Source organism: Drosophila arizonae, chromosome 3, assembly GCF_054131065.1.
Source record: "Drosophila arizonae isolate 15081-1271.41 chromosome 3, UAZ_ARI_1.0, whole genome shotgun sequence".
Taxonomy (NCBI): domain Eukaryota; kingdom Metazoa; phylum Arthropoda; class Insecta; order Diptera; family Drosophilidae; genus Drosophila; species Drosophila arizonae.
Window position 1 is genome coordinate 33,296,093 of NC_142923.1, and position 58,935 is coordinate 33,355,027.

The window sequence follows — 58,935 nt, forward strand, 5'->3', positions numbered from 1 at the left end:
ACATATTTGACAGAGCAGAGAGCAGAGAGAGCAAGAACATAAATTGATCATAGAGGCATATTTTATTCAACATTTGACCATCTCATCCGAGGGCTTGAAGCGAAATGGTAGTGCTTCCGTATATGTATTTTCGTAGCCCGAACCTAAAAGTGAAGAGCCGAGCAAATACGAAATTCATAGGCCCTAGGAGACAGATTTTTCGGTGTTGAAAAACTTTGTACTACATGTCAAGTCTATGTGTTCGCTGATCAGTGTAAGTGCTTATACATTTTAGAAATTTGGCATATTTGTTCGTTCAAAATCTGGCACCCCTAACATAGTGGTGGTTGTATGCTTAGTGAAATTATCGATATTTACTATTTGAGTTAATGTCACGACTTACATATCTGAAAATTTAGTTAAATATAAAGTATTTTATGTATGGAATGTATAATATTTTTACATATGTATGTGAATGAGCAATTTGATTCATTTTTCTAAGTAAAGATTGTTTACATACATATGTATGTGGAAATGAAGGCTGGAAAATTAAAAAGGAATTTTTGGTTAACTGCCGAAATTGAATGCATGCTTAATTTAATAAAGGAAGTAAAAATAAGTCAAGGATCTTCACATATTACGACGACGCACAACACTTTTACTCAAATTGCGAGTAAGATGAAAAGGCGTGGATTTCCAAACAAATCACCAACTCAAGTTCGTCGGAAATGGTTTCAGATGAAGTCAGCATACCTTTGTTACAAAAAAGGAAATGTGGATAGACTTTTCTTAATACCTGAAAGATTCCGAAGTGTAATTGCTCAATTTGTGGAAAATGGAAGTAAAGTACGACGTCTTCCCTCAAATAGGCCACCAACAATTGAGTGCAAACTTCAGCCCAAAAGTAAATCAAGCTACATAAATATGTATTCAAACATAACATCTAATCACCTAACATGTTCGCCCTATTTTTTTCAGTCTTAAATCCAAAATTGCCAGTCGATGCATTTATAGTCCAATTAAAAAAGAGTAATAGTTTATTGAATGTCGAATTCAGCAGATTGGAATCAGCCCTTTTTAATTATGAGCAAAGGTGTCAATCCATGCGAGATTATAACATAATAAAATATTTGACTTCCTAAATAATAATTTGATGTGTTAATAATCATTGATTTACTTACATATACATACATATCTTTATAACGGATTTTGGCTTGTTTTCCACTCGCCCTTCGTATTTAAATCATCTATGACGGATTGGATCGGATTGAATCGTTGAGAAAATATATTCGCAATTTCCGAATATGATTCCTGTTGCTTAACGTGCTTATTTAGAATAAGTTTGCATTCTTCTATAGTTAAATATTTGCCCGGCATTTTAAAATTAAAATTGGCAACTTAGCGATTCAATTTAAAGAAAATTTGTTGCAAAATGTAGCGAAATTATACCCGAGTATGCAAATACATACATTGGAAAACAACCGTTATCATATTCGTTTTCTGTCTGTAGGTAAATTTCTAGCATAGTACGGTGTACGAAAACTTTAGTGGAGCCAAAAACGTGTATTTTTATGAAATTTTAATTATAACTAATCAACTAAACAACATATAGACACTAGCCATAGAACACATAGACCGGACAAGTAGTGTAAAGCGTTTCTTTCTTACGAGCGTTATCTATCCCAGACCACTTCGTATTTGCTCGGCTCCTCAATTTTAGATTCGGGCTACGAAAATATATGAAAGCATAATCATTTCGCTTCATGCGCTCGACCGAGATGGTCAAATGTTGGACAAAAGATGCCTTTATGCTCAATTTGTTTTCTCCCTCTCTCGATGCTCTCTACTCACTTAAATATGTATATGTATGTATGCATGTGAGCACAAGCAGCGGCTCACGAAAATTGAAATTTCTTCGCCTTAGACTCCCGTTTCTCCCCTTCTGCGTAAGAGTATATCGAACTCTTCAAACCGTTTGCCAAGCTCGTACAAAATGTTTGCGTCTTCGTTATTATTTGTGAGAAGGGTATGATAGCGTTGGTGCTCATAATGAAAATGTTTTCGTGTCGACACTGACCAAACAACACATAGCCTAGACATGTAGAGCAACGTTTTTCCACGCCGCAACATCTGTCTAGCAGGTCTCGGCCAACTTCGTATTCGCTCGGCTCACGAAGAAATCAGCGCGCTCTAAGCACGCAAACGAAATGGTCATGTATGCGCTTTGCGTTTTTGTCACTCTCCCTCTCTCTCTCTTTCTCTCTCTCTGTGGGCTCTCAAATCATGAAGCTCAGCAGCGCACAAAAATTGAAATTTCTTCGCGACGGTCCCAGTTCTTTCCTTTTGAGTGAAGAGTATACCGAAATCTTAAAATCGTTTGCGACATTCATGCAAACAAAATGCTAGCGTTTCGATATATATTTAGGGGAAGGGTATGAATGCGTTGAGGCGCATAAAGAATATGATCTCGCGACGGGCATGCACACACACACTTGTAGTCCCTTGCTACATGTATGAGCATTTGTGACCTGCGTGCGTTACTCTTGCTGCTTGTAGCAATTTTAAAGCCCAGCATTTGCATTTGGTCGGTCTTGTACATGTATCATTTGATTGTGTGTGTGTTTACATGGGATGCGATGCTCACAATTATTGAATAGCACTTGTAGAAGCATTTGTATGCCTGTGGGCTTTTACATGTACGCGTGTGTATGTGCATATGTGTATGCAGGGGACATGAACATTGGCGTGTGCCTATCTCAGCTTAGAATTGGTTGACCAATTTAGGGTTCGCATTGCAGAATCGCGTTTCTATTTAAGTACCTTTTAATTTGTATCAATGATCGTGTGCTTGCCTACCGAAGTCAATTCATAAAAACAATTGTTTTAAATAGGAATTTGTTTAATATTATTTCATAAATTTAATAAATATAAAACATAAAATTCAATATATGTACATATATGTATTAACAATAAATAACAATAAACAAATCAATAATAAAAACAAAGCTAATTCAATAACATTGGAATAATATAATTTGTAAATTTATATGTACATATATATGTTTTTCCGCTCAAGCCAGTCCATTTCCCTTCATTGCACTTCTTGAAGAGTACATATACCAGACTGTTGAAAGAGTTTACAAGATAAGGTAAGATTTTAAGATTATTGTTATTATTTGTATGAAGGATGTGTTTACTTACATGTATACATATCTAATTACATATGTACATATGTGAGAATCGCTATCACGATTGAGTGATAGTAGGTTATGCCACTAACCAGAGAACACATAGACTAGACAACTAGTGGAAAGCTTTTTGCACGCTTTTTTTGAGGCTTTAGCACCCCAGACAGCTTTGGACTCGCTCGGCTCCTTACTTTTAGGTTCGAGCTACGAAAAAATACGAACGCACAATCATTTCGCTTCATGCGCTCGACCGAGATGGTCAACTTTTGAACAAAAGATCCCTCTATGCTCAATGTTTCCCTTGCTCTCTCTCTCTCTCGATGCTCTCTGCTCTCTCGAATGTGTATATGTATGTATACATGTGAGGCTCACATTGTGAGCACAAGCAGCAGCTCACGAAAATTGAAATTTCTTCGCTGCGAGAACCCATGTCTTCCCTTCTGAGTGAAGAGTATACCGAATTTTCCAAACCGTTTGCCATGCGTTTTCGTTATTATTTGTGGGAAGAGTATGAAAGCTTTGGTGCGCATAAAGAAAATGTTTTCGCGACGAGCATGCACACACACACTTACAGTATGCTACATGTACTATGAGCATTTGTATGCCTGTGTGCAAAGCCCTTGCCTCTACTTAAATGTAAGCGCGCCTCTTCCGGTCAAACCCAAAATCGTTCACACAATTCAAAGTTGTCGTAGGCACACGTCAATGCTCATGTCGCATGCATACACTTATAAATATACACACACGCACATACATATAAAGGCACTGAACTGCTTCTACAATGATTACCCCATCATTTGTGAGCATCGCGGCCCCTGCGTACACACAATCAAACATATATATGTAAGTGTGAGCACTTCACAAGATCGACCAAATGCAAATGCTAGGATTTCAAATTGCTATAGACAGCAAGGGCTTTGCACACAGGCATACAAATGCTCATAGTACATGTAGCATACTGTAAGGGTGTGTGTGCATGCTCGTCGCGAAAACATTTTCATTATGCGCACCAACGCTTTCATACTCTTCCCACAAATAATAACGCAAACGCATGGCAAACGGTTTGAAAAGTTCGGTATACTCTTCACTCAGAAGGGAAGGCATGGGTTCTTGCTGCGAAGAAATTTCAATTTTCGTGAGCTGCTGCTTGTGCTCACAATGTGAGCCTCACATGTATACATACATATACACATTCGAGAGAGCAGAGGGCATCGAGAGAGAGAGAGAGCAAGGGAAACATTGAGCATAGAGGGATCTTTTGTTCAAAAGTTGACCATCTCGGTCGAGCGCATGAAGCGAAATGATTGTGCGTTCGTATTTTTTCGTAGCTCGAACCTAAAAGTAAGGAGCCGAGCGAGTCCAAAGCTGTTTGGGGTGCTAAAGCCTCAAAAAAAGCGTGCAAAAAGCTTTCCACTAGTTGTCTAGTCTATGTGTTCTCTGGTTAGTGGTTATGCAAAGCGAACAGCTGATTTGACAGCGTGACGTCATTATTTCAGAAAATGTTGGGCGCGCGTTTGAATTTGTATGAAAATCAAGCAACTTTGACACTGTTATTTGTCTTAAAACTAGTAGACTAAATAAAACAAGTTGGACGGCTAATCACATGTTCTATATAGATTCACGAATCGGAAAATATAAAGGTTTTTGCTAATTTTTATACTCTAAGCCGTTTTCTAAGCAGTTATTGATCATGCAATCTCTTGACCACTTTTACTTTTGCATATAATGGATTTAACCTTACTATCTAAGGCTTGAATTTGTAAAACTAAAGAGTTACTACTAAGTATCATGCATTTCCCATCAATCCGCATCATTATATGTACTAATTTCATTCTTTATCATTCTAAATCAGATGGCCATAGATGATATGCACCATTGTTAGCTTCTGCCTAGGTTTTTAGAGCTGATTCAGGCATATTAAATGTTTCCTTAGGTTTCAATACTCATAATCATACAAGTTTACGACTTGTCAATTAATACACAAATATTAGTTCATTCTACCGGATGTTTCTGACATGACAGCAGGTGTGAGCAGCACCTTTATTGATGCAGCTTCAAAGTGTACTATACATAAATGTGTAGGTAAATTGGCATAAATAAACAATACTGATGGCGAAAACCCAGTTAACTATGTCCATCAACCATTCCTGCTGAATTATTGGCCATTTTTGCTGCATTCGAGAGGCCTCCCTGTTCATTCCATTATACATATACTTAATTTCCTTATTGTATGGTAATAAAATTAATAATTGACCATTTTTATTATTATTGACATTTTAAGCTATTGACATTTCCTTATATATACTTAATTTTGGTTGTTTTCGACCACTTAGCCGATCTGTGCTGAAGCGCCTGCCAAGCTTCAGCCTGGACAACATAGGAAAATCTGATAATGTGACGTCACAAGAGTGCTGTTAGTTAACATTAAAAGTAACGGGACTGCTCTTTGCGAAACCTACTGTGTCTTTTAACAGTGATCGCTATGCTGCTTGAAGTGTGTATATGTATGTACATGCATACCAGTGCTGCCAGAATTTTAAAGGCAAGAATTGCTAGAATTTAAAAAAAAAGTTTGCTAAAATTGCTAAAAAATTTATTAAAATTTTGTTAAAATTTTATATGTTAAATTTATTACTTTTATTTATGATTAAGTTTTTAAATGATAGTTAAAATGTCGTCCAATCGTTCCAATATACTGTCTTCATCATTAATAGCATATTTGGAGCTATTAGGGACAAACATGTAACAATACAAACATATCCACAATACAATGTTGTCTAAATAGTCAAAGCAAACAAATAATACACTAAACATTTTTATGTTAAATTTGTAAAAGACAGTCAAGATTTGGGTTACTTCTTGTTAATATGAACATGTATATGTACATATGTATAAGCACCTGCTCATTATTTAGGCATTTATAAAGTTTTCGGTAGTTCAGTTGTCGGCTTGAACTTTTCGAAAACCAACTGTACGTTTCATGTACCAGAAACTCTAAGCTTTGAGGCAGAGCTTTTGTACATGCCTTATTTACGTCTAGCTGCACAGAATGACAGACGCATCTTATGAGCTAAAGCGAAGGAACTGACTTCTTCAGCTCAGTATAGACACTTTGTTTGGATCCAGTCATAACGGTTGCGTTATCAGTTCCAATACCAATCGAATTGCCTATACTCAAGCTTTTTCTTAACAGCAATTTCCTAACTGCATCTGCTATGCATATCGAGTCGCCCACTTCAATAAGCTCAAGGCTTAGAAATGTTGAGACAACTGTGCCTTTACTATTGCTGAAATAGTTAATAGCAACTCCTAAAGATTTAAGAAAATTTAAACATATATTAAATTAAGTATACTGCTACGCATATAAGCACAAATAAATATATAAATAATGCTTACCAAGTATCTTTGTGACACTTACATCTGTCGATTCGCTCGGCAAGAACATTTTTTATTATATGACTGCACTTTGTTCTGCCCAATTTTATGTTTGCTGCCGATTGGCAAGCTGCAAATTGGTGCGCACATAATTGCGACAAATGATCGCTTGACACTATTGCTGCGTGTTTTGCAATGTATAGGCACAGTGCAGCTCATGCTCATGCTCCTCCTCCTCATGCTCCTCCGTGTTGTCACATTTTACAACAAAAGGCAACTTGTTTTTTTTTTGTGTACACGCACCCATCGTTCTTATATATTTTTTTGTGGCAGCGTGGTGGCGCACATCATAAAACATCGCGCCAATAGTGCACTTGCAATAGGCGCAATAGGCCCTTGTTGAGTCTGTGTCATCCTTGCGAATCCACTCAACCACACATCGCGAAATTTTTGGGTATACGTTTTTGGCATCTTTTATCAAACTTTTAATGAATCTAATAAAAAAGAGTATACAATTTAAAGCTCAGCGCACAAATGACACTCGATCACTTTCGATGAATTTGTGAACTACTTATTGTTCACAACTATTGCACTATTGTTCACAAGTTTGTGCATTTATCGATATTGTTATAATTTTGAACAAGTTGAGTTCTTTTTAAGATGATGTTATTGTGAGATCACAAAAATCACAAAATTGCTAAAAATTGCATAATTTAAAAAAAAAAAAAGCTATATTTGTGGCTAATAGCAATTTAAAAAAAAAAATTGCAAACTCATATTCAAAAATGCTAGATCTAGCAACTTAATGGCTAAAATGGCAGCACTGAGTCTATGTGTTCTCTGGTTAGTGGTGGAGGTAACATTTTTACAAAACATCCAACAAAAATATCGATATCAGTTTATTTAAAACATCGATGTATCGATGTTGCGCCCAGCACTATTGCTCTAGTACGCATAATCATAGTTCGGGATAGTTTATTTACGTTGCAATATTTTTTTTTTTGGTTAATATGTCCTCGGAACTAATAGCAACAGTTTTTGTTGCGATATCATTAAGGTCTATCGTATCAATGAGCTCCTACTCAGGATTTAACAAGCCGCCGATGTTTGGTGATTATGAAGCTCAGCGACACTGGCAGGAAGTTACATTTAATTTAGAAGTAAAATTGTGGTATACTAATAGTACGCGCAATGACCTACTGTATTGGGGATTAGATTATCCACCCCTTACAGCATATCACAGTTATTTACTTGGCCATGTAGCAGAGAAACTTAATCACAGCTATGTTGAATTATACAAGAGCAGAGGTCTTGAATCAAAGGAGCACAAGAGCTATATGCGCTTTACAGTTTTAGCAGCGGACGCTTTCATTTTTATTCCTGCTATATTGGTTTTGTCTATTTTTATGGATCGCACTTTTAAAAAAAACTTGAGTCAACAAATGCAACTACTCTTCGCAATATATCCAGGCCAAATATTAATCGACAATGGACACTTTCAGTACAATAACATATCCCTTGGACTCGCATCTGTAGCTGTCGCTGCTTTGCTGTGTGATCAAAATTACTTTGCAGCTTTTACCTTTACGTTGGCTTTGAATTATAAACAAATGGAATTATACCATGCCTTGCCGTTCTTTGCTTACCTCCTGAGCACATCTCTATTTGAAAAAAGGTATATTATTAGAATTAAGAAATCATTTTATACCCTGCATCCATTGAAAATGTGGAATTAGGGTATTATTGACTAACCAGACGACATACAGTATGTCCATTAATTGTTTGCAAAACAAAAAAAGTCGTACAAATTCAACTTTAACATCATATTTAATTAGGAAAGGCACTTTTTCTCAGAATTTTTTTTACATTAGTTTAGTTTCTTAAGAAAATAAATAACAAAAATAATAAGAAAAGCAACAAAAACAAACAAAATAATTACAAACAAAAACAAGTAAGAACGTTGCAGTCGGGCGATACCGATTGCAGAAGCCTCATTCACAGCCCAAACGCTGTCAACCAGAGTATATAGTGCAATTTTCAAGTCTAGTGCGCAACAAAAAACAGGGCATGATCCCATTAAAATTGGAAAATCATCGATAGCTATTGCTATGAGAATTGCATTATTGCATTCAAATTACACACATATATAATTTATACTTTTTTGACCTTTAATAATATATATTTATATTAGCTGGCCCGCAAACGTTACATTGCCCTCTATATTATTTCTAGGTAAAAAATTGTTGAAAGCTATGTTGTTCAGGTTGGGATACACTCTGATTAATTTATTAATCGGATTTTCATTCAAGCACCTTGTGGTAAACGACATTCTTCGTTTTTTGGTCAAATTGACCATGAGAAAAACACGCATTTTCTAGATTGAGGCCACAAATAGTCAAAGATTGGCCCTGTGATTTGTTGATCGTAAAAATTGTATTTTAGAACCCCTAATAGGTTTACGACTTTTACAGCTACTCTCTACTAAATTAAGAGTGATAACTTTTTTTGTGTACCAAAAGCAAACAGAATGAAATGTATATAAAGTTAAAATAAAAACAATGATTGATTTTACCATTCAATGGATTAATCATTTTGATATAAAAGTGATACCCATCGTCTCCTTGCCAAAACATCAGCGGGTATTGTAAAGCGTCATATGAACGGTGCGTTTCAGATATTCTTTGTAATTGCCCAGTACTGCGTCGTGTAAGCACAATATCGCATGCTTCCAAGCTTTCACCAACAATCAGGATTGCCACTTCATCGATTGTTGGAGCATTAAATGTGCGTTCATGTGTTCCAGCTGGTCTTTTATCTGCTCTGATTACTGCTTATAGTCATCTCTTGGCATGCACTCTAAAGCAGTCTTGAACAGCTTGACCAATGCATGATGCTCGTGAAGCATTTGCTGCAAATCTTGGAGAATTGCTCTTTTCATAGCTGTGTTGATTTCTTGACGCCGGTCAAGTTGTTCTTCTATATTGTCCATGAAGTATATTTGCAAGAATTAGTGCTGTGCATCTTCAATAGGTTGCAATGATCCAGTGCGATGGCAAATCTGGCCTTGAATCTTTAAATTCAAAGCCATAGTTATAGTTAGATTTACAAACACTTTTTACAGAAATCTAACAAACTACATCATTCCAATTTTTTTTTTTTTTTTACAATCATAGAAAATAAAAATTTTAACGTAAATTACCTTAAATGTCGGATTATATTCGTCTCCAATAATTTCCACCCCAAATGTCATTTGGAAACAGGCATTGTATTTTTGAGTGTTCGCTAGAAAATGTCGTGATTCTAGTGTTTCGCCATAAAGCAGGGAACGCAACCGGGCGTTTCACCAGCAAACTTCAATGCGCAACAATGCTGGCAAACAACGTCCATTGGACCAATGCAAACTAAACGATTCAAGCTGTAATCAATGGTGCAATCATATCAAAACGCTGCTCGATTCAAATCAATCCTTGAACCATTTCTTATTGCCGTTTCACGGGCTGCCTCTCTTTGAGAGGCACGAATTAAGGCCCTTCTTTGCTGGTACTAACGCGGCGCTCTTCTCGGGCGATTTCTCGCTCTTTGTTAGATAATTGACTCGCGATATTCCGTTTCCCAATTGCATTATGGGTCCGCCGGGAAAGATTAGATCTTCTAGGACGCGGCATTTTTATTAATAGTAATACTGCCCAAAACCATATAAAACAATCGAGAAATATACATATAAATAATTTACACAAAATATTTGTTTGAGACAAACAAATATTATTGTATAATATGAGAGCAGGACCGAAAACTGTCACTGTTATCAAGCCTACTGAGTATCAATGGAAATTTGAATCTTTAGGGAAAAACCGCGTTTTTCAAGTATTCGTCAAATTTGTTCAGTATTTTAAAGATCTACTGACCTACTCGTAGCGGAGGCAAATCCATCAAATGAAAAACCATGAAAATTGGTCCAGCACATATCAAGTTATAAGTCTCTGTACACTTTTACACAACTCTCTTATATATATATATAGATTTACACAAATTTATGTTTGAGACAAACAAATACCTGAACTTTCGAGATATTTAGCTTTTGTAAAAGTCCAAAAATATAAAAAGCCAAAAATACACTTTTTAATAATTAACTTTTTTTTGAATTTCGAATTTTGAATGTTTTATTTATTTTTGATTAGTCAGGTTTTAATCTTTTGATTTTTGTTTTTTTTTTTTTAATTTTTGTTTTTTTTTTTTTTAATTTTTACAGATTTTTGATTTGAAATATTTATAAAGTTTAAAAGTCCAAAAATATAAAAAGCCAAAAATACACTTTTTAATAATTAACTTTTTTTTTTAATTACGAATTTTGAATTTTTTATTTATTTTTTGAACAGTCAGGTTTTAATCTTTTGATTTTTTTGAATTTTTGCAGATTTTTGATTATACTATATATTATATATTTATACCCTGAACCCATTTTCAATGGGAAATCAGGGTATAATGGTTTTGTTGAAATGTATGTAACAGGCAGAAGGAGGCGTGGCAGACCCCACAAAGTATATATATTCTTGATCAGGGCGACGAGCTGAGTTGATTTGGCCCTGTCCGTCTGTCTGTCCGTCTGTCCGTATGTATGAACGCGTCGATTTCAGAAGATATAAGAGCTAGAGACTTCAATTTTTTTTTTAAATGTCCGTAATTACAGCGCGTATATCAAGTTTATCATTAAAAATCGATAACTCATCCCGATCTTTTTTTATCGATAAAAAACCTTATCGAAAACCAGTTATAAAATTATATCTTCTACACCTTTATTGATAGTCTCCAAATTTTTAATCTATGCTTATATGCAATTTATACAATTTCGGTTTTTGTTAAAATTTACTCCCACCCCTATATTCACCCCCTCACCTACATATTTGTAAAAGGCGTATTTCAAATACTAGAGACTTCTGCTTTGGCAATGACATGCATATCCATACTTTAATCATAATCTGAAAGTTTCATGAAGATCGTATGTCCACAAAAAAAGTTATTAAGCAATTAAGTTCTCATAGTAAGCGCTCACTGCCGCCCATGCGTGTTTATGCTTGTGTGTGTATATGTATGTAATTGTTTGTGTATGTGTGTGTGTGTGTGTGTCTTTTTGGCGTGTTTCTTGTGTAAGCTGAAAGACGCGAAAAATTATTGAAATAGCTATTACTCCAAGGGTTCAGGGGATCTCGTAGTCGAGTAGTCTCGACTAGAAGCTTTCTTACTTGTTTTCTTTTTGATTTGGAAAAAAAAATTTTTTTTGTTGATTTTTTTTTTTAATACTTTTTTTTTTTTTTTTTCTTTGAATAGTCAGGTCTGCTCGAGGCTGTGCCGTAGACTGACTGACTACATTTGTTTATTTACTTCTATACAGGACCGAAACTGTCACTGTTGTCAAGGCTACTGAGTATAAATGGAAAAAACCGCGTTTTCCAAGTATTCGTCAAATTTTTTCAGTATTTTAAAGATCTACTGACCTACTCGTAGCGGAGACAAATCCAACAAATCAAAAACCATGAAAATTGGTCCAGCAGATCTCGAGTTATAAGTGCTTGGACACTTTTACACAACTCTCTTTTATATATATAGATATATATATATTTATATCCATATATTGGATACCGGCTTCAAGCTAACAGCAGATCTGCGCGATTTTCCTATACATGGGCACACGATCATCGTCTATTCTATGCGTACAGACAGAAGCGCGCCTTTTCTCACATTCTTAGAATTACTATTGATTTCTGGACCTTCTAGCCATTTTGTCTTTCTTAATAAGCTATTCTATTTTAGCAACTGGCTGGTCAAGCAAAGCAGTGGTGCGGGTGATCAAGGCGACGCAAGCAATGTTAGAGTAGAAGGTTCGAAGCTCTCCGAACCCATTGAAAATGGGAAATCAGGGTATAATGGTTTTGTGAAAAAGTATGTAACGGGCAGAAGGAGGCGTGGCAGACCCCACAAAGTATATATATATTATTGATCAGCATGACGAGCTGAGTCGATATAGCCCTGTCCGTCTGTCCGTCCGTATGAGTGCGTCGATCTCAGAAGTTATAAGAGCTAGAAATTTGGCATGGATACTCGTGTGTACCATACGCAGTACGAGCTTGCTTTATTTTTTCTATAAATCGTCCGATAACTTTTTTTATCGAGAATAATCGAAAAATTGATTTTGTTTTTTTAGCCTAATTTGAACATTTTATGACATTTTAGTCTTCAAATTTGCGTTGTGTATAAAGTTAACCGATACAAAGATTTTGTGATTTACAGATTTTGGAAACCACGCCCCTTCTCCCCCAATTTGTAAAAATCGCATTTCAAGTACTAGAGATTTGTGCTTTGGAATGTACACACATATTCACCATATAATTACACTCTGAAGTTTCATGAAGATCGTATGTCTACAAAAGAAATTATTTGACAAATAAATTCTCTTAATATTTCCCACACTGCAGCGCAGTCGCTGCTTACTGCGCAGTTAGCAGAGCGCAGGCTTATTTATTTATTTATTTCTTAATGCTATTGACAAAAACGAGAGTCAATTTTAATTTAAAAAAGCCTATACAAAGTACACGATATAATTTCAAATAGTAACACCAACCCGATGGGGGTATTTTATTTGCCAGTCCGGCCGGCTATGCCCACGTCTCACAGCCAAATATGGTCAGTGATACTATTGAAGCTATGAAAAGAAAGTGTTAGTAAGAAACTTAAAAAAATAAAATATTAAAATGTTGGTTATTAACAATATCTAGCATAATTAAAATAATTCTTAAAATAATAATAAAAATAAAAAAATAATAATAATAATATAAAAAAAATAAATAAATAAAAGTTAAAAAAAAAAAACAATAATAAAAAAAAAAGAAAAAAAAAGAAAATAAGAAGAGACAAAGTATAGAAAAAGAAAAAGGACGGTAATAAAAGAAGTTGCAAGAAAAGTTAATAAAAAGAATAAGAAATAATAAAAAGAAAAGAGAAGGGGAAGAGCCAAAAATAGAGTATAAGAATAGCATTGAGAAATCACTAACACATCATTAGCAGCAAAAACGTATGCCAATGCTTATGCCTGGGCATTGTGAGTGATTTACCTAAGATAAGCTGATAGTAAACTTTTTATTTTAGGAGGAGAGAGCTCAAAGAAAAAACGTGATAATATTTATTAAAATTAACACAAAGAACATGAAACGCACTGTGCAAAGAATAATCCCTAGTGCACACAGGTAAATGAAGCGGACGATAGTGTCTAGTTGCTCGGGACGGAACCGAAAAATTTAGACGACCCAACAAAGAGGACGAATCAATATCACCACTAATCAATTTATGCAGAAAAACAATTCCTAAAATTGTTCTGCGATTGGTTAGCGATGGAAGATCAATTAGCTGGAGCCTACTATGATAAGACGGTAATCGTAAATTACTGTCCCATCTAAGGTCTCTTAAGGCAAAGAGAAGAAACTGTTTTTGGACCGATTCGATACGATCCTGATACAGTTTATGTTGCGGAGACCATACGACAGAGCAATACTCTAGAATAGGACGCACAAGCGAAGTAAATAAGCGCTTGGTAATAAAAGGATCTTTAAATTCCTTAGACCAACGTTTAATAAAGCCAAGCACACTTTTGGCTTCATTAATGATGGTAGAAATATGAAGATTAAAGTTAAGTTTACAGTCAAAGAACACACCAAGATCTTTGACTGTAAAGATGCGTCGTAAGGAAATATTGCTAATTTTATAATCAACAATTAGAGGAACGGTACGACTGAAGGTCATTGTCATACACTTTGAGCAATTTAGGTCAAGCTGGTTTGCCACACACCAAAGTTGAAATGCATTTAGGTCATCTTGAAGGTGAAGATGTCCATTTGCCCTGGAGTATGGAAGGCAAAGTTTTACATCATCAGCATACATAAATATAGTGGAGTACGAGATACAACTAGGAAGGTCGTTTATAGAAAGGGAAAAGAGCAATGGGCCCAAATGGCTACCCTGAGGTACACCAGACGAAACAAAGATAAGTTTAGACATAGCTGTTCTCAGCAAGACTCTTTGGGTTCTACCCGTTAAATAGGATGAAATCCAAGAGACAAGACTGGGTGAAAATCCTAAGCGTTCAAGCTTAAGAATTAGTATGTGATGATGTACTGAGTCAAATGCTTTACTGAAGTCCGTATAAATAACATCGGTTTGCATTTTTTTGGAAAAGCGAAGTGAACTCAAGTAAATTAGAGGACGTAGATCGATTTTGAACAAAACCATGTTGAGATGGTTGAATAATCGATTTGCAAAAATGCTGCAAGGCCGATGTTATGATTTTCTCAAATAACTTCGGAATAGCAGATAATTTCGCGATGCCTCTATAATTGGAAATATCAGATCTTCCACCTTTTTTATATAAGGGAATGATAAAAGATTCTTTCCAAATTGAAGGGAACACAGAATTATCCAAGGACAAGTTAAACAATTTTAGTAATTGTGACTGAAGAGAAACACTGCACTCTTTAATCACACAACTAGGAATATTATCAGCACCAGGAGAGAAAGATGATTTCAATGTCCTAATGGCTGCAGCCAGAGAGGATGCAGTAACTTTGGGAGTGTTTATAGATCCATATTCAGGAAGAGAATAAGGATATGAGTTGCTGTAGAGATCAGCAGAAGAATAAGTGGATTGAAAAAAATCAGCAAATAGATCAGAGGAATCCTGATCATTGCATGTTTTTTCACCTCCAAGGACAAATGAGGACGGCAAACCAGAGGATTTACGCTTCGAGTTTACAAATGAGAAAAATTGTTTGGGATCTCGAGTAAACTGACGTTTGCAACGTGTAAGATAATTCTCATAACAGCATAGAATTTAAAAGATTGAAGTTTGACTTGGCAATGGAATATTTGGACCAGTCAATACTTGAACCAGACTTTTTGTAATTTTTAAAACATTTAGTTTTAATGTTTCTCAAGTTCGAAAGAGTTTTGGTGAACCAAGGTGGCTTATTTGAAACTGGCGAAATACGGCGGAGAGGGACACAAACATCCAGAATAGAGTTTAAGGTAGAATAAAAAAACGATGCTGCTAAATTAATATCAACCGATTCATATAAAATAGACCAGTCTGTTGAATTAATTAGTTCGTTAAGCAAAACGAAATTGCATTTACGATAACAACGACTAAGTTTAGAAGGCATTGGTGTAGTAGAGGGAGGATTATCGATAGTTAATAAAACCTCTAAAGTGGGGTGATATATATCCTCAGGTAAGGAGAAAGGAGTTGATATCGCGACATTAATGAGCGAATCATGATTAACAAACACAAGATCAAGAGTGCGATTAAGATGGTTTGAAATAGAGTTCATCTGAAACATAGACAGGTTAAACAATTCATCAAAAAGATAGTGATCAATTGTCGGAATAAAGTAATTTGCATTACAAGTTGAAGACCAAGAAGTGTTCGGAATATTAAAATCACCCAACACAAGAAGACAATCTCTATCATTTACATGTTCATTAACTTGTTTAATACAATTTATGTGGTGAGCATAAACTTGTACATCAGAAGAGGGAGGGATATAAGAACATGTGATGTATAATGAGCACGATGGGAAAGTTAATTTAACCGCTATAATCTCCACATCATGAAGGGACGAAAAGGTAAACAATTCAGAGTGGATAATGGACTTAACCGCAATTAACACCCCACCACCTCTGCGCGACGAACGGTCGAGTCTATAAATAGTGAAATTACTTGAAAGAATTTCACTATTATGAATTACTACTTAGCCATGTTTCAGTGAAAGCGATAATATCATATTGTACACTGAAACTATGCAAGAAAAGACTTTTAAGTTTTGAGTTTAAGCCACGTACATTTTGATAAATCAGGGACAGCTGAGAAGAGGTTTGTAAGTAATTTAGTTTTTTGGTACAACGTTTGATGAAGATTGCACCGAAGGTAAATTTACTGAAATGGGCATCGATCTGTTACGATTTTTGGGTTTAAATTCATGAACAACTACATGAGGTGGCCAGAAATTAGGATCACAAAGGGTTTTAAAGTATTCTACAGGCACATTGATTTTGAACGAAGCAATTTCACGCGGTGTCGCAAAACTAAACTTCGATATAAAAACATTAGCCGGAATCTTATTTGAGATAAAAGCCGATACTGCCTCAATGGTAGTGTCAGATGAAAGCCTAGATAAGAAAACTTGCTTTCTAGGAGAGACAACAGATAAGGTAATGCTCTGAGAGGCTGACTTATTGTCACTCTTTGTTTGAGCAACAATAGAAGTAACATCCAAATTTGGGACAGGGGCTTGAGTTTCAATAGAAGCCTCAATAGGAGAAACAGATATGGGACAAGGTGAAGGTGGTAGCAGAGCAGTGCGTGTGGATGCATATGTATGTATGTGTGCATAAAAGAAGTGCAGAATGATTAGAATATCAGCTTGGAGGGTTCAGGGTATCTCCTAGTCGAGCAGTCTCGACTGGAGCTTTCTTACTTTTTTTTTTTTTTTTTATACCCTGAACCCATTGAAAATGGGAAATCAGGGTATAACGGTTTTGTGAAAAGTATGTAACAGGCAGAAGGAATCATCGCAGACCCTATAAAGTATATATATTCTTGATCAGGATGACGAGCTGAGTCGATATAGCCCTGTCCGTCCGTCCTTCCGTCCTTCCGTCCGTCCGTCCGTATGAGCAAAAGGATCTAAGAAGATATAAGAGCTAGAGAGCTGAAATTTGGCATGCATACTCGTGTATACCATAGGAAGTACAAGTTTATCATATTTTTTCGATAACTCATCCGATAACTTTTTTATCGAAAATAATCGAAAAATCGACATTGTTTTTTCAGCCTAATTTGAACACTTTTAGACCTGGAGACTTCAAATTTGCGTTGTATATAAAGTTAATGGAAACAAAGATTTTGCAATTTACAGATTTTGGATACCACGCCCCCTTCGCCCGAATTTGTAAAAAACGCATTTCAAGTACTAGAGACTTGTGCTTTGGAATGTACACACATTTGAACATTATGATTACGTTCTAGTTTCATTAAGATCGTACGTCTACAAAAGAAATTATTCAACAAATAAATTCTCATAATATAGCCCACACTGCAGCGCTGCCCAAGCGTAGCCGCTGCTTACTGCGCAGTTAGTACAGCGCGTGCTTATAAGTGCACGTGTATTTATGTGTGCATAAAATACTTAACACTTAATACTCTTCTTTTCTTAGTCGAATAATTTTATAAGTTTAAATTTGTTTCTTCTAAAATAGCCCTCAAATACATACATATGTATACGCAATTACATACATATGTATATATGTAAGTCTGCACGCATAGCATCAAGCATTCCAGCCTTATACACGCGCTCATTTGTATGTGGGTATGTAAGTACACATAAATGCGTGCTCTAGCATATTCTAACAATCGTTGCGATTGATTTTCGAATTTCCAGCCGCTACACGGCTTTTCTTTCTTTTTGTGGCGTCATAACAATAATGTGATTTTGTTTTAACTGCTATTGATCGAAACGACGCGGTGGTGCTGTAGGCTGAAGCGCCGGCGATCTTTATTTTAGATATTTTGACATGAACATGCTATTCGGTTTGGGAGCGAGTTCAAATCCCGCGGAAAACACTTGTTTGTAAATTGCAATTTTTTTTTTTGTTATTTTAGCTTTTTTATATTTTATTATACCCTAAACCCATTTTCAATGGAAAATCAGGGTATAATGGTTTTGTTGAAATGTATGTAACAGGGAGAAGCAGGCGTGGCAGACCCCACAAAGTATATATATTCTTGATCAGGGTGACGAGCTGAGTTGATTTGGCACTGTCCGTCTGTCTGTCCGTCCGTCTGTCCGTATGTATGAACGCGTCGATTTCAGAAGATATAAGAGCTAGAGACTTCAAATTTTTTTTAAAATGTCCGTAATTACAGCGCGCATATCAAGTTTATCATTAAAAATCGATAACTCATCCCAATCTTTTTTTATCGATAAAAAAAACCTTATCGAAAACCAGTTATAAAATTATATCTTCTACACCTTTATTGCTAGAGTCTCCAAATTTTTAATGTATGCTTACATGCAATTTATACAATTTCGGTTTTTGTTAAAATTTACTCCCCCCCTCTAAATTCACCCCCTCACCCTCACTTTTGTAAAAAGCGTATTTCAAATACTAGAGACTTGTGCTTTGGCAATTACATGAAATCGTAAGCGTAATCGAAAGTTTCATGAATCGTACGTCCATAAAAAAAGTTATTAACAATTAAGTTCTCATAGTAAGCGCACACTGCAGCCCATGCGTGTTTATGCGTGGGTGCTTGTGTGTATATGTGTTTGTGTATGTGTGTGTGTATGTGTGTGTGTATGTGTGTGTGTGTATACGTTTGTGTGTGTATGCGTGTGTGTGTCTGTGTGCCTGCTTGGAGGGTTCAGGGTATCTCCTAGTCGAGCAGTCTCGACTGGAGCTTTCTTACTTTTTTTTTTTTTTTTATACCCTGAACCCATTGAAAATGGGAAATCAGGGTATAACGGTTTTGTGAAAAGTATGTAACAGGCAGAAGGAATCATCGCAGACCCTATAAAGTATATATATTCTTGATCAGGATGACGAGCTGAGTCGATATAGCCCTGTCCGTCCGTCCTTCCGTCCTTCCGTCCGTCCGTCCGTATGAGCAAAAGGATCTAAGAAGATATAAGAGCTAGAGAGCTGAAATTTGGCATGCATACTCGTGTATACCATAGGAAGTACAAGTTTATCATATTTTTTCGATAACTCATCCGATAACTTTTTTTTATCGAAAATAATCGAAAAATCGACATTGTTTTTTCAGCCTAATTTGAACACTTTTAGACCTGGAGACTTCAAATTTGCGTTGTATATAAAGTTAATGGAAACAAAGATTTTGCAATTTACAGATTTTGGATACCACGCCCCCTTCGCCCGAATTTGTAAAAAACGCATTTCAAGTACTAGAGACTTGTGCTTTGGAATGTACACACATTTGAACATTATGATTACGTTCTAGTTTCATTAAGATCGTACGTCTACAAAAGAAATTATTCAACAAATAAATTCTCATAATATAGCCCACACTGCAGCGCTGCCCAAGCGCAGCCGCTGCTTACTGCGCAGTTAGTACAGCGCGTGCTTATAAGTGCACGTGTATTTATGTGTGCATAAAATACTTAACACTTAATACTCTTCTTTTCTTAGTCGAATAATTTTATAAGTTTAAATTTGTTTCTTCTAAAATAGCCCTCAAATACATACATATGTATACGCAATTACATACATATGTATATATGTAAGTCTGCACGCATAGCATCAAGCATTCCAGCCTTATACACGCGCTCATTTGTATGTGGGTATGTAAGTACACATAAATGCGTGCTCTAGCATATTCTAACAATCGTTGCGATTGATTTTCGAATTTCCAGCCGCTACACGGCTTTTCTTTCTTTTTGTGGCGTCATAACAATAATGTGATTTTGTTTTAACTGCTATTGATCGAAACGACGCGGTGGTGCTGTAGGCTGAAGCGCCGGCGATCTTTATTTTAGATATTTTGACATGAACATGCTATTCGGTTTGGGAGCGAGTTCAAATCCCGCGGAAAACACTTGTTTGTAAATTGCAATTTTTTTTTTTGTTATTTTAGCTTTTTTATATTTTATTATACCCTAAACCCATTTTCAATGGGAAATCAGGGTATAATGGTTTTGTTGAAATGTATGTAACAGGGAGAAGCAGGCGTGGCAGACCCCACAAAGTATATATATTCTTGATCAGGGTGACGAGCTGAGTTGATTTGGCACTGTCCGTCTGTCTGTCCGTCCGTCTGTCCGTATGTATGAACGCGTCGATTTCAGAAGATATAAGAGCTAGAGACTTCAAATTTTTTTTAAAATGTCCGTAATTACAGCGCGCATATCAAGTTTATCATTAAAAATCGATAACTCATCCCGATCTTTTTTTATCGATAAAAAAACCTTATCGAAAACCAGTTATAAAATTATATCTTCTACACCTTTATTGCTAGAGTCTCCAAATTTTTAATGTATGCTTACATGCAATTTATACAATTTCGGTTTTTGTTAAAATTTACTCCCCCCCTCTAAATTCACCCCCTCACCCTCACTTTTGTAAAAAGCGTATTTCAAATACTAGAGACTTGTGCTTTGGCAATTACATGAAATCGTAAGCGTAATCGAAAGTTTCATGAATCGTACGTCCATAAAAAAAGTTATTAACAATTAAGTTCTCATAGTAAGCGCACACTGCAGCCCATGCGTGTTTATGCGTGGGTGCTTGTGTGTATATGTGTTTGTGTATGTGTGTGTGTATGTGTGTGTGTATGTGTGTGTGTGTATACGTTTGTGTGTGTATGCGTGTGTGTGTCTGTGTGCCTGTGTGTGCGTTTGTGTGTGAGTGTATGTGTGCCTGTGTGTGCGTTTGTGTGTGAGTGTATGTGTGTCGCAGTTCGCAGTTAATGTCGTGTTTCTTATGTAAGTTGAAAGACGCGAAAAATTATTGAAATATCTCGACCAGAGCTTTCTTACTTGTTTTTTGTTAATTTAGTTGTAAATTGCTCATAGAAGTGCATTTTATAAGGCTGTAAGTTTTTCCACGGAAATACCTGCATAATTCTTCGTTCGCGACGAATTATACCCTGAACCCATTTTCAATGGGAAATCAGGGTATAATGGTTTTGTTGAAATGTATGTACCAGGCAGAAGGAGGCGTGGCAGACCCCACAAAGTATATATATTCTAAATCAGGGCGACGAGCTGAGTCGATTTGGGCTGTCCGTCTGTCTTCCGTCCGTCCGTCCGTCCGTATGTATGAACGCGTCGATTTCAGAAGATATAAGAGCTAGAGACTTGAGACTGTTGTTTCCTAGGTCCGTGTATATCACGCGCATATCGAGTTTTTCTCTATATATCTATAACTTCTCCCGATATTTTATTATCGATCAAAAACCTTATCGAAAGCCAGTTATTTAACTAGATCTCCTACACCTTTTAAAATGTAGACTTATACCCCCACCTTTATATCCACCCTCACCTTTGTAAAATGCGTATTTCAAGTACTAGTGAGTTGTGCCCTGGAATGTACATACATTTTCACCATATGATTACGCCCTGAAAGTTCCATTATAGTTTGATTGTAAATCTAGAAATTAAAATATTCAACAAATAAATTCTTATAATGTTGCCCACACTGCAGCGCAGCCCAAGCTTAGTCGCTGCTTACTGCGCAGTTAGCAGAGCGCGTTCTAATACGTGCGTGTGTATGTATGTGTGGCGAAAAGAAGTGCAGAATGATTAGAAAATCAGATTAGAGGGTTCAGGGTATCTCCTAGTCGAGCAGTCTCGACTAGAGTCTTCTTACTTGTTGCTAGTAGTGATATTGATTCTTACTTTTTCGGATTGCAACCAAGCTTAGAGAGCTGCGCATATAAATGCTGAATCTTTGACTGCTTTGATTTCGATGACTTTTCCCATGTCATTGAAAATTTTTATACCCTGAACCCATTTTCAATGGGAAATCAGGGTATAATGGTTTTGTTGAAATGTATGTAACAGGCAGAAGGAGGCGTGGCAGACCCCACAAAGTATATATATTCTTGATCAGGGTGATGAGCTGAGTCGATATATCCCTGTCCGTCTGTCTGTCCGTCCGTCTGTCCGTATGTATGAACGCGTCGATTTCAGAAGATATAAGAGCTAGAGACTTCAATTTTTAAAATGTCCGTAATTACAGCTCGGATATCGAGTTTATCATTAAAAATCGATAACTCATCCCGATCTTTTTTATCAATAAACAACCTTATCGAAAACCAGTTATAAAATTATACTTCTACACCTTTATTGCTAGAGTCTTCAAATTTTTAATGTATGCTTATATGCAATTTATACCATTTCGGTTTTTGTTAAAAAAAAAATTATTGAAATAAATATTACTCTAAGGGTTCAGGGGATCTCGTAGTCGAGCAGTCTCGACTAGAGCTTTCTTACTTGTTTTAATTTTAGTTAAAGATATTTTTATTATTTTAATTTAATTTAATTTTTATTTATTTTTTTTTTTATTTGTATTCTTTACTATTAATAGTTATTACAGTTCGATTTTACATTCGCATTTTCTTAGATTTCGGTATCTATCAATATTATCATTAACATTACTCTTCTGTTATTCTCGATCCTACAATCTGTGTCCTGCCGGATACAACAATTCTTTCTATCATTCCTTATTCATACCAACCATTGGTCTTTACCTTTATATAATTTTCGCTGTTATTTCAAGCTCATCGACACACCTGACGGATAACACATCGTCTCTCTAAGACGGATAACTCATCGTCACACTTGACGGATAACTCATCGTTTCTCAAAGACTGATAACTCATCGTCGCACCTAACGGATAACTCATCGTCTCTCATAGACGGATAACTCATCGTCAAACCTGACGGATAACTCATCGTCTCTCATAGACGGATAACTCATTGTCTAACCGTTATTCCTCTTTGCATCTTGCATTGTCTATATAGCGACACAGTCTCGTTACTATGAAGTTTTACAACATCGCAAAGAAGCATCGCAACATTGTGTCAGATTGACTGACGCAACAGTGCACCAATACATTGCTATATCATCAACATTTCACTTTCATGTTAATTACATAATTCTCTAACACGGCCTTCCTGACGATTAAACGTCCTCGTGCAGTTAAAACTCATCTCATTTTTAATCAAAATAAGTTAACTCGATTACATACTTTCATCATCCAATATAACATATTCGCACCATTTAAACATTTACATTTGCTCTCATCAATATTATCAAAATAAATCTCTCTGTTCATTGCCCACATAATCATTACTTTATGTCATTACACATTTCCTAATGTCTTCAAATGTTGGTTACTGCAAATAAACTCAACCATTTGAATTTCACTTTTATCTCACGCCCATGTTACACCATCAAATAGCAGTGTTACGGGATATCTCATCTACATTCTCAAAGAACAACGTACTTTTCCGCAACCACTCACCCATTTGGCTCTCCATCGAACGTCAGTTTGGCAGGATATCGCTAAAATTCAGTAGCTCGTAGTCTTCTGCACAAACCCGATCATTTGGCTTTCCATTTTATCATACCACAGTTAAACAGGCTCTTGCCGCCACTCTGCGACGATATATACCACATATACCAAGATATTTCACTAGATTAACTGTCCGCCATGAACAATGTCAGCCTTCACCAGCGTGACCATTGACAACTGAACCTAGCCCCTGTGTATGATGTCCTCCACACCTTCTAGGTGGCATAGGTAACCTCTTAACCAGCGTCTTTTTCACCGTGGTCAATGTCGTCAAATATTTCTGTTTCGATTTGCTTATCTGGTAATGCTCGCAAAAACTTATGCGAATACTTCTATTTTCTCTTGTTTGTTAATGATTTCAACATGTAACGGTCACCTTTTAGCAATTCAGTAACTAAAAATGGTCCCTTAAATTTGGGATCCAGTTTTGTCTGATGTTGCTCTTCACTTTTTATCAAAACGTAATCACCAATTTTGTATTTCTTAATTTGCCATAATCATGAACTTGTTTCTACTGCTGTCAACACACCTTTCATAGTATTCATCATGCGCTCCACTTGTCTATTAGCTCTACTAACGCTTGTTGCTATCAAATGCAAATCTATTTGATTACTTGAGCAAAAATCTTTAAAGCCACTACTTGCAAAGCTTCTGCCATGATCTGCAATAATACGATAAGGTGCTCCAAAAAGTGCTACAGTCGACTTTACGGCTTCAACGCAATTATTTGTGTCTATGTTTAACGTGTGATGTAAATGGACAAACTTAGTAAATGCATCTACCGACATATTCTTTTACATCATTTTTACCACTGAACTTGCCGCTAATATCTATGTGTGTAGTATGCCAAGGTATTTCAACTTTTGGGAATGTGATACATTCCATTTGTATTTTCCGGACGAAGGCTTAAAAAATTTGCATGTTATACTATGTTATACACATTTCCTTACATATTTCATCATACGTTGAAACCAATATTGCTCAAAATCTTGTCTAGTGTTTTCTGCCTACCCAAATACATTATTGCTTCATGCTCATGATAAATTACAGACTATCTGAAAGCATTCAATATCGCAGGCACACGTGTCTTGCCATTTCGCTGAATAATGCGATATAGCAACCCGGTTAATTTCATATTTTAAAACATCGTTTTGAGTTCCCAGCGTTTGATTGTTTGACTATGTCCATTTTGTTCATATCGCGTTGCTGCCCCGCCAATATCCAATTACTTCTACTTTCTTCACAATTTTGAGCTCTGTCGGATATAAAGGATTTCGGGACAGAAAATCTAAAGATCCGCACCTCGGAACACACACATCTGAGCACCGCGATCACGCTCCGAAAGTCCCACAAAGACAGTCCCACCACAAGAGAAACCATCCAACAAACAAACTCTCAGAACACCGGTCTCAACGCAGCGCAGCCCGAGCGCAGCTAGTAGAGCCGGTGCATGCGCCACCGTATGCGTACACAAAAATGCGCAGAATAACCGGAACAACAGCCCAATGAGCCAAGGGCATCTCACAGTCGAGCAGTCTCGACCCGAATACTGTCACTTGTTTCATATAGCCTTTTGTGCAAAGCTATCTTTAACCAAGGAATAATACACCAGAATCAAATATAATTGGAAAGCTCTCACCTCGGATGAGTATACTTATCTGCGATTCATCTACCACACATATTTCAGCTACAGTCGCACATCAATTTTCAGCGTCAACGTTTGCCACGTCAGCGTTAAATTTTCGAAGAATGGCGTCACGTTTCTGCGGCTCACTTCACGTATTGATAGTCTTGACAAATTCGGTTTTGTAGGTGCAAAATTGTACGCCACTGCTCCTCCGAGAACGTATATTCACTATAAACAAGTCGCCCTCCAACGCATCGTGGAAAAAAATAAAATAAAAAAATATATATATATATATATTTATTTTATAGTGAATGAATAGACGATGGGATGATTGTTTCTAAGGGGACGCTGGGACGATTTGTTTATGAGTAGTCGCTATTAGTTTATGTTGAGCGATGAAGGGGATCGTGGCTTTAGTTTTTTGTTTAAGTGTAGGTGAGCGCTGATGGATATATTACTTCCCCATCCTAAAGAGATTAGCCTGTCATCAGGCGGAAAATGTAGGGTACAATTGTGTTTCTTTTCGGGGAGTGATTGTTCTGGTATTGAATTATTTGATTTCATGGCTGTTTCATGTCTTAATTAATAATAATTTTCTTTGATATTCTCTCAAATTTAATGATTACAAATAGTACTAGACTTATAATAGTAATTACAAAAGTTGTAGTGGTTATAATATTGAACGTCTTATTATATTTTGTATTTTCTAAAACTATTTGTTTTGTTTGTAGTAATAATATTGGTTCTGTTTTTACACCCTGAACCCATTTTCAATGTGAAATCAGGGTATGGCTTTGTTGAAAGGAGGCAGAAGGAGGCGTGGCAGACCCCACAATGTATATAAGTTAAGCGCACCCACACTAGAGTACTAGTGATTGGGGACGCTGTGTTGGGTTCTTGTGAATATATAACAACTTGGTGTTCGATGAAATAATATATTTGATATAATTTGGAACAATAGGTCTGAACTGTGTCTGGTCCGAATATAAACTGAACTAAATGTCTGACTGGACTCTCCAGCCTCCTTAGATTGTCGAAAGTCTTAACTCTTCCCCATCTAAATATCTGCGTCCCGCAGATCAGGGTGCATATGTCCATTATAACGATATTCATCCAATATAAATTGTCTAATATAATGATAATTATCCAATATAAATTGCCCAATAAATGATATTTATCCAATACGATATCCATCCAATATAAATTGTCCAATATAATGATAATTATCCAATATAAATTTATTATCCAGAGTCCATAAATTAGCATAAAGAGGGCCATCGATATCCACCTTCAAGTTAATTCAAAGCATTCATAGTTCCATACATTTAGTATTCATTTGTGGTTATGACAATACATCCAACATTGTAAGCGCATTTATTTCATTCCGTCTGGCATCTCGGAAATCCCTATTACCATGAATGATCGAAACTAGGAGGGATATACCACGTGTAAAATGCTGTGGATGTTATGGGTGCTAAGGAAGTTAAGGAAGCTAAAAGAAGATTATTGCAATATAATTAAATGTGCTATGGGTGCTAGGAAGTCAAGGAAGTTAAAAGAGGATTATTACAATATAATTAAATGTGCATTTTCCTTCGTTTTTTCTATTTTCTTAAATATGATTTATGAAGAATTTTTCCAGTTTTTGTTTTGTTGATAATCATTAATTCCACGAGACATATATGTCCCATGTACTTCATTACTTCTTAATGAAATATTCTGTAAATTCACACAAATGGCATAAGCTTCCGGTAAATTTTTAGGTTTGCTAACTGTTGACATCCTCGGTAGGCCACCGTTTAATCCCCTTATAAATACGTCTAAAGCTCTGTTTCTATACGATTCTATTAATGCAGATAATGCCACGACTGGTTGTTCGCTGTTGTATTCTTGATCAGGGCGACGGGCTGAGTCGATTTGGCCCTGTCCGTCTGTCTTCCGTCCGTCCGTCCGTCCGTCCGTATGTATGAACGCGTCGATTTCAGAAGATATAAGAGCTAGAGACTTGAGACTTTTGTTTCCTAGGTCCGTGTATATCACGCGCATATCGAGTTTTTCTCTATATATCGATAACTCATCCCGATATTTTATTATCGATCAAAAACCTTATCTAAAGCCAGTTATTTAACTATATCTCCTACGCCTTTTAAAATGTAGACTTATACCCCACCCCTATATCCACCCTCACCTTTGTAAAAGGCGTATTTCAATTACTAGAGAGTTGTGCTTTGGAATGTACATACATTTTCACCGTATGATTACGCCCTGAAAGTTTCATTATAGTTTGATTGAACATCTAGAAATTAAAATATTCAACAAATAAATTCTTATAATGTTGCCCACACTGCAGCGCAGCCCAAGCTCAGTCGCTGCTTACTGCGCAGTTAGCAGAGCGCGTTCTAATACGTGCGTGTGTATGTATGTGTGGCGAAAAGAAGTGCAGAATGATTAGAAAATCAGATTAGAGGGTTCAGGGTATCTCCTAGTCGAGCAGTCTCGACTAGAGTCTTCTTACTTGTTGCTAGTAGTGATATTGATTCTTACTTTTTCGGATTGCAACCAAGCTTAGAGAGCTGCGTATATAAATGCTGAATCTTTGACTGCTTTGATTTCGATGACTTTTCCCATGTCATTGAAAATTTTTATACCCTGAACCCATTTTCAATGGGAAATCAGGGTATAATGGCTTTGTTGAAATGTATGTAACAGGCAGAAGGAGGCGTGGCAGTCCCCACAAAGTATATATATTTTTGATCAGGGTGATGAGCTGAGTCGATATATCCCTGTCCGTCTGTCTGTCCGTATGTATGAACGCGGCGATTTCAGAAGATATAAGAGCTAGAGACTTCAATTTTTAAAATGTCCGTAATTACAGCTCGGATATCGAGTTTATCATTAAAAATCGATAACTCATCCCGATCTTTTTTATCGATAAGAAACCTTATCGAAAACCAGTTATAAAATTATATCTTCTATACCTTTATTGCTAGAGTCTCCAAATTTTTAATGTATGCTTATATGCAATTTATACAATTTCGGTTTTTGTTAAAATTTACCCCCTCCCCTATATTCACCCCCTCACCCTCACTTTTGTAAAAAGCGTATTTCAAATACTAAAGACTTTTCCTTTGGCAAATAGATGCATATCAATGTTATAATCATAATCTGAAAGTTTCATCAAGATCGTATGTCCACATAAAAGTTATGAAACAATTAAGTTCTTATAGTAAGTGCACACTGCGCCCATGTGTGTTTATGCTTGTATGTGTTTGTGTATGTGTGTGTAAATGTTTGTGTATGTGTGTGTGTATCTATGCCTGTGTGTGCGTGTGTGTGTGTGTGTGTGTGTTTTTTTTTTTAATATTCGTTTATTTATGATCTTATTATACTACAAGTGGTGGTGGTGGTGGCTCGGATAGCGCGCGATGCTTGCGGGACGGCCGTAAAGCATTGCTTCGCAAGCACTGTGCCTGGTACAGCTCGTCTTCTTATTCGCTCGACTCTGCGCAGCTCCATCATCACTGTGGCCGCGAAGGTGCTTATTAGTTCCGAAGCTTCCTCCGATTCCAGCATGGCGTTGACTATGTTGTCAGCTCTGATGGAGCGGCCCAGTGCCACTTCTAGAGGACGCCTCTCCTTCAGGAACCGTCCAGATACGAAAAGGATGTGGTTGGCGTCTTCCACATGCCTTCGCCCGCACCAGGTGCACTCGTCAGTTTCCTCGTGACCAAAGCGCTTCAAATAGCTCCGAAAGCATCCATGGCCCGAGAGGATCTGCGAAAGATAGAAGTTAACCTCGCCGTGTTTGCGGTTGACCCATGGTTCAAGCTCCGGGATGAGCTTGTGCGTCCACTGCCCTTTAGCTGAGCTATTCCACTTTCTTTGCCATCGTGCGATGCTGTTCGCCCTGATAGCGTTGAGTCGCGCAGGCGCGTGCGAATTCCGCTCCACGGCTTCGGCGACCAAGTACTCCAGTGGTAACATACCAGCTATGACGAGCGCCGCGTCATCGGAGATAGTCCTGAAAGCGCAGCTGCCTCTGATTGCGCTCAGTCTGTAGATCGCGCAAATGCCCCGGCTGTAGCTCGGCGTTGCCATCGCTCTTGCCCATATTGGCGCAGCATATAAGGATGACGGACCTAATGACGCTCATTAGAAGGAGACGTCGTTGCTGTTTAGGTCCCCGCGTGTTAAGCATAATTCTCGAGAGAGCTCTACAAGAATCAGCTGCCTTTTTATGCACATACTCTAAGTGCTCGCGGAAAGTTAATCTTGTGTCTATCATGACACCAAGATACTTTATCGCCCTCTTTGACGCGATGGTGACGCTGCCGATCTTTATATTGGCAGTTTCCACTCTTTTGCGACTGCTGACTAGTACAACTTCGGTCTTGTGTACCGCTACCTCGAGCCCAGCTCCAGTCAACCTGCTTCGTATGCGATTGATACTTTCGCTGCACATATCCTCTGTATCTTTCAGCTCCTTTCCTATGGCTACGACAGCTACATCATCAGCAAAGCCAATGGTGTGCGCACCTGCTGGTAGTTCCAAGCGCAGTACGCCGTCGTACATGATATTCCATAGGAGAGGCCCCAGCACTGAGCCTTGGGGTACTCCAGCTGACACTGTATGAGTTTGGGGACCCTCACTCGTGTTGTATACCAGTGTTCTTCCTCTGAAGTAGCTCTTTATTATCTCTCTTAGATATTTAGGGATATTATATTGTGACAGCGCATTCAGTATCATATCCCAACTAGCTGTGTTGAAGGCGTTCCTTACATCCAGGGTCGCGATGATGCAGTATTCCTTCTTCCCGTGGCTCCATCTGGTGCCTTGAATAGCGGAAGTGGCCAGACCAACAACTTTGTTTATTGCATCGGTTGTTGACCGGGCCTTCCGGAATCCAAATTGATTTGGTGCCAGGCCTCCGGCACTCACCTCACCAATTTCTCAAACACCTTTTGTCTAAGAGACAGATCGGTCTGTATGAAGATGGCTCATCTGGTGGTTTGCCAGCCTTGGGTAGCAACACCAGGTTCTGGGCTTTCCATTTTGCCGGGAACGTCTCTTGAATTAGACATTCGTTGAATAATTCAGCGAACGTACTAGGGTGCAAGGCGAGGGCTAGCTTTAGCGATTTGGGATCCCGTCCGGCCCTGGAGCAGTGTTGGTTTTAAGACCCCCGAGAGCTAATATGATTTCTTCCTCTGTGACTAAAACAATTTGAGTGCTCGTTGAGCCCTGATTTGCAGACTCGGACTCTGGGGCATGAATGGAGCTTAATCTTTCTGGAAAGAGCGTTTCCACAATCGATTTAAGCTCCAGACGATCCGTACGCTGCACCTGTCTACCTGCGTATAGTCTTTTAACTTCTATCTTATATGCCCTGCCCCAAGGGTCATATTCGGCTGAGTCGCACAACTCTAAAAAGCATTCTCTTTTGCTTGCCCGAATGGCCCTCTTCAGCTGTCTGCTAGCTGCCTGGTAATCTAATTGTTTCTCAAAAAATGGAGACCTACCGCGAGCCCGTTGGTAGCTTCTTCTCGCCTGGATGCACTTGCGACGAATGTCACCTACTTGTGCATTCCACCAATACGTATGCTCTTGTTGTCGCGTGAACTGCTTGCGGCGTAACATGCTGCTATTGCAGGCACTCTGTATTTGGGCTACCATTTGGCGTGCTCGGGCCTCAGCATTACCAATTGTGCCCAGAGACTGAATGGCCTCTGAAAAGACCGCGGGATCAAAAGTGAAGGTGTACTCGTGGCCAGTGTTGAGCAGTGCAACATCTAGTGCCGCGAAGATCTCCAGTAGGATACGACCTCTGGCATTTGTTGAGTTGCCGCATACCCACAACGCAGCTTTGCCATTAACGTCTGTTGACCGTGTCCTAGGGCAGCTGGTTATAGTGGTGGGGCTCACTGAGAAAAGCTACGTCTATACATTTTTCCCTAATGGTCTGCTCTAGAAGATCTTGAGCAGCAATACAATGATTTAAGTTAAGCTTCAAGAACCTTGACATTTCATTTTACGAGCAGCTTCACGGTAGGATGGGCACTTGAAGCTGCCTCCTGAATGGTCCGTCTGCTTTTCACCTTTCCGGATGCAGAGGCTACATTTTGGTGGCTTGGTGCATGCTTTTGCACTGTGACCCATCTCTCCACATCTGAAACAGGCGCCCTTTAGGTCACAGTCGCTGCGACAGCTTGCTGCCATACGACCGTAATCGAGGCACTTGAAACAGCGTTTAGGCTGTTCCACGGCTCAGATACGGCATACTACCCATCCTATTCTAATTTTGGACAGCTCGAGCAGAGTTTTACCTTTCCCAATTGGAAGAGCAACCGTAGCTCTTTGCTGTCCACCAAAAGCTGGCCGAAGCGATTTGTGTTTTATTTAACCTTAAAAAACCACGACAAATAAATCAAGACCTCCACATAGGCAGATGCCCCGCTTAGAATCGCAGCTTCTGGAAGAACCACTTGTTCTTGCCCTCCTTGTACACCGACTCGAATTTGACGCGAGTCTGGAAACGATGCGTCTTGCGCTTGACAGGATCCTTCAGGTCCTTGGGCGACAATTTCTCAAAGCTGATGTCGTGCGCTGTGTAGCGGGTGGGCATCAGATGATTGTAGTTCAGGCTCTTCAGGAAAGGCTTGATCTTGGACTTCTTCTTCAACTTGTTCTTGCCCATCTTCTTGGTCACCTTACGAGGGTACCTGTCGATGCCGGCAACGAGTGCATGACCGAAGAGCTTCTCCGGCGTGCCATCATCGGAAGTCTTCACAATGATAGCCTTGCGGCCGGCGTAACGTCCACTGAGGACGATTACGATCTTGCCCTGTTTCATAATTTTCCTCATCTTGGCGGAGGTCTGTTCGATAGCCTCATTGGGTTTTGATAGCCTCATTGGGTAGTGAGCTATCCTTCAACTCCACCCTAATTGCCTCTGTGTTCGTGTGTGTGTGTTTGTGTGTGTGTGTGGCATTGGTGTAGGTATCAATATCTTACTACAGCACTTGCAAGCTTCAATTTTTGACATCGCGCATGAATGCATAGAATGAAAACCGGCATTAGATTTTCCAGCATGATAATGCTCAAATTCAGACCCGATCCGTGAAGTCCTGCATTCAGGGCCAAAAAATTGATCTCATGGAGTGGTCACCATACTCACTCGACCTTAATATCATTGGAAACGTCTGGGGATGGTTGGTCAGGAAAGTATATGAGTCCGGAAAGCATAATAGTACAAAGACAGAGTTAATCGAAGGTACTGAACACGATTGGTCAACCATATCCTTGAATAATATTGAACAACTTTATAATTCCATTCCTAATCGAATTTTTGAAGTATTTTCAAACAAAAAACGGCACTATGCACTACTAATATTGCTTAAAAATAACAATAGCTTAAAATACAGGTGTTATTTTTGGTCATTAACTTAAATAAATTGAATTTAGCTCAGGGGGCGCTAATCTGATGACCAAATTTTTGTTGCATGTTTTTTGTACATTTTCAAAAAAAAAAATTATTTAAAAATCCCTATTGTTACAGTAGCCATTCTTTTTGTATTTTAAAAAGAAATAAATGGAGTATAATGAAAAAAAATTTCAAAGATAGAGCTCTGATGGTTTAGATTTTATTTAGCTTTGAGGTTGAGTGTAAAGGGGGGCGCTAACCTGATGACGCGCAGTGTATACTTTATTGAAGGGGCAAATTGAAAAGTGGTAAAGTTTTGAATGTGTGTTAGTGTTTTTTCTTCAGTTTGTAACTATTGAGATATATTATTATTATATATAATTATATATATTTCTTTTTAGTGTAAACTCGGCCGTTAAAGAGCTTACTAAAGTAGCTACCATTGTGCTATTCACTTTTGTGGTTTTATGGTATCCTTGGTTAAGTTCAATTGACTCAGCTGCAGAAGTATTCCACCGCCTCTTCCCTCTTGGACGGGGGGTATTTGAAGACAAAGTCGCCAACGTTTGGTGCAGCATTAATATCGTTTATAAATTAAGGTAAATAATACCCTTATATGTTTGTGAATTGTAGATATGTAATATTACATATTTTTGATTTTTTTTAGAAAATACATAAGTAATCACAAAATGGCATTAATTTGTTTTGGAACTACATTATTAGCAGCTCTACCTATTAATGTGCATCTCTTTTTCTGGCGAAGTAAATACACATTCATATTAACTTTATTTAATACAGCTGCTGCGTTTTTCTTGTTTTCATTTCAAGTATGTATAAACAATATATTATATATACCAAGTTAATTCAAAACTAACATTTTTTTTTTAGGTTCATGAAAAGTCAATTTTGCTTGTAGTCCTGCCGTCCTTTTGCCTAATTTACTGGTGGCCAACGGAAATGCTATGGTTTCTTAAAGTTTCCGTTTTCAGTATGATTCCACTCCTAAAAAAAGATAACTTGTTAGTTCCAACAGTGGCTCTAATGATTATTTTCCGTTTCACTTTTAAAAATTGGGTAACCAAAACTGATGATATTACTATATCTAAAAGGTATTTTAAAATGTCAATCGAACAAGTCTCAGAAATGTTAATGATTGCCACTTTGCTAGCGTTTTTATTAATAGAACCACCGTATAGGTTTCCAGACACTTGGCCATTAATAATTTCTATAATAAGTTGTGGTCATATATTGATATTTCTAATTTGGGGGTATACCAAACAGTTAACGTAAATCTCATTATTAAAAAACTTGATAAATCGAACATTATGTTTTTATTTACTATTTATTTACTCTTTTACCAGCATATTGAAATTAAATAATTATTGAATAACTGCTAATATTAAATGAGTCTTTTTATAGCCTGAACCCATTTTCAATTGGAAATCAGAGTATAATGGTTTTGTTGAAATGTATGTAACAGCCAGAAGGAGGCGTGGCAGACCCCATAAAGTATATATATTCTTAATCAGGGCGACGAGCTAAGTCGATGGTCTGTCCGTCCGTCTGTCCGTATGTCCGTATGTATGAACGCGTCGATTTCAGAAGATATAAGAGCTAGAGACTTCAACTTTTTTTTAAAATGTCCGTATTTACAGCGCGTGTATCGAGTTTATAATTAACAAGTAAGAAAACTCTAGTCGAGACTGCTCGACTACGAGATCCCCTGAACCCTTGGAGTATAATGGGTATAATGGTTTTGTTAAAAGTATGTAACAGGCAGAAGGAGGCGTGACAGACCCCACAAACTATATATATTCTTGATCAGGGCGACGAGCTAAGTCGATAAGGCCCTGTCCGTCTGTCTGTCTGTCCGTCCGTCCGTCCGTCCGTATGTATGAACGCGTCGATTTCAGAAGATATAAGAGCTAGAGACTTGAAACTTTTTTCCTAGGTCCGTGCATATTACACGCATATCAAGTTTTTCTCTATATATCGATAACTACTCCCGATATTTTATTATCGATCAAAAACATTATAGACACCTTTAGAGCTAGAGCTTGCAAATTTTATATGTAGACTTATATGTATTTTATATAATTTCGGTTTTTGTTGTAATTTACCAACCACCCCGATATCCACCACCTCATCATCACCTTTGTGCTTTGGAATGTACATACATTTGAACACTTTGATTATGTTCTGAAAGTTTCAATAAGATTGTACGTCTAGAAATTAAAATATTCAACAAATAAATTCTTATAATGTTGCCCACACCACAGCGCAGCCCAAGCGCAGTCGCTGCTTATTGCGCAGTTAGCAGAGTGCGTTCTAATACGTGCGTGTGTATGTATGGGTGGCGAAAAGAAGTGCAGAGTAAATATCAGATTAGAGGGTTCTTGGTATCTCCTAGTCGAGCAGTCTCGACTAGAGTTTTCTTACTTGTTTATGAATAGTTAGGTTCGCCTGAGGCTGTGCCGTAGACTGACTGACTACATTTGTTTATTTACTTCTGTACTATTGTATAATATGAGAGCACGACCGAAAACTGTCACTGTTAGTTTGTGGAAAGTGGAAAGAACTGAAGTCAACGTGTTTGCTGTGGGCGCGGCGTACCCAGCGACCTCAAAAAAACTACCAGAGACTGCGGCGGCGGTTAGTGGAATTCCCAAGCGGTATAATTCGGTGGTGCAAGAGAGGGGGGGCGATAGCGTCATTGTTTTGGCGTCAGGGCTTCTTTCCTTTCCTTGTCTTTTGTGGGCGCGTAAATTTTGTTACTTTAGGCGTCACACTTGCACAATAATAAAAATCAGGTGCATTCACTCTAACAGCTGTTAGTAGTGCTGGAAATTGCATCGGGCAATCAGCTGCTCACTAACGTTGGTGAGTTGCTAAGCCTTAGCAAAGACAGCAACCTAGCTGCTGGAGTGAAGTAGCAGTTATTAAAAGTAGTACACACTTTCGGGCTATCGCTGTAGTCAGGTTGAGTTTAAGCTACTGCGGGTTGTAAACTCAGATTATATTAGTAGCCATTGTCCACTACAGGCTTCACGCCGTGGTAGTCGGAGCAGAAATGGATGCAATGATGGAGGACGAGCTGCAAGCTTTTGCGCTTCGTTCTTCGTTGCAGTGATCGCCGCAGCAACAACAGAGGGCGTTGGCGCAGCCGTCGACTTCTAACCAGGCTCCAGTAGCTGAGTACCAGGCACCCAAGTCACTAAAAGAAGCGTTAGCTCAAATAGGAGCTACACTAGAGGGTTTGTCTGCCTTATTTGGGGGTCAGCGGCATATAAATGCCTTAATGAGAGAGGAGCGGGCTAGGCTGGTCAGCCTTCACAAGACGGCCGAAGCGTTCTGCAACCGTTCGGTTAAAAACTGTGAAGTGCAGACCACGCCACTCAAAAAAGTAGGCGAAAATGTTAAGGCAGCGAGCATTAGTGCTACAATAGGTAGCAATACTCCCAAGCGGTCTGCCTCCGAACAGAGGAAAACTCCCTCAAAAAAGCCGAGGTCCAATAGAAGTGCAGCGAGCCCAAAAGAACCAATGGCTCTACGGGCTACAGCTGAAACTTCAAACCAGGCCGCTCGACAGACAAACCAGAGCAGCTGGACAGTCGTTAAAGGACGAAAGCCTATGCAAAAACGTCCCAGGACATGCCAAATGGTAGCCCAAATACAGAATGCCTGCAATAGCAGCATGTTACGCCGCAAGCAGTTCACGCGACAACATGAGCCTACGTATTGGTGGAATACGCAAATAGGTGACATTCGTCGCAAATGCATCCAGGCGAGAAGAAGCTACCAACGGGCTCGCGGTAGGTCAACGTTTTTTGAGAAACAGTTAGCTTACCAGCAGCTAGAAGACAGCTGAAGAAGGCCATTCGGGCAAGCAAAAGAGAATGTTTTTTACAGTTTTGCGACTCAGCCGAATATGGATTCCGGAAGGCCCGGGCAACAACGGACGCGCTTAACAAAGTTGTTGGTCTGGCCACTTCCGCTATTCAAGGCACCAGATGGAGGCACGGGACGAAGGAATACCGCATCATCGCGACCCTGGATGTAAGAAATGCCTTCAACACAGCTAGTTGGGATATGATACTGAATGCGCTGTCACAATATAATATCCCTAAATATCTAAGAGAGATAATAAAGAACTACTTCAAAGGAAGAACACTGGTATACAACACGAGTGAGGGTCCCCAAACTCATACAGTGTCAGCTGGAGTACCCCAAGGCTCAGTGCTGGGGCCTCTCCTATGGAACATCATGTACGTCGGCGTACTGCGCTTGGAACTACCAGCAGGCGCGCACACCATTGGCTTTGCTGATGATGTAGCTGTCGTAGCCATAGGAAAGGAGCTGAAAGATACAGAGGATATGTGCAGCGAAAGTATCAATCGCATACGAAGCTGGTTGACAGGAGCTGGGCTCGAGCTAGCGGCACACAAGACCGAAGTTGTACTAGTCAGCAGTCGCAAAAGAGTGGAAACTGCCAATATAAAGATCGGCAGCGTCACCATTGCGTCAAAGAGGGCGATAAGATATCTTGGTGTCATGATAGACACAAGCTAACTTTCCGCGAGCACTTAGAGTATGTGCATAAAAAGGCAGCTGATTTTTGTAGAGCTCTCTCGAGAATCATGCTTAACACGCGGGGACCTAAACAGCAACGACGTCTCCTAATGAGCGTCATTAGGTCTGTCATCCTCTATGCTGCGCCAATATGGGCAAGAGCGATGGCAACGCCGAGCTACAGCCGAGGCATTTGCGCGATCTACAGGCTGAGCGCAATCAGAGTGAGCTGCGCTTTCAGGACTATCTCCGATGACGCGGCGCTCGTCATAGCCGGTATGGTGCCACTGGAGTATTTGGTCGCCGAAGCCGTGGAGCGGAATTCGCACGGGCCTACGCGACTCAACGTTGTCAGGGCGAACAGCATCGCACGATGGCAAAGAAGGTGGAATAGCTCAGCTAAAGGGCGGTGGACGCACAAGCTCATCCCGGAGCTTGAACCATGGGTTAACCGCAAACATGGCGAGGTTAACTTCTACCTTACGCAGATCCTCTCGGGTCATGGATGCTTTCGGAGCTATTTGAAGCGCTTTGGCCACGAAGAATCTGACGAGTGCCCTGGTGCGTGCGAGGGCATGTGGAAGACGCCAACCACATTCTTTTCGAATGTGGACGGTTCCTGGAGGAGAGGCGTCGCCTGGAAGTGGCAGTGGGCCGCTCTATCAGAGCGGACAACTTAGTCAACGCCATGCTAGAATCGGAGGAAGCTTGGGGACTAACAAGCACCTTCGCGGCCACGGTGATGATGGAGCTCCGCAGAGTCGGGCGACTGAGAAGACGAGCTGTCCCAGGTTAAGGTAGCCACCACGCAACTTGCAATTTGTTATATAATTTTGTCAATAAATGAATATAAAACAAGTAAGAAAATTCTAGTCGAGAGTGCTCGACTAGATACTACCCTGAACCCAACAAATAAAAATGCTCATTTAGTATGGCTGAAATTTCAATTTCGATGTATTTAAAAATATAAATAAAATACCAAACTCATTTAATAAAATATAAAAATATTTTGAAACAATTAAAAAAAAATTACCATCAGTTGCATCGATCGGGATTCGAACCGCGACTTCTCGATCAAGCGTCATGCAGCTAACACACTAGGCCACCTCACTCCTGCTAGTGGCGCTGGCAAAACTCAAATAGATTCACTGCTGCAGCGCCATCTACCAAAAATAAACGAAACTAACTGCTGATGTGATTCTAAGAATCTGCTAGAATAACCAAACTATTAAAAACGCACATAAAGTATAGTTAAAATTTCAATTTCGGTGTATTCAAAAATATAAATAAATAGAAAACTCATTTATGAAAATATAAAAATATTTTGAAACAATTAAAAAAAAACTTACATTGGTTGCATCGACCGGGATTCGAACCGCGGACTTCTCGATCGAGCGTCATGCAGCTAACACACTAGGCCACCCCACTCCTGCTAGTGGCGCTGGCAAAACTCAAATAGATTCACTGCTGCTGCGCCATCTACCAAAACTAAACGAAACTAACAGCTGATGTGATTCAACGAATGTTTTTGTTGTAGCTGCTGCACGTGCGTTTGTTAATTGGCCAAATATTTGATTATTTTTTATTAATTTTTGACTGAACGGAATTTAATGAAACTTTCAGCATATGATCTACATATTATATTGAATATTTGAGAAATTTGAAAAAAGAAAAACATTCACAATTAGCTATAGTGGCATCTGATTTGAACTTGAATGTTTATACTCGATAAAAATATAACGGGATGATTTATCGAATTTTAAAAGCAAACTCGACGTCCGCGCTGTATAAACGGTCATTTTAAAAAAAAATTCAAGTCTCTAGCTCTTATATCTTCGGAAATCGACGCGTTCAAACATACGGACAGACGGACAGACGGACAGACAGACAGACGGACAGGGCCAAATCGACTCAGCTCGTCGCCCTGATCAAGAATATATATACTTTGTGGGGTCTGCCACGCCTCCTTCTGCCTGTTACATACATTTCAACAAAACCATTATACCCTGATTTCCCATTTTCAATGGGTTCAGGGTATAAAAATAAATACACACACGCATAAACACGCATGGGCTGCAGTGTGCGCTTACTATGAAGACTTTTTTTGTGAACATACGAAACTTTCAGATTATGATTATAACATGAATATGCATGTATTTGCCAAAGCACAAGTCCCTAGTATTTGAAATACGCTTTTTACAAAAGTGAGGGTGAGGGGGTGAATTTAGAGGTGGGGGGGTAAATTTTAACAAAAACCGAAATTATATAAATTGCATATAAGCATACGTTAAAAATTTGGAGACTAGCAATAAAGGTGTAGAAGATATAATTTTATAACTGGTTTTCGATAAGGTTTTTTATCGATAAGTAAATATCGGGATGAGTTATCGATTTTTAATGATAAGCTCGATATCAGCGATGTAAATATGTGTTGAGGATTGATCTCGAAAAACTCATCATCAAGTGGGCATTTGAGCTAACGGTAAACACAGTCGTCGGCTGATCGCACATTTGTCTCTAGAATAAGAAACCGAATGTTCTGGATTATGAAATAGACGCAAACATAGAAGCATAAGGAGACATCCAGAACATTCGATATGCAGTAGAAGTAGGTATATAAGCGTGCTGTAAGTCGAGCCAAAGTTCATTCAGTAAGTTCATTGTGTAAGATCAATGTCAGTGTGTCGGCTCGGTTAGTTAAGTTCAAATCGTCGCGGTACGTGAAGAAGTGTACTTGTTACTGAATATTGTGTTAAATAAACTTTTTGTGTTGCGCCTACATATACCGTGTTTCATTTAAGAAAAACCTTCAACAGGTTATGGGCCCAGACAGTGCTAAACGTGTAATGTAGTGTGAAATCGAGTGCAAGTACAAAAGTGAATTAGTGGCAAATTTGTAACTAAATAAAGACAATGAAAATGGAGCCATTAAATATGAGAATTGAACGATTACGCGACAAAGACAATTGGCATTTGTGGTGTTTTATGATTCGTACGCTATTGGAAGAAGACGACGATGTTCTTGCCGTTTGTGAAGGTAGTTTGACGTGTCCGACACAGGAGTCTGCAACATACGAGAGAGACTCGAAAAGGTTCTTGAAAGCTGATAAGACTGCAAGGAAAATAATTATTCATTCTATCGAGAGAAGACCGATGGAATTGATTGTGAGCTGCAAAACAGCAAGAGAAATGTGGATAAAATTGAACTCAGTGTATGATATGAAATCAGAAGAAAATTTATCGGCTATTCAGAAACAATTTTTTGATTTCAAATGGATTGAAAGTGAGAGTGTGGACTACAATATTTCAAAGTTGGAAGTTTTGTGGAGCAAGATGAAAAATCTTGGAAGTGCTGTGCCTGAAACAATGTTAATGTCGCGAATCCTGTCATCTTTGCCTCAAAAGTTTAACTATTTTCATAGTGCGTGGGATTCGGTCGAAGACAGCAAAAGAACATTGAACAATTTGACGACTCGTTTAATGACAGAAGAAATGCGGTCAAAAGAACAAGAAGTGGTACCTGAAGAGTCAACAGCGTTAGTTGCCGACAACGGAAAAAATAAAAGAGAACATGAAAATAAGAAGAAAATTATGAAGTGCTATAACTGCGGCGTGATGGGACATCTGAAGAAGGACTGCTACAGGTGTTATATATGCAAGAAGAAAGGCCACAAGAGCAACACCTGTCACCAAAGGAGAAATGCAGGAAGTCAAGCGGAAAATAATCAAGGAGAATCGGGTGAATCATCGAGGAAAGGATTGATTGCGAGCAGGGACGGCAGAGAAGATGACGTGTGGGTGATCGACTCAGGAACTTCTGATCACATGTCAAGGCGTCGAGATTGGTATTCTACTTATGAAGAATTTTTGGAGCCCCTGAGGATAGGCGTAGGTAACGGTAAATATATCACAGCGCACGGAAAAGGTAATATTGATATTGAAACTTATGTCAATAATAATAAAAGGGCGACGACAATGTTTGATGTTTTGTATGTTCCGGAAATAGTTTACAATTTATTTTCTATTATGTCAGCTGCAAAAAGGGGTGTTGATTGTCTTATTAAAAATAAAGGAACACAGTGTTTGTTGAGACGTGATAATAAAATAATTGCAACGGGTTCTAGGTTCGGAAACTTATTAAAATTAGATGCGAATGTTTCGATGCCAAAATTGTGTAATTTAACAAGAAAAATAGAATCGAAAGAAAGTGATTCTTTACAAGTATGGCACGAGAGGTTTTGTCATCAAAACGTTCGACATGTTCGCGATTATTTGAAAAATAAGAATATTGATTTTCTAGAAAATGATTTCTTTTGTGAAGGATGTGCTTATGGGAAGCAGCATCGGCTAACATTTCACAAAAATATTGACCGTGCAACAAAGACACGAGAGATAATTCATACTGATGTTTGCGGTCCGATAGAGGTAGAGTCTATTGGTAAAAAGTTGTATTTTGTTAGCTTTAAAGATGATTATTCAAGTTATCGGGAAGTTTATTTTATACGTCATAAGTCGGAAGTATTTGAAAAACTCCAAATTTTTATTCAGGCAATTCAGAATCAATTTCATGAAAACATTAAAGAAATTCACAGCGATGGGGGTAGAGAATATATTAATAAAGAAGTTAAATTGTTCTTTAATAAGAAGGGAATAAAACATATTGTTAATGCTCCTTATACACCTGAACAGAATGGAGTTGCGGAACGTGAGAATAGAACTATTATTGAAGCTGCACGATCAATGTTGCATTCTAATTCTGAGTTACCATTATTTCTATGGGCAGAAGCAGTAAACACTGCAGTTTATGTAATTAACCGCACAGGTCCAACAAAACATGGGAATAAAACTCCATATGAGTTGTGGTTCAAGAAAGAGCCAGATATCGGAAATCTTAAAATTTTCGGGACTGAATGTTTTGTACATGTACCAAAAGAAAAAAGGAGAAAATTAGATAAAAAGTATATTAAAGGATTTATAGTAGGATACGTTGAAAATTGCAAAGGATATCGTGTATATGTTCCAAATATGAGAGATGTAATTATAAGTAGAGATGTATGTTTTAAACCAGAAAACTTTACAGCTCAGTTTAAAAAACCTGAAATTTTAGTTGACAATTCTGAAAGTGAGACTAATGAAAGTGAATACGAAAATAATAAAATTGAAAATGTATCTGAACAAAATAATTGTAATGCACCTTACCGCGAAGCAATAGGAAATTTAATGATTTTACAAGTTGTTTCAAGGCCAGATATAAGTTTTTCTGTTAATGTAGTTTCCCGAGAGCTAGAAAACCCGAAGCAGCATCACTGGACGTTAGTTAAGAGAATATTTCGTTATTTGAAAGGAACGATGGATTTGGGAATTTTATACAGTAAAAATAATAATATTTTTGAGACATATAGTGATGCTGATTATGCAGGTGATAAGAAAACTCGGAAATCTACATCTGGAATTTTGTGTAAATATGCGAATGCTGCAATAACGTGGCAAAGTAAAAAACAACAATGTGTATCTTTATCAACAACAGAAGCCGAATATGTAAGTGCAGCTCTAGCAAGTAAGGAAATGATATGGCTAAAGAAATTGTTTTTTGATTGTAACATTAATTTAAGTAACTACATCTTGTTTATAGATAATATAAGTGCGATTAAGCTAATCAAAAATCCTGAATTTCATCAACGAAGCAAACATATAGATGTTAAATATCATTTTGTACGCGATTTATTTGAGAAAGGTGAGATAGATGTAAGGTATGTAAAGAGTGAAGAGCAGATCGCTGACATTTTTACTAAAGCTTTGCCAAAGCCCAGATTTTTGTATCTAAGAGAGAAATTGGGAATGAGGAATAAGGGACAAATTTGTTATAGAGATGTTGAGTTTTAGGGAGGGTGTTGAGGATTGATCTCGAAAAACTCATCATCAAGTGGGCATTTGAGCTAACGGTAAACACAGTCGTCGGCTGATCGCACATTTGTCTCTAGAATAAGAAACCGAATGTTCTGGATTATGAAATAGACGCAAACATAGAAGCATAAGGAGACATCCAGAACATTCGATATGCAGTAGAAGTAGGTATATAAGCGTGCTGTAAGTCGAGCCAAAGTTCATTCAGTAAGTTCATTGTGTAAGATCAATGTCAGTGTGTCGGCTCGGTTAGTTAAGTTCAAATCGTCGCGGTACGTGAAGAAGTGTACTTGTTACTGAATATTGTGTTAAATAAACTTTTTGTGTTGCGCCTACATATACCGTGTTTCATTTAAGAAAAACCTTCAACAATATGGACATTTTAAAAAAATTTGAGGTCTCTAGCTTTTATATCTTCGGAAATCGGAGCGTTCATACATACGGACAGACGGACATTACCAAATCGACTCAGCTCGTCACCCTGATCAAGAATATATATACTTTGTGGAGTCTGCCACGCCTCCTTCTGCCTGTTACATACATTTCAACAAAACCATTATACCCTGATTTCCCATTGAAAATGGGTTCAGGGTATAAAAATAGAAATAAAGAAGTAGTGAATCCGAAATAAAGCGTGCTGAATTTTCTTATTTCCCCCACTTTTCTTATTTGCCCCTTTTTTCTCCCATTTTATATTAACCTCCTGATCGAAATGGCTTCTCTACTGAGTCTGACTGATTTTGCCCCAGGCTAAAATTAACTTTTTTACAAAATAAATAAAATATTATTAAATTAAAATTTATAGTTATATATATATTATTGTTATATATTATTGTAATACCACAAATCGTTATAAATAGCTACATTATGATATTATTTTTCTAAAAGGGGAGGTGTAGCATGTCCATTATGTTGACTAAATACTGTAAAAAATTATTGCAAGTATTAGCAATAAATATCAAAAGCACTGTTCTAGTGCATGTGTAATCTGAGTTTCCAGCTGAATGGGGACACTAACAGCCTAACATGCGCAAGGTCAGCATGTTTGACCCAACAGGGCATATGACCTACATTAGACATGCAACTCTTTCTCTTTTTTATATATATATAGCAGCCGCTTCCCTGTCGGTGTCACCGTCAGCGCCAAAACGCGGCCTAATCTTAAATATTGTTAGAGTTTAAGACATTTTTCTGAATAAAGACTAGAGGTCTGCACGAATACGTCTCAAACGCTAAACGAGACACCCGTGTCTTGGTGGTGCTTGGTTTCACACTGTTTCGTTTTGTTCAAATAGTGTAAGCCAAAGCATCGTGGACGAACGAAACAAAACGAGCATTGCTCACATACCGAACATTTCGGTATGAAGATGCTTGTACAGAAAGGAAGCAACGAACGAAGGAAACGATAAAGCATAATTCAAGTATTGTTTTCGTTTTAGCTATCAGCTAGTGATGCCAGTTATTGCAGCATATTACTGAGTAGACTATAAAACATTTTGCATTTCAGCAAAAAAGAAAAAAATGTTAGTTTCTAAACATATCAGTTAGTTTTTATACCCTGAACCCATTTTCAATGGGAAATCAGGGTATAATGGTTTTGTTGAAATGTATGTAACAGGGAGAAGGAGGCGTGGCAGACCCCACAAAGTATATATATTCTTGGTCAGGGCGACGAGCTGAGTTGATTTGGCCCTGTCCGTCTGTCTGTCCGTCTGTCCGTCTGTCCGTCCGTCCGTCTGTCCGTCTGTCCGTCTGTCCGTATGTATGAACGCGTCGATTTCAGAAGATATAAGAGCTAGAGACTTCAAATTTTTTTTAAAATGTCCGTAATTACAGCGCGCATATCAAGTTTATCATTAAAAATCGATAACTCATCCCGATCTTTTTTTATCGATAAAAAACCTTATCGAAACCCAGTTATAAAATTATATCTTCTACACCTTTATAGCTAGAGTCTCCAAATTTTTAATGTATGCTTATATGCAATTTATACAATTTCGGTTTTTGTTAAAATTAACCCCCCACCCTTAAATTCACCCCCTGACCATCACTTTTGTAAAAAGCGTATTTCAAATACTAGAGACTTGTGCTTTGGTAGTTACATGCATATTCATGTTATAATCATAATCTGAAAGTTTCATGAAGATCGTACGTCCACAAAAGAAGTTATTAAACAATTAAGTTCTCATAGTAAGCGCTCACTGCCGCCCATGCGTGTATATGCTTGTGTGTGTATATGTATGTAATTGTTTGTGTATGTGTGTGTGTGTGTATGTGTGTGTATGTATGCCCGTGTGTGCGTGCGTGTATGTGTGTGTGTGTGTGTGTGTGTGTGTGTGTGTGTGTGTGTGTGTGTGTGTGTGTGTGCGTGTTTCTTGTGTAAGCTGAAAGTCGCGAAAAATTATTGAAATAGCTATTACTCCAAGGGTTCAGGGGATCTCGTAGTCGAGTAGTCTCGACTAGAGCTTTCTTACTTGTTATAATCTAGGTTGCTATTCTAGCATTTATTTTCAATTTTTAGCCAATTCTAGCCTGATTTTTGCTCAGCAACGGCGCTCAAAGTAAAAGTACCGTACAATTTTTTTTGACGTTACTCGCTCTTCGTTTTGTTTCATTTCGTTTGTCAAGGTTTTTGTTTTACCCTGCTTAAAGCGTAAGAAGTAAAGTAAAACAGAATACTTGGCGACTTCGAGTACCATTCGTTTAGTTTTGCAGCAATGCTTGGTATGCTCAAACACTTGCAAGTATCAGTATATTTGGAAGACGACCACAAGCAAGCATACTCATGCAGGCCTCTAATAAAGACTTCATTCAAAACTTAAGAGTTAGGCGTGGGTGCTTGTGTGTAAATATGTGTGTGAATATATGTGTGTATGTGTGTGCGTGTGGGTGTATGCATGTGTGTGTTTGTGTGCGTGTGTTTTACGTAATCAGAAAGACGCGAAAAATGATTGAAATAGCTATTGCTCGAAGGGTTCAGGGGATCTCGTAGTCGAGCAGTCTCGACTAGAGCTTTCTTACTTGTTTTGTTTTAAAGTGGACCAAGAAGTTACGGTTTGCAAAATTTGTAAGCGTCCCTTCAGGAGTGCAATGCCGATGAGTACATGTCATGAAGTCATTCTCTCTTCAATTTATTTGGATCCCAGAATTCGGCGGATTCTTCTTCTGAAGAATCCACTTCGGCTGGCGGCAATCATTTGGTAGGATTGATGCGCCAAATACTTGCCTTAAATAAGAATGTGAGCCTAATAGAGCCCTATTTAATAGCAATTAATAATTACGTTTTTTGCTTCTTTATCAGGAGAGCCAAACAACTGATAAAGGAACTTCTCCAAAAACCTCACAGACATCGTCGACCCAACCGGACTATGGGCTTGAATTGACATCGCAAAGCACATGTTCATTTTTGAATGCCTACTTGAACTCCATTGAGGTTGCGTCTGGCAGAGTCTGAGGAAAAGGACGAACCGGAGCTCAAATTGGCCAAAGCCGATATTTATGGATATTCGCCAACGCCTATAGACTTAAACGTGGACATTATGTTCATTCAATGCCTGCCACCCAGGTTTCGGTGTAAAGGGCTTTTTCTGCTCTGAAGCTTCTGCTGACAGATTTAAGATCTAACCAAAGTGCAGATTCTATAAAAACGTATGTTTTGAAAAAATAAACATATGTATGTACATATATACAGTGATTATACTTATACCCATTTTCAATGGGAAATCAGGGTATAATGGTTTTGTTGAAATGTATGTAACAGGCAGAAGGAGGCGTGGCAGACCCCACAAAGTATATATATTCTTGAGGGTACAATACAGCGCGGATGTCGTGTATGCTTTTCAAATTCGATAAATCATCCCATTATGTTTTTATCGAGTAAAAACATTCAAGTTCAAGTTAGATGCCACTATAGCTAATTGTGAATGATTCTTAATTTTTTTAAATTTCTCAAATATTCAATATAATATGTAGATCATATGCTGAAAGTTTAATTAAATTCCGTTCAGTCAAAAATTAATAAAAATTAATCAAATATTTGGCCAATTAACAAACTTACGTGCAGAAGCTACAGCACAGCTTTCAAAGGTGAGGTGGCGTAGTAAGTAGCGGCATGACACTCGATCGAGAAGTCGCTGTTCGAATCCTGATCGGTGAAACTGATGTTAATTTTTTTAATTGCTTCAAAATATTTTTTATTTTGATAAATGAGTTTTCTCTTTAATTTATATTTTTAAATATACCGAAATTGAAATTTCAACCATACTAAATGTGCGTTTTTAATAGTTTGGTTATTCTAGCAGATTCTTAGAATCACATCAGCAGTTAGTTTGATTTAGTTTTGCTAGATGTGCGCTGCAGCAGTGAATCTATTTCGGTTTTGCCAAAGCGGCTTCTGAAAGTGAGGTGGTGTAGTGAGTAGCTGCGTGACGCTCGATCGAGAAGTCGCGGGTTCGAATCCCGAGCGATGCAACTGGTGTTAATCTTTTTAATTGTTTCAAAATATTTTTATATTTCATAAAATGAGTTTTGTATTTCATTTATATTTTTAAATACATCGAAATACATTTTAATAATTATTCGCACATGCAAATACACATAAAGACATACACAGGCACGCATAAATAACTTAAGTTGTCGATGGACGATCTTCATGAAACTTTCAAATTATGAGTATAACATAGATATGCATGTTCGGCGCAGCAGCTAATAATTGCTCTTAAGTTAATCTCTTTCCTTTGTCATTCTTATTCGTTGTTAGCGCACTCTTGCACATGACAAAGCATAACACACATACATATGTAAATCTCATCCGCTCTGTTAATTGCATACTCCTCTTTATTTATATTCTTTTAAACTCTGTATAAAAATAGTCTTCATTCACGCAACACCTACAAATTTGTCACCCTCGCATCGAAATAACTTTGCCTAAACATTAAATTAATAAATAATAAGCTAAATTATATCGTTTTGGTTTTTATTTTTTGCCTTCGTAAATGATTGGAGCCAGAGTTGTCGAAAAAGCTCGGCAGCTTCAAACATTTTGGTGACCCCAACGTGATCCTAATACACTCTGTGGTGCTCGCTTAGCGCGTCAAAAGTTATTACACCATATTGGCGTCGCTCATCAGTGAAATTTACAAAACATTTGTGCAAGATAGTGCATTCAAATTATCAATTTCATTGTGACACAACCTTGTAAAACATTTAACATTTCGTTCGAACTGCGTATATGTATGTGTATGCAATTGTCATGAGTTTTTTACATCCTCTTTTAATTGCCGTTTCGTTCGTCGCGGTTGGCGCCTTCTCAGCTGCATCTGCATAGAAAGCGCGCAAACCTAAAAAGCTGTGTCAATCGTAGAAGACACACACACACACACACACACATACATAAATCAAAACTCAGATAATCTGCATGCAGTGGCTTTGCATTCTGATTATCTTTATCATTTTTTCTTTCGTCCGTGGATTATCGCGTTTAGCGCCTTTTATGTAGCGTCTGCACAGCTATTCCGAAAATAGTTGTCTCGATCACACACGTACATACATATGTATATACGTACAGTGGGCTTTCATATAAAATGTGCAGATAAATTATATGTGCATAAGTGGAACTATTAGCTTGTACATTAGCGTTACAATTGCAAGTGCTGTTGCAAAAGTGAACATAATTGACTACATTTGTGACTAAAATAAAAAAAAATGAATAATTTAGAATCGAGTGCTGATCAAGTGCCTGCATCTCAGGTCACTTATCTAAAGCGTAAAACGAAAGCGCTGTTCGATAGACTCGAAATTCTATATGCCGAATCAGACGCGGACAAATTAAGCCATATGGATTCGTGTGATTTACGTGTACTTTTGGACTCAATCACCAAATTAGAGTCAAATTTCGATGCGGTTCACACGAACTTAGAAGAATCAGATTTTGAGTCCATATCCAGTGATTTACCTGCGAAATTTGAATCAATTCTACTGAAGTTTAAGGCCCTGCTTCAACGTGAACTGGGAAGTCGGCCAAATCAACAGTTTTCTTCGACACTTAATACAAGCTTTACAAATGCTAATCCAGTGCTCATTATGTCAAATCGGTCGCGTTTGCCGCAGTTGGAATTGCCAAAATTTAGTGGAATCTATACTGAGTGGGAAAACTTTTTCTCTATGTTCAAAACGATCATAGATGCTGACTCTGATCTCAGCCCTATTGAGAAGCTCCAACATCTTCGGTCCTGCTTAAGTGGTGCTGCGCTGGATACCATCGGCTCATTGGAAATAAATAGGGCTAACTATAGCGTCGCTCTGGATATTCTTCAACGTCGATTTGATAATAAACGTTTTATTTTACAGGCACACATCAGAGCGATATTTGGGCTTGAGAAGGCAGATTCATCTGTGGGCAGACTGAGGCAGTTGGCGGATAAGGTTACATCTCACATTCGTGCTATGGATTCTCTTGCATCGAGGGAAGAAGTCGCTGATTGTATCATCGTGCAAACAGTGTTGCAGAAATTGGACAAATGCACTCAGGCCAAATGGGAGGAACGATCATCAGCAAATGAGTTACCGTCGTGGGCCAAGTTGTCAACGTTCTTGCAAGAGCGGTGTCGAATGCTTGAAAATGTGGATCAAGTTTTGCAGGATGGTCAGGTTGGCAAGTCAGGGAAGATCGTGAGTACACATTTAAGAAAATCATTTCTTGCTTCCAAAACTCCCAGTCGTTGTGTCTTTTGCGAAGACACGAGCCACATGATATTTCAATGTAAGCGTTTTGAGCAATTGCCACCCATTGCACGACATAAGGAGGCCAAGAGACTCGCTCTGTGCCTAAATTGCCTAAGAAAGGGGCATCAGCTGAAAGATTGCAAATCTAGTACCTGCCGCACTTGTCAATCGAAGCACCATACCTTATTGCATTACAATCAATCTTCAGTAGATACATCCAACACTGTCCAACAAACAAATGCAATACGTTCCTCTGCTATGGTTGCAATGTCACCTTCTTTGCCTCAAGCTCATCTGTCGCCTCATTCGTCTGATGTTGTGCTTCTAGCCACTGCTATAATCCTTGTTAAGAATCGAGCTGGAACACTCGTTCCGTGTCGTGTACTCTTAGATCCAGGATCTCAACTTCACTTTTTTACCACGCAATTCGCTAATCAGCTTCAGCTCCGAAAAAGAAAGTCGCTTACTGCAGTTTCTTGCATTGGAGATGCTAGCTTCTCAACTGAAGGATACTCAGTCGATCTCGTTCTGAAATCGCGGATTTCAGATTACTCAACTACCATCAGCGCAATCATCGCCAAGACGATTACTGATAATCAGCCTGGAATTTCAATGTCTACTAATAGTTGGAACATACCCTCAAATATAAAGTTATCTGATCCCTTATTTTATAAGTCACAGCGGATCGATCTTCTCATCGGAGCTGGTCTTTTCTTTGAGCTGTTGTGTATTGGGCAAATTATGTTGGCACCTGGGTTGCCAGTCTTGCAGAAAACTCAACTCGGTTGGATCATACCAGGTGGCGGGCGATCGGCCTCCAAACTCTCATCGTTCATCGCAACTCAAAGACTTTGGGATGATACCAAACACAGCGCTCTGCTTGATTATTTGGTTCGTCAATTTTGGGAAGTGGAGCACGTTTTCGAACCTATCGCCAAGGTAACAACAGAGGAGCTCCACTGTCAGCAGCATTTCATCGCAACTCATCGTCGATTGTCTTCAGGGGAATACTTAGTCTGCTTGCCAAAAAAGCAAGGCTTCGAATCTTTGGGCGACTCTTATGTGCAGGCCAAGCGTCGGCTCTTAAATTTGGAGCGTAAGTTTGCTCGAAATCATGCTATGAAGGAAAAATACTCTGCATTTATGAAAGAATATATTGATCTAAGCCATATGTCACCGGTGCCCTGCGCAGAGATTTCTAAATGCAAATACTTCTTGCCTCATCATTGTGTATACAAAGAAGAAAGTTCGACAACAAAGCTAAGAGTGGTATTCGACGGTTCGGCTGTTACCACATCTGGGCTTTCATTAAATGATATTCTTATGTCAGGACCGACCATACAAGCTACATTGTTTCACACACTCGTTCGTTTTCGCACATTTTCCATTGCACTTACAGGTGATATTAGTAAAATGTATAGGTGTGTGAAGGTTTCAGAGCCTGATGCAACGCTTCAATGTATCTTATGGCGAAACTCATCAGACGACGACATTCTAGTCTTCAAATTGAATACCGTCACTTATGGGACTAAGCCCGCTTCTTTTTTGGCTATTCGTGCAATGCACCAATTAGCAATGGATGAGTCGTCATCATACCCCCTAGGAGCTAAAACTGTTTTGCGAGATTTCTATGTTGACGATCTGATCTCAGGAGGCAATTCAGTTGAAGAAGTTCGCGACATAATGGAACAAACTAAAAATCTTCTTGAGCGAGGCAACTTCAAATTGAGAAAATGGTGCTCAAACTCAATCAACATTCTTCGCGGAGTTCCAGAAATCGAGCAGGAGAGTTTGCTCAAACTCGGCGATGGGACCGATGTGACAAAAACTCTTGGACTCATCTGGGAGCCTCGAAAGGATAGCTTCGTATTCACTTTCGAGCCCAAAATTAGTGTTGGAAAACACACAAAACGTTCAGTTGTGTCAACCATTGCGCGATGCTACGATCCGTTAGGTTTGATCGGACCAACATTAACTAGGGCAAAAATCATCTTACAACGCATGTGGAGAGACAAGCTACAATGGAAACGATTTGGAGCGAATTTTGTAAGGACTTTCATCAAGTGAGCAATGCAACCTTTCCTCGTTATGTACTCCAACGTAAAGCAAGAGTTGAATTACATGCCTTCTGCGATGCTAGCCTTCAGGCCTATGGCTCTTGTGTTTATGTTCGGTCATCGAAGAATAATGCTGTTAAAGTGCATCTACTCTGTTCCAAGGCTAGAGTCGCCCCACTAAAGACCCTCACTGTGCCTAAGCTTGAGTTATGCGCTGCATAACTTGATAAGCGAGATAGAGAAACTGAACTTGTTCGAATGTGAGATGCATTGCTGGTCAGATTCAGCGGTGGTCTTGTCTTGGCTAAAGGAAGAGCCATCCAAATTAAATGTTTTTGTTGCTAACAAGGTTTGTGCCATACAGCAGCTCACAATCGGCATGGAGTGGCATTACGTGCCAACTGAGATGAATCCTGCAGATATGTTATCTAAAGGAGCAGCACAGTTAGAGCTCTTGCACTCGAAATTATGGATGCATGGACCTTCTTTTTTGCAAGAGGAAAAATGTTATTGGCCTAGGCACTGCTTGTCTGAAGCATGCTTGCCTGAAATGCTTCAAAGAGTCTTGCTGTCGGCAGAGCATGTGGACATCTCTTTGTCATTCAAGTACATAAATTCATTCGGAATAATGAAGCGAATCTTTGGTTATGTTCATAAATTCATCCGGAAAATAAAATCACCTGAGTTATCATCGGATGATCTGCGTCAAGGATCGTTCCTATTATGTCGTCTTGCTCAAAGAGCTCAGTTGCAACCGGAATACTCTGCCCTACAGAATGGAAGGAATATACACTCGTCAAGCGCCATTCTTTCGCTATTTCCGTTTATGGATGATTTTGGTCTACTAAGAGTTGGTGGTCGTTTGGGGCATTCTACTCTCGGCTTCGATACGCGTCACCCAATTATTTTACCCAAAAACCATCCCTTAACCTTCGCTATAATATCCCATTTTCATCAAATGCATCACCATGCCGGACCGCAGGCTTTGCTTGCAGCTATTCGATTGCAGTTTTGGCCCATAGGCGGCATGAAAACTGTTGCCCGAGCATTGCGAAAATGCATAATTTGCTGCAGATCCCGGCCTCGCCTAGTTGAGCATATAATGGCAGACTTGCCTAAGGAGCGTGCACAGTGCTCACCGGCATTCACAATCACTGGAGTTGACTATTGTGGACCTTTTTATTACAAGCCCTATGGACGAAATAGAGCATCAGTAAAATGCTACGTCTGCGTGTTCGTTTGTTTCACAACTAAGGCTGTATGGCTGGAGCTTGCAAAGGATCTGTCGACAGCTGCATTTTTCGGCGCCCTCAAGAGTTTCGTTAGTACGCGCGGCATTCCAACATGCATCTGGTCAGACAACGCAACCAACTTTGTGGGTGCACGGAACGAGTTGGCGGATCTGAGACGTTTATTTTTGAGCCAGGAACATCGTACTGAAGTTCACAACTACTGCATCAACAATAGCTTCGATTGGAAATTCATACCTCCTGGGATCGGCACTTCTTGGTTTCGATGAACTGCGCACATTGGTGTGCCAAATTCAGGCTATAATCAATTCTCGTCCTCTTGTTCCAATTTCAGAAAACCCTGATGATCTTGGAGTTCTCACTCCAGGACATTTCCTGATTGGTCGACCACTTATCGACTTCCCCAAACCAGATCTATCTCGGATTAACTGCAATCGCCTCGATCGCTGGCAGCGTATGACATACATACAGCAGTTGTTTTGGAAGCGATGGAGTGAGGAATACCTCACAATTCTGCAACAGCGTGGAAAATGGCGGACCCCACGGCCTTCTATCAAGGTCAACGATGTCGTCTGTGTAAAAGATGAAAACCTGCCACCTTTGAAGTGGTCATTAGCCCGGGTCGTTGAGATCATTGCTGGAGCCGATGGATCCGTGAGAGTCGCTGTTCTGCGTACACCCACTGGAACTATACGTCGAGCTGTCAATAAGCTGTGCGTCCTTCCGGTTGATGATCCTGTTAAAAGTCATGGTATTTTAACGGTGGGGAGGATGTTCGGCGCAGCAGCTAATAATTGCTCTTAATAGTTAAATAAGCTTCTCTTAAGTTAATCTCTTGCCTTTGTCATTCTCATTCGCTGTTAGCGCACTCTTGCACATAACAAAGCATAACACACATACATATGTAAATCTCATCCGCTCTGTTAATTGCATACTCCTCTTTATTTATATTCTTTTAAACTCTGTACAAAAATAGTCTTCATTCGCGCAACACCTACAAATTTGTCACCCTCGCATCGAACTAACTTTGCCTAAACAGTGTCCACAGACTCGGCATTAAATTAATAAATAATAAGCTAAATTATATCGTTTTGGTTTTTATTTTTTGCCTTCGTAAATGATTGGAGCCAGAGTTGTCGAAAAAGCTCGGCAGCTTCAAACAATGCATGTATTTGCAAGTCTCTAGTATTTGAAATACGCCTATTACAAATGTGAGTTTGAGGGGGTGAATTAGGGGTGGGGGTAAATTTTAACAAAAAACGAAATTGTATTTAAGTGTACATATAAGTGTACATATAAAATTTGGAGAGTCTAGCTTTAAAGATGTAGGTGATAAAAATTTATTATTGGTTGGATGTGTTTAATCGATAACAAAATAACGGGGTTATACACGGACCTAGGGAAAAAAATTAGTCTCTAGCTCTTATATCTTCTGAGATCGACGTGTTCAAACATGCGGACAGACGGACAGAGGTAAATCGACTCAGCCCGTCGCCCTGACCAAGAATAAATATTCTTTATGGGGTCTGCCACGCCTCCTTCTGCCTGTTACATACTTTTAACAATACCATTATACCCTGATTTCCCATTGAAAATGGGTTCAGGGTATAAATTGTGGTGTGTGCCTGACCGGGAAAGGCTTTCCTTCACGTACTATTGCCGAAAAGCTTGGTATTAGCCGAAATTTGACTCCGAAAACTCAAAGGTTGCAAGAAACTGTTGTCGGAGTCTGATGCTTGTCTAATGGTGTCGAAAATGAATGTTGCTGCTAGCACCAAAGGTGCTTCTCTAGCAATTAATAAAAATGTTAGCAAATTGACTGCTAGAAGAGAAATTCGTGGCTTCAGATTTGTATCATTCGTTAAAAAAACAAACCTGCATTGTCCGAAAAGAATGTGAAGGCGCATTTGAAATTTGCAAGGGATCACAAAAACTGGAGCATTGATGATTAGAAACGAGTTGTTTGGTCAGATGAATTAAAATTTAACCGTTTCCAATCATATGGAAAGCAATATTGCTGGTGCAGACCTGGGGAACGCATTCAACGACATCATGTAAAGAAAATTGTCAAACATGGCTGCGGCAGCGTTATGGTTCGGCGATGCTTTACTTGGTGGAACGTTGATAATCTACATAGAGTAGAAGGTATAATGCGGAAAAAGTATTACATGAATATTCTGCAAAGCCATCATCCCAATTTCATTGATAACTGGGCGTGTCCCCAAAGAGAAAGGGTTTTCAACAAGATGGCGATCCAAAACATACTGTAAAGATTATTAAGGAATGGATTGGAAAGCAGAATTTTAAGCTAATGTTCGCTCCATTCATATAGAGTCTATATAAAAATCCTATCCCGACTTCAACCCAATTGAAAATCTGTGGTTCATAGTGAAAAGACGGCTGGGACAGTATGATGAGAACATAGACAGCTTATGGGAGCGCGTAGAAGCGAAGAGGAGGCGAATTCCGAAAGAAATGATTCAAAGTTTGGCTGAGAGCATGCCAAAAGAGTAAACAAAATTATTGCTTATAAGGGGTTTGGACCAAATAATAAAAATTTTTAGTTTTTATACCCTGAACCCATTGAAAATGGGAAATCAGGGTATAATGGTTTTGTGAAAAAGTATGTAACGGGCAGAAGGAGGCGTGGCAGACCCCACAAAGTATATATATTCTTGATCAGCGTGACGAGCTGAGTCGATATAGCCCTGTCCGTCTGTCCGTCCGTCCGTCCGTCCGCCCGTCCGTATGAGTGCGTCGATATCAGAAGTTATAAGAGCTAGAGAGCTGAAATTTGGCATGCATACTCGTGTGTGCCATACGCAGTACGAGTTTGATTTATTTGTTCGATAAATCGTCCGATAACTTTTTTATCGAGAATAATCGAAAAATTGATTTTGTTTTTTTAGCCTAATTTGAAAATTTTTAGACCTGGAGTCTTCATATTTGTGTTGTATATAAAGTTAATCGATACAAAGATTTTGTAATTTACAGATTTTGGATGCCACGCCCCCTTCTCCGCCAATTTGTAAAAAACGCATTTCAAGTACTAGAGACTTGTGCTTTGGAATGTACACACATATTCACCATATGATTACACTCTGAAAGTTTCATGAAGATCGTACGTCTACAAAAGACAAATAAATTCTCATAATATTGCCCACACTGCAGCGCAGCCCAAGCGCAGTCGCTGCTTACTGCGCAGTTAGCAGAGCGCAGGCTTATGCGTGCGTGTGGATGCATGTGTATGTATGTGTGCACAAAAGAGGTGCAGAATAATTAGAATATCAGCTTAGAGGGTTCAGGGTATCTCGTAGTCGAGCAGTCTCGACTGGAGCTTTCTTACTTGTTATACCCTGAACCCATTGAAAATGGGAAATCAGGGTATAATGGTTTTGTTGAAATGTATGTAACAGGCAGAAGGAGGCGTGGCAGACCCCACAAAGTATATATATTCTTGATCGGGGTGACGAGCTGAGTTGATTTGGCCCTGTCCGTCTGTCTGTCTGTCCGTCTGTCCGTATGTTTGAACGCGTCGATTTCCGAAGATATAAGAGCTAGAGACTTCAAATTTTTTGTAAAATGTTCGTAATTACAGCGCGGATATCGAGTTTACCATTAAAAATCTATAACTCATCCCAATCTTTTTTTTATCGATAAAAAACCTTATCGAAAACCAGTTATAAAATTATATCTTCTACACCTTTATTGCTAGAGTCTAAAAATTTTTTATATGTGCTTATATGCAATTTATACAATTTCGGTTTTTGTTAAAATTTACCCCCCACCCTTAAATTCACCCCCTCACCCTCACTTTTGTAAAAAGCGTATTTCAAATACTAGAGAATTGTGCTCTGGCAATTACATGTACATTCATGTTATAATCATAATCTGAAAGTTTCGTGAAGATCGTACGTCCACAAAAAAAGTTATTAAACAATTAAGTTCTCATAGTAAGCGCACACTGCAGCCCATGCGTGTTTATGCGTGGGTTTTTTTTTTTTTTATATTCATTTATTGACAAAATTATAACAAATTGCAAGTTGCGTGGTGGCTAGGATAGCGCGCGGTGCTTGCGGGACGGCCGTAAAGCATTGCTTCGCAAGCACTATGCACTACCTTAGCCTGGGACAGCTCGTCTTCTCGATCGCTCGACTCTGCGGAGCTCCATCATCACCGTGGCCGCGAAGGTGCTTGTTAGTTCCCGATTCCAGCATGGCGTTGACAATGTTGTCCGCTCTGATGGAGCGGCCCACTGCCTCTTCCAGACGACGCCTCTCCTCCAGGAACCGTCCACATTCGAAAAGAATGTGGTTGGCGTCTTCCACATGCCCTCGCTCGCACCAGGGGCACTCGTCAGATTCCTCGTGGCCAAAGCGCTTCAAATAGCTCCGAAAGCATCCATGACCCGAGAGGATCTGCGTAAGGTAGAAGTTAACCTCGCCATGTTTGCGGTTAACCCATGGTTCAAGCTCCGGGATGAGCTTGTGCGTCCACCGCCCTTTAGCTGAGCTATTCCACTTTCTTTGCCATCGTGCGATGCTGTTCGCCCTGACAACGTTGAGTCGCGTAGGCCCGTGCGAATTCCGCTCCACGGCTTCGGCGACCAAATACTCCAGTGGCACCATACCGGCTATGACGAGCGCCGCGTCATCGGAGATAGTCCTGAAAGCGCAGCTGACTCTGATTGCGCTCAGCCTGTAGATCACGCAAATGCCTCGGCTGTAGCTCGGCGTTGCCATCGCTCTTGCCCATATTGGCGCAGCATAGAGGATGACAGACCTAATGACGCTCATTAGGAGGAGACGTCGTTGCTGTTTAGGTCCCCGCGTGTTAAGCATGATTCTCGAGAGAGCTCTACAAGAATCAGCTGCCTTTTTATGCACATATTCTAAGTGCTCGCGGAAAGTTAATCTTGTGTCTATCATGACACCAAGATATTTTATCGCCCTCTTTGACGCAATGGTGACGCTGCCGATCTTTATATTGGCAGTTTCCACTCTTTTGCGACTGCTGACTAGTACAACTTCGGTCTTGTGTGCCGCTAGCTCGAGCCCAGCTCCTGTCAACCAGCTTCGTATGCGATTGATACTTTCGCTGCACATATCCTCTGTATCTTTGAGCTCCTTTCCTATGGCTACGACAGCTACATCATCAGCAAAGCCAATGGTGTGCGCGCCTGCTGGTAGTTCCAAGCGCAGTACGCCGTCGTACATGATGTTCCATAGGAGAGGCCCCAGCACAGAGCCTTGGGGTACTCCAGCTGACACTGTATGAGTTTGGGGACCCTCACTCGTGTTGTATACCAGTGTTCTTCCTCTGAAGTAGCTCTTTATTATCTCTCTTAGATATTTAGGGATATTATATTGTGACAGCGCATTCAGTATCATATCCCAACTAGCTGTATTGAAGGCATTCCTTACATCCAGGGTCGCGATGATGCAGTATTCCTTCGTCCCGTGCCTCCATCTGGTGCCTTGAATAGCGGAAGTGGCCAGACCGACAACTTTGTTAAGCGCGTCCGTTGTTGACCGGGCCTTCCGGAATCCAAATTGGTTTGGTGACAGGCCTCCGGCGCTTGCAATCGCAGTCTCCAGCCTAGAGCAGATCAGTTTCTCAAACACCTTTCCCATGGTGTCTAAGAGACAGATCGGTCTGTACGAAGATGGCTCATCTAGTGGTTTGCCAGCCTTGGGTAGCAATAC

At 38.9% G+C, this 58,935-nt stretch overlaps 3 protein-coding genes and 1 pseudogene across 5 annotated transcripts; 3 read left to right on the forward strand and 1 right to left on the reverse strand.

Annotated features, from left to right (window-relative positions):
• The first annotated feature begins 237 nt into the window (after positions 1-237).
• Positions 238-1,128, forward strand: LOC108620484 (uncharacterized). Its single transcript, XM_018017386.2, has 2 exons — positions 238-883; positions 958-1,128. Exons 1-2 carry the CDS (start codon positions 502-504, stop codon positions 1,119-1,121), a joined length of 546 nt encoding a protein of 181 aa, XP_017872875.1. The 5' UTR covers positions 238-501; the 3' UTR covers positions 1,122-1,128.
• Positions 1,129-7,447: 6,319 nt separating this feature from the next.
• Positions 7,448-34,048, forward strand: gny (ALG6 alpha-1,3-glucosyltransferase garnysstan). Of its 2 annotated transcripts, XM_089466340.1 has the most exons (5): positions 7,448-7,702; positions 8,045-8,217; positions 33,129-33,326; positions 33,395-33,554; positions 33,616-34,048. In XM_089466340.1, the coding sequence occupies exons 1-5, from the start codon at positions 7,553-7,555 to the stop codon at positions 34,015-34,017; spliced, it is 1,083 nt and encodes a 360-aa protein (XP_089322466.1). In that variant the 5' UTR covers positions 7,448-7,552; the 3' UTR covers positions 34,018-34,048. The 2 variants fall into 2 exon arrangements, with proteins under 2 accessions (XP_089322466.1, XP_089322465.1); XM_089466339.1 differs by having other exon boundaries at positions 7,448-8,217.
• On the reverse strand, positions 31,687-32,214 carry LOC149270132 (large ribosomal subunit protein eL27 pseudogene; annotated as a pseudogene).
• Positions 34,049-45,205: 11,157 nt separating the features above from the next.
• LOC149270133 (uncharacterized) lies at positions 45,206-54,372 on the forward strand. 2 transcript variants are annotated; one of them, XM_089466330.1, is made up of 3 exons: positions 45,206-45,924; positions 46,347-46,439; positions 46,502-54,372. In XM_089466330.1, exon 3 carries the CDS (start codon positions 48,904-48,906, stop codon positions 51,988-51,990), a length of 3,087 nt encoding a protein of 1,028 aa, XP_089322456.1. In that variant the 5' UTR covers positions 45,206-45,924; positions 46,347-46,439; positions 46,502-48,903; the 3' UTR covers positions 51,991-54,372. The 2 variants fall into 2 exon arrangements, with proteins under 2 accessions (XP_089322456.1, XP_089322454.1); XM_089466328.1 differs by having other exon boundaries at positions 45,206-46,439.
• The last annotated feature ends 4,563 nt before the right edge of the window (positions 54,373-58,935 follow it).

Bases quoted from the DNA above. Each gene is read 5' to 3' on its own strand.
- LOC108620484 (XM_018017386.2), top strand. From the start codon at position 502: ATGTATGTGGAAATGAAGGCTGGAAAATTAAAAAGGAATTTTTGGTTA. The intron at 884-957 runs GTAAATCAAGCT...TATTTTTTTCAG, and splicing joins GTGCAAACTTCAGCCCAAAA to TCTTAAATCCAAAATTGCCA.
- gny (XM_089466339.1), top strand. From the start codon at position 7,553: ATGTCCTCGGAACTAATAGCAACAGTTTTTGTTGCGATATCATTAAGG. The intron at 8,218-33,128 runs GTATATTATTAG...ATTTCTTTTTAG, and splicing joins ACATCTCTATTTGAAAAAAG to TGTAAACTCGGCCGTTAAAG. The intron at 33,555-33,615 runs GTATGTATAAAC...TTTTTTTTTTAG, and splicing joins TTTTCTTGTTTTCATTTCAA to GTTCATGAAAAGTCAATTTT.
- LOC149270133 (XM_089466328.1), top strand. From the start codon at position 48,904: ATGAATAATTTAGAATCGAGTGCTGATCAAGTGCCTGCATCTCAGGTC.